This window comes from Hyperoodon ampullatus (assembly GCF_949752795.1).
Source record: "Hyperoodon ampullatus genome assembly, chromosome: 12".
Lineage (NCBI taxonomy): Eukaryota > Metazoa > Chordata > Mammalia > Artiodactyla > Ziphiidae > Hyperoodon > Hyperoodon ampullatus.
Window position 1 is genome coordinate 50,806,348 of NC_136925.1, and position 72,089 is coordinate 50,878,436.

The 72,089-nt window shown below is 36.6% G+C and overlaps 2 protein-coding genes across 4 annotated transcripts in view; one reads left to right on the plus strand and one right to left on the minus strand.

The window, feature by feature from the left end:
• Nucleotides 1-6,230: 6,230 nt before the first annotated feature.
• HSF2 (heat shock transcription factor 2) lies at nucleotides 6,231-42,576 on the plus strand (the record flags this gene model as incomplete). 3 transcript variants are annotated; one of them, XM_079716828.1, is made up of 13 exons in its annotated part: nucleotides 6,231-6,332; nucleotides 21,981-22,089; nucleotides 22,266-22,393; nucleotides 23,265-23,389; nucleotides 25,601-25,676; nucleotides 29,186-29,247; nucleotides 30,157-30,244; nucleotides 31,776-31,924; nucleotides 32,344-32,583; nucleotides 33,237-33,342; nucleotides 38,757-38,810; nucleotides 41,767-41,848; nucleotides 42,284-42,576. In XM_079716828.1, the coding sequence occupies 13 exons, from the start codon at nucleotides 6,240-6,242 to the stop codon at nucleotides 42,574-42,576; spliced, it is 1,605 nt and encodes a 534-aa protein (XP_079572954.1). The 3 variants fall into 3 exon arrangements, with proteins under 3 accessions (XP_079572954.1, XP_079572952.1, XP_079572953.1); XM_079716826.1 differs by lacking the exon at nucleotides 38,757-38,810 and having other exon boundaries at nucleotides 6,240-6,332; XM_079716827.1 differs by lacking the exon at nucleotides 38,757-38,810 and having other exon boundaries at nucleotides 6,240-6,332; nucleotides 32,350-32,583.
• Nucleotides 42,577-49,392: 6,816 nt separating this feature from the next.
• SERINC1 (serine incorporator 1) overlaps nucleotides 49,393-72,089 on the minus strand; it is a gene marked incomplete at both ends in the record, with an annotated part of 31,525 nt that continues 8,828 nt past the window's right edge. The window contains 9 exons of the mRNA XM_079716943.1: nucleotides 49,393-49,528; nucleotides 50,848-51,078; nucleotides 51,190-51,334; nucleotides 53,114-53,204; nucleotides 53,310-53,479; nucleotides 55,178-55,315; nucleotides 55,566-55,645; nucleotides 60,843-61,012; nucleotides 64,063-64,224. Of these exons, the coding sequence (XP_079573069.1) occupies nucleotides 49,393-49,528; nucleotides 50,848-51,078; nucleotides 51,190-51,334; nucleotides 53,114-53,204; nucleotides 53,310-53,479; nucleotides 55,178-55,315; nucleotides 55,566-55,645; nucleotides 60,843-61,012; nucleotides 64,063-64,224 (1,323 nt within the window). The remainder of the gene's footprint in view (nucleotides 49,529-50,847; nucleotides 51,079-51,189; nucleotides 51,335-53,113; nucleotides 53,205-53,309; nucleotides 53,480-55,177; nucleotides 55,316-55,565; nucleotides 55,646-60,842; nucleotides 61,013-64,062; nucleotides 64,225-72,089) is intronic.

Sequence of the window (72,089 nt, forward strand, 5' to 3'; positions counted from 1 at the left end):
TTAAATAGCAGTATTTTAAAGTAAATTATAGCAAATGTAACAATCACCATACATAAGGGCTTTATAATCATGAGATCTGCCATTACCTAGCAGTTCTTTAATATGTTCTTGCATTCAAACAATGCCCAGACTTTTCTCTGAAAGGTCAAAAGTCATTCAACTCTAGCCTAACAGACCTCAATTTGATATCTGCTGTTCAGAACCCACACTGTGAGCCCAGAGACTAGAAAGGACATCTCCCTTTCCAGCTGGTCCCTCGATGCTGCTCATAGTAATTGGCTAAACTGTAAACAGGTTAGAAGTGGTTGCCACCTCTCCCTACACACCTCTCAGGTCATGGCACACATCTCTGACAGTGGTACCTCCTCACTGAAGCCAATTTCTCCATTTCAATCTTGTGTTCAATTTATGGGTAAATTTCTGTACACAAGCCATATAACCCAACACATTTAATCATTGAGGGGGCTCAGATCTCCACCATCAAATGATTTGAATAAAATGATCATTTAAACCCCAGTATCTAGAAAGATGAAGTCCAAACACCTATCTTGGCTACCACCTCCACTTGGAGCAAAACCAGTCCCAAGGGAATGGAAACCGGACCCCTAGCACGATGCTATTCTAGTGGAAGGCTTACATCACAAGCCATGTCGCCAATCTACTACATTTTTCTAATGCTTCCAGTTCTTTTAAGTTTTCTGGCCTTGAGTTCTCTTCCTTATCAATATCTTTCAGCTTGGGTCTGGGCCTCCACTAGGATATTGGTTTGTGAGGTACATAGATTCCTTCTTTTTATCAGCTGTCTGTTGGGGTGCCTGTGAAAGAGTACCTCCACCTTGCTTCCAGAAAGGCTAAGAACTGCATTAAAGTTGTAGATCTCTCATTTGTGCTAGCTGCTATACAAGTCACCTGGCTTAGCTTGATAAGTCAATGCTTCCTGCCCAACATCAGTAGCTTGACGAGGCTGGAGTTACGGTGACGAACCCTCCTGGTTTGCCTGGGGCTGAGGTAGTACCCGGGACATAGGATTTGCAGTACTAAAATGGGAAAGTCCTGCACAAATCTGGACCAGTTTGTCACTGTCGTTGGGTGATTGGCTGGATTTTAGCACATGTGGCATACAATGGAAGTTTCATGTACAGCAGTGCCAGCCCAAGGCTGGTACAGTGATACTAACACATTTCCTACTTAAAAAGCTCCTCCGGCCAGTCCCGTTTACATCCAAGTTGTAGCCTTAGAAAGAAAGAAGATTCTTCTTTGACCTTCTTGAAAATTTTAAGAAATTAACTTTCACAGTCTCCTAGCCCTCTACTTATTCAAAAGCCATAGGGTCTTTAAGCATTTTGCTGCTATCGCCAAAGGTTTGTTTGTTTCAAAGACAAATGACCTCAAGCCTGGGACTCTTTGACATTCCATTAACGTCTGGCATTTCCAGGATTCTGATACTTATTCCACAAATAGCTCCTCAATCACATACCTTTCAGCTGAGCTATCCTTAAGCTCCCCTTCTCTTCATTTTCTTCTCCTATAAACTAAAAAGTTTGTATGGACTGAGCCCTAATAAGTTGTAAGGTGTTTCTTTATTATTAAGTAGAGTACATTTTATGCAAAAGGTATCAGAAACTAAAATTATTCATTAACAAATATCTATTGAGCTGTTGCTGTGTTATAACACTGTGCTAACTGCTAAGGATACAAGAGTGAACAACGCAAGCACAATCTGCTAGGCTAGTGAGGGTTGCTGAGAAGTAAATGAGCAACTGCAACGTGGCAAATACCATGAGGGTCAAGTTCCACATGCTATGGGGGTGCGGGGGAGGAACGAGTCATCCAAATTTGGGGGTCATGGAAGATTAAATGGATGGTTAGCACTCATCAGTTCACGTATTCATTGCTTAATTCAATAAATATTTATTGAGAGTCTTATGTGCACCAGCACTGTGAGAGGCCATTTTAGATGAAAATAAATGTAAATATGACTTAGTCTTTATGCTGAAAGTGTTATATAGCCTAGTATGAAAAAACACATGTAAATAAATAACAAGTAGTTATTTATTTAGTTATTAATAAGTGCTATTATAAAGGCCTCCAGGGAAAGTTTGACTGAAAGAGGTGACTTCAGTATGGAATTGTACTTGACCTTGAAGGTTAAGGAGGAAATTTCTTTGGGGATAATGGGGAAGAAGAAGGGCTCTCCACACAGAGGCAACAGCTCATGGACATATGTAGAGGTATGGAAGCACATGATCTGCAAGGTAAGTACAAGATTTGGGTGTGGCTAAGGGTTAGGTGTTTGTGGAGAGTGGTAGACAATGACTGAAATTGTAGGTGGCATCAGATCACAGAAGGTCATTTTATGCCACCTTTAAGGGGTTTGGATTTATTCTGAAAATAATGGGAAGCCGCTGAACAGTTTTAAGTCAGGAAGTGACCTTTTCAGTTTTGTGTCTTGGAAAGATCTCTGTAAAGATTGTGAGCGTGAACTGGAGGAAGAAGCAGTTTATCAAATTCTCAAAACCACTCTGTGAAGTGAGTATAACAGGTATTTTTACTCACATTTTACATAGAAGATTCTAAGATTTAGAGGTGTCAAGTGATTGGCTTAAGGCCCCATAGGCCACTCCAAAATTGACGAAAATCAACACTTGGTCCAGATAGGAATATAAATAGCTGGAAACCTCTATGCAGTTAGCCTTTGGCTTCAGTCTTGCTATCCTTGAAAACAATAATTACAAGCTAGTTCTGGTTGTAGTGCCGACTCCAAGTAGTTTTGCATAATAGATTAGATAGAATTTATACAATTTGAATCAGACACTTTGCACACCACAGTATGCTTTTCTATTTCCTAGGCAAAGGTCTGGGTCACTCATATTTTCTAATGTTATTCTATATCTTCTAAATCTTACATTCCAGGCTGCAAGTGAGCCATGGAAATATTCCAACTTTTCTAATTTGTAGCCAACAGGAGGCAATTCACTTTAAGAAAGTGACATTTTTATCCTCTAATATTGTAAACATTTCAAAATTGTTGACACTGGCTCAAATATGTTTCTTCTGATATTTGTGGAATATTGTAGGTGGCAAATAATTGTGAATTACTTTGATTTGGTTTTCTTCCCTTCTCCGTTTTATATTTAGGTGCAAACGAGCCAATAATGATTTTCTTTTCCACAAAATGTCTCTAATCAGTACTTAAAGTTTTCAAAGAGTTTATTAATTACAATAAATATTAAAGATTATGTTCATAGAAAAAGAAAACACAGTAGTTTAAATTATTCCTGGAAAGTCTGGATTTTGTTGAGGTGAAGGGTGAGTAGCAATAAGTCTGTAAATGTTAGCAAGGGAAAGTCAGTTTACTAATTTTTCCTATATAACAATGGTTCTCAAAGTGTGGTCCGAGGGCCAACAGTTTCTGTGTTACCTGGGAACTTGTTAGAAATACAAATTCTTAGCCTGAACCCCAGATCTACTGAGTGGAGCTGGGGAGGGGGGGAGAAGCAGCAGTCTGTTTTTCCAGAAGCCCTCCAGGTGATTCTGATGTAGGTTAAAGCTTGAGGCACCTTGGTATAAAGGAAGAAAGCATATGTTTCAGACTATGAAAGACATGGTTTCCATTCCAACCCCAGACATTTGATTTTAGACACATCATCTATTTCCTGGTGCCATCATCACATTATCTGGTTAATAACCCCATAGCTGGCCTCGTGAGTATTATAAGTGATACCTGATCATCTGTTATATTGACAGTCTTCTGCCTCCAAGAGATTTGTATACATGCTTAAGTTTGAGAACCACTGGTCTATAAGTGTAATATATTGGAAGCAGACCAGCTACGTAATTTGAGAGGCCCAAAGCAACTTGAAAATACAGAGTCTTTTGTTCAAAAACTAAGAATTTCAAGATGGTGACAGCAGAGCATTAAACCAAGTAAGAGGCCCTACTAAGCATAGGCTTACAACTACACAGGTTGAATGCCCAAAGAGGAGTTTTTGCTTGTATCTAAACACACCATTTTGTTTTGTTTTTAGATGGAAACAATACAATGCCATGAAAGTGTGCCACATTTTCTCCTCAGACACTACCTCCTGTGCTGTCAATCTCCAAAGGCAGACGGTGCTCATTGGCCTCCCCATCTTTGCTCAGTGTTGTCTTCTTTTTAGCTAGCCAAATGCGTTTGTACTTCAAGACCCAACTTAAGGTCCCCATCCTCTGAGAATTCTTCCCTTACGACCTTAACTCACTCAACTCTGTCTTTCTAAATGTTTCAGTACTAGTTATATGACAAATTTAGCTATTTAAAAAATATTAATGATTGCTCATCATTGTGTTTGTCTTGTGTCTTAAGTCAGAGTATAAACATCTTAAGTATTGAGATGGTGTCATCATTATACAATGGAAAGAACATAGGCTTTCAAACTCAATAAAGCCTGAGTGTAAATACCCTCTCTTGTTTACTAGCTGTGATATAGGTAAACTCGCTCTTGAGTCTCAGAATCTTCATTGGAAAAATGGGATAATAAGACCTACTGCACTGGGTTGTTGTGAGGATTAAATGATATAATATATGTAAAACCCTGGGCATATGTAAGTGCTCATCAAATATTAGTTCATTTATTGGATGTCTCCCACCACACATCTGATTTTGTTTCAGCAAACAGATCATTGCTAGACACAAAGTCAAACACAAATTTCAATAAATATATGCTTGTTGGAAATTGTATGTATTTTATTTTTTATTGTATTAAATTACATGTACCCAGGAGATAAACCAATCTTATGTTGAATTTCTTATAAAATGTTAATTATTATCTCTGACTTGTTTGTACATTCTTATGTTTACATTCTGACTCATAAAAAATTTTAAATTTTGTACAATTCTTTATATTTTCAAACCTCCTATGTTATTTTTTTTTTTTTTTTGTGGTACGCGGGCCTCTCACTGTTGTGGCCTCTCCCGTTGCGGAGCACAGGCTCCGGATGCACAGGCTCAGCAGCCATGGCTCACGGGCCCAGCCGCTCCGCGGTATATGGGATCCTCCCAGACCGGGGCACGAACCCGTATCCCCTGCATCGGCAGGCGGACTCTCAACCACTGCGCCACCAGGGAGGCCCTCCTATGTTATTAATATTATCTTAAGGGGTGAAAAGAGAGACAGTTTTATTCCCAATGAGGAGATGGGAAAGACCTGCACAGACAGATTAAGGGATAGCTCTAATTACACACACTACCAGTGTAATTAAATATCCACTAATGTGTCCTTGAAGCTGGGTCTAAACTCATATGCTGACTCCTTGTTCAATATTTTTTCCACTACACCAAATCTGTAAAGGACATACAGGGATAATTATCTTAAGAACATACCTGTAAAGTACCTACAGGAACAATTATTTTAATTCATTAAAACAGAATAAATGATACTATTTCTTTTTATGCTGTGCACACAGTGTGCATTCCATGTCTGTTAAACAGCGTGTAAGCTGCCTATTACAGTTCTTGGTTCACTGTAGTACGTGCTTAGTAAAGAGTGACATTTAAATTCCTCTATTTGATAAATGTGTTTTATACGAACGATTTTTTTCCTAATGAAAATTTAAGGACACGGTTCATTATTATTAACACAGTTTCAATTTGGGGCCTAGCAAATCATGCTTGAAAGCTGCTTTTTTTCCCCCCGTGTGAACTATTACACTCCTTCCTCCTGCCTGACTGGCGCAACCCACACTTTGCCTACCAAACTTATGACTCAAATGCCCCTGAGGACTTTCTGTAGCCTTCCAGCCATAGCCCAAACATCCAAAGCTGCTTCCACGTGAAACAACCAAACACAGTCCTCCAAGCAGAAGATCCGCTACAGCGAGAGCTCCTATAGACAGGGCGAATGAGAAAGCAGCGTCCCCCTTTGCTCCCACCCCTCCCCATCAGCAGCATCCAATTGCTTTCCTCTGTTGTGCGGTCGGCTCCTGCGATTGGTCGGCAACGGAACCGGCGCGGGACCAGTGAGCACAGGCAGAGCGGGGAGACTGGTCAGTCACGTGCGGCCGCCCGGTTACCCCGCCTCACTGCGCGCCTGGCGGGGCGGGGCGAGGTGGGCGGGGCCCGGGAGCTGCTGCGCCTGCGTTGTGGGCGTTCTCTGGGAGCAGCTGCTGCCGCCGCCGCCGCCTCCGCCTCCGCCGCCTCCGCCTCCGCCGCTACCGCCGCGTTTGGGTGTAGAATTAGGAATTCCTGCGCCTCGTTAACAATGAAGCAGAGTTCGAACGTGCCGGCTTTCCTCAGCAAGCTGTGGACGCTTGTGGAGGAAACGCACACGAACGAGTTCATCACCTGGAGTCAGGTAAGGGTGAGGGCACGGCGGCCTCCGAACCCCCTAACTAACGTCCTCTTCTCTCGCTCTCTCCCGCGGGGTTGTCTCTCGCGGCCTGCGGCTCGACGCCCTCTGTGAGGCCCGTGGCGCGGGGGTGGCGGGGTGGCACGGGCCTCGGCGTGCAGCCTCGCGGGGGACCCCGGTATTGTTCGCGCGGGGAGCCGCGGGGGTCCCGGCCGGTGCCGCTGGCTCAGGCCGCGGTGGGGGAGGGGCGGCCCGCGCGGGGCGCCGCGGCCCGGGAGACCCCGTAACGGTCCGACCCGGGCGGCGTTCGGAACCAGCCCGGCGGAACGAGGGCTGCCGACGAGCCGAGGGAGCGGGAGCCACGTTACTGCACACTCATCCTCCGTCCTCCCGCCGGGCTCGCGGGCTGCGGCTCGCTGGGGGCACGGGCAGCTCTGGCCGGGATCTTAAACGCGGGGTTTATGTGAGGCAGTCTTTACCTTCGCGACCTGATTCTCGCCCCTAAAACACACACAGTTCGCCTCGCATCTGAGATCTTTATGAGGACGGCAGTCAGGGAAGGAGGCACATGTTCAAACGCAGGTTACTGCTTATCAGGAAGCTTGAAAATATTATATAGAAAATGGTACGTTATTCTTTCGCGATTCTGAGCCATTTTTATAAACGGAATTTTATGATTATTTTAGTAAAAGTGCCAATAGACAGGTGTTCAGTAACATAGGGAAGAGCAAAAACGAATCACTGAATTTCACTAAACAGTTGCCGGCAGTGTGGTGTATAGATAGATGTCTTGATTATTGGTTTGATCCCAATTCTGCCACTAAACAGGCTCCTTATCTCGTCTGACCCAAGTGTCGTCGTCCATAAGATGAATGGGTTACTTAGGTGATCCAAGACCCCCCTCTAGTTCCAAATACTGATTCTAATTAGAATGATTATTACATAAACAGCATTTGCGTTACAATACACTTAGGCTATTGGAATCGTTTTGTGAAGGGGAGTGGAGTTCTCTTATTGTAGATGGTCATCTGTTTTGGATATTATCTTGTTTAGAGGCCTGGAAAAGAGTAAGTGAAAACTACCTGCACAGTGCCTGGCACCTGTTAAGTACTGAGTAAATGTTATCTCCCCTTTCTCACTTTCTTTTCTGTTCCTTTTCTGTTCTGTTTCCTATGCTAGGAACCCTCAGTTTTATTATTTTATCTTAACAGGGAGCACTATATTGAGTACGTGAAGTTTTGACTACTGTAACACCACAGTCTGCCTTATATTGCTGTCATTTGTTTATTTTTTTTATCTCCCTCTAGGGCTTAATTTTCCTGAAGGTCAGTAGCATCGAGTGGATGTTGTGCATTAGGCATTTGATGAATTCTGTACAGTTGTACAAAGAAGGGGTGAAAATAAGGAAGCCAGCCACCAGTATACACTTAAAAATAAACAGATGTCTCATGCTTTTCATCAGTCATAAGGATTAAAGGTTGACAAGGATGGATCAGCACAGACTGCAGTTACTCAGCCTTGTGCATGTGTAAGAGATTGGACCGAGAGTCTCCCCACTCCTAAGCTGACTTTATCACACCTATTTGTCTTGGGTGGGCCTTCTTGTTTTTATTGCCTAGAAATGCTACCTAAATATATTGGAAATTGGTTTTACTTAAGGGGTATTCTGTCAGCAGGTCTAGTAAATTCTCATTAACCAACATATTTTAATAATACTTTAATTTTATGGGCCGTATCAAATGTGTAGAGTTTCATACTAATCCGTAAATGCATCATTTTATGAATTCTAAGCCAAACCACTTAAAAATCATGCTTATTTTTTTCCATTATTAAGTCTAAGCTTATGTTTTGGCTACTCATTTTTTAATACATAGTGGGACAATTAAAATATAAATTCAGGGCTTCCCTGGTGGCGCAGTGGTTGAGAGTCCGCCTGCCGATGCAGGGGACACAGGTTCGTGCCCTGGTCCGGGAAGATCCCACATGACGTGGAGCGGCTGGGCCCGTGAGCCATGGCCGCTGACCCTGCGTGTCCAGAGCCTGTGCTCCGCAACGGGAGAGGCCACAACAGTGAGAGGCCCACGTACTGAAGAAAAAAAAAAATATATATATATATATATATATAAATTCAGTGAGAACAGGGACAGTATCTGTGCCAAGGGACACAGTAGGTACTTAATAAATGTTTGATGGAGCAGTGAAATCCTTGGACTATGTAATGGAAATGGTAGAACTGATAAAAGTGGAATGGTGCCTGAAAAGAATCTCAATGATCATCTGGTTTAGTCTCATTATGTAGATTTGAAGCTTAGGTTAGATTATTTATCTATAATTACAAAGCTAGCATTATTGGAGGTGGGGCTCTAACAGATTTCTGAGCTCCCAGATCATTCTTCCATCAGCGGCCGTACACTTAATACAGGTCGTCACAATATTTAGTTTTTATACCAAATGTTACTCCTCCACAAGTCAGTGGACAATTCTGGATTAATGTCTTGGACTGTGCTTAGTTGCCTAAGGAAGTTGTCTTACATTCCCACAGATTTTTCCGAAAACAGTGTTAACAATGAAAGGTAAAACTTTAATTGAACAATGATGTTAGATGGAAAAACCAAAATAATTTACTCTCATCTTTTAGAAGTTGCTATTTATGGTTGTTTCTGGTTTCCTTCAAACTTGTTTTGCTGGACTTCTGTTGAGGTAATTTAGCATTTGTACTCTCTGAGTGAAAATCATATTAAGACCTTTTAGAAGTAGCAGATGTTTTGGAAAGGAGGCAATCTTTTATGCAATTGTTTTCACTTGTGGAAAACAATTTACTCTAGCTAGAGTGTAAGGCAAGGGGAGAAAACACTTACCAACTGCAGTTTGAAAAGCTTGGCTTAATATTCCTGAAGACTTATATAACTTCAGTTTTCCTTGAAATTTGTAGTATGACAGAAATGAACTAATACCCCCATTGATGTCATTAATTGTAGAAATATAATATTCTGAACAATCAAAATTATACTGTTATAGACTCAAATAATAGAAATGTCTTTAGATTCTGAGTGTCTTTAAAACATACAGTACATCCCCCAGATTCCCCACTGATATTTCTTTTTCCTTTCTTTTTTTGTCTGTTTTTACATTTCCTATAGCTATTTTGGCTGTGGTAGGCAGTCTGTTACCAGAATCGAGGACAGGGATAGTACTGTTGAACAACCTAAAGCTGCTTTAAATGTAACAGAGTCCTAAACAGAGGGCACAGGTTTAGTTTGGTAGCAACTGGGGAAACTTGATCTTCAGGGACAAGAAGTTGTGGAAGTTGAATGGAAGTTCTTGCCATCGTAAGGAACAGCCTTTACTGTTACTGATAAATGATACTCAGTGTATGTTGAAGTGAAGCAATATTAAAAAAGAAAGAACTGGAAAGTCACTGTTTTACCAGTGTTCTTGCCTTTGTCTCAGTTCTTCAGGTTGCTTGAGAATACCAAGAAGTGATTTCCACCAAAGACTTCATACCCATGTGTTCCACGTTTTTGTGCCCTATGGCAGTCTCTACTTCCCTATCCATCTCAAGTCAGCAGAGATAAATCAGGAAATAGGAGGGAAAGGGAGAAAAACCAGAATTTGTCCAGTGTTTTCTAGCTGTTTTGGATGAATTTGAACAGATCTTTAGACTTCCCAGTGTTATGGTATTGTTTTGAATTTCCCAGCAGTACTCTCAAGTGAAAACAAGAAAAGCCACAAATGTGGCAGAATAGGGGTTAAATCCACTTTAGATGGACCTACAGAAAAGTTGACTGATTTGTATACGTAAGAGAAAGAGCTAGAGACTCACAAGGAATGGTTGGTACACATTAAGAAATTATAGACTGGTTGTTTAAAAAAGAGACTTCTATTCTGGAAACTTTTAAAGTAATGGGGCTGAAGTATTAGATTATTATTAAGAGTATTTGGGACGTTTATAATCAAGAGTACCAGTTTGAGCAGAAACAATTACTATTTGGAAGCTTGCTAACATTTATGGGTTAGGCCTAAAGAGAAGCTACCATCCTTCTCACCCTACTGAGTAATAGTGGCTTTTTGTCCCTTCTAAAATGCATAGGGAGGGTTCTGTGTTGCAGTGCTTAAGCGTCACAGGTTTAAACAGCAGTAAGGTAGAAATTTTGCACTCAAAGTTATTTATTAATTTTGAAGTAGAGACTGAAGGAATACCATAAGCAGAGACACAGAACAATATTAGTGAGTTAGGGTGGTGTGTGTTTGAGAGAGAGAGCAATATAAGCAAGGCGCATTAATCTCCTCATTTGATATATATAATCCAAGAGTTGAAATTCTAAAAATACAATTTGGTCCACTATGATCAAAGACTCATTTATTGTCACTCACAAATAGTTGTGACTCTGTTAACAACCAGACAGTGTGCTAGGTAGTAGGAATTCATTCAGTAGTTAACAAAATAGCTGCCTTTATAGATCTTATATTTTAGTGAAGGATACTGATAATTAAAAAGTAAGCAAACACAAATAATATAATTTCAGTTAGTGATAATTAACAAAGCAGGGTAAAGAGAGAGTGCAGTTAGGAGACAGAAATCACACAGTATTTTGAACAGAGAAAGTTTAATAGGATAACTATATTAGGAGAATTGGGGTAAAGAAAACTCTAAAGAAGATAGGAATAGCAGTTATAAGAAGCAGCCATCACTGGTAGGCCTAAGAGCGAGTGCCCAAGTAAGAGCCCTTCCCTGAAGTCTAAGACCTTGTTGGAGAGAGAATGACCATATCTCACTGAATGGCAAAGACTTCACTGATGCCACACTAGTGGGACTTACTAGAAATCCATCCTTCAGAACTTGCCGGGAAATATGCTTTCTAGGGCAGGGGTTGGCAGATTATGGCCTGTGGGCCAACCATGTGTTTTAAAAGTAAAGTTTATTTGGAATATAGCCATGCTCAGTCTACTTACATATTGTCTGTAGTTGCTTTCTTGCTACAGGGGCAGAGTTATGACCTTATGACCTGCAAGCCTAAAATATTTATTGTCTAGCCCTTTAAGAACATGTTTATTAGCCTATGCTCTAGGGTACCCTAGAAAGCTATTCATGGAGAGATGTCTGGCCAGAGATACTCTGATTTGAAGCCTCCCAAGGGAGAGGGAGTGTTGGGGGAAGCTCCTGGCCTTAGGGTGCTGCTGCCTTCTGTGCACTGCAAGAGCTAGGTGCTGGAGAACCTCCCTGCACAGCAGGAACCTGCCAAGGACACACTGGAACCAGGAAGGGTAATCCCTTCCTCTTGTTATATCTCTCTAGTATCTTCTATGACAAAGCTTAACACCATGCTCGAAAAGAAAGATATTTAAGACTCAGCTCCATATTTGCAGAGCAGACATTGAAGAATGAATTTGGCGCAGTAAATTCATAACTAGCATGTAAAATGACTGGAATTGGTTGTATTTTAGGTAGAGTGACGATGAAACCTCTTTGGGGAGGTGATATGTGAGCAGAGATCTGAATGATTAGAAAAGATGGGTCTGGCAAAGGGGAATGGAAAATGTAAAGGCCTTGAGCATAGCATGTTCATATGATTTCAGAAGGCCCATGTAGTTGGATTATCTTTAGATAACATGAGAGTGAGGTCAGAGAGGTAGGCAGAAGCAAATGGTATAGGGCCTTAGGGCATGGTAAGGAGATTGGAAATGAGGGAACTAGTTAGAAGACTATCACAGTTTTCCACTATGGTATTGAAAATAGCATGGTTGAGACTAGGGTAATAGCAGTGGAGGTGGTGAGCCGCAGATGTAATATCTACTTTGAAGGCAAGGTCACAGATCTTAATGATAAATTTTCTGGAGTTGGAGGAGACATAGAAAAGAATTAGAATGACTCATGTATTTGGCCTGAGCAACAGATGGATGATGGTACCATTTGCTGAGATGCGGGGAGATTCGGAGAAGTGCAGGTGGGGATTCTGTTTGGCCATGTTAACTTTGAGATTACAAATGGATCGTTAGTATTACTTCAGACGTGTTTTGTTTTGCTTGCATTTCACTGACCACACTTGGTCATACGACCACACCTTATTTCAAAGGAGCTGGGGAAGTGCAGTGCTGGAAAGGAGAAGAGCATGAATAACTTCTGTACTCCAAGACCTTCAAGTGGCAATGTTGAATAGGTTGTTTAGAATAGTGTAAGACTCTGGCATACAAGGTGGAGTTTGGACCTTGTGAGTGGTAAAGCCATGGGACTGGATGAGATCATCCAGAGAGACAGATGAAGATAGAAGGACCTGCAAGATAGGATATTCTAATATTTAGACAATATGAAGACAAGAAAAAGCCAGCAAGAGAGATTGAGAAGGAACAGTGAGAAAGGAGAAAACACAAGGGAGTGAGGTCATATAATTTAATGGAAGAAAATGGTTCAAGAAAGAGATGATCAACCATGTCAAATGCTGTTATGACTTTTCTTATACACCTCTTCTGGTGTATATAAGCACAAATTTCTGTAAGGTAGTTACACTTACATTGACGAGTAGAATTTCTGGAAAATAAGGTATGACATGCTCAACCTCAAGATCAAATTATTTTCCGAAAAAGTCAAATCAGCTTGTACTCCTTTTAGCCATGCATGAGATTTCCCATTAATTTGTCTCTTCAAAACTTGATATTCTCATTCTTCTGAGTTTTTACCAATCTAGTGGATATAAAATATTGTATCAATGAGGTCTTAATTTATATTTCCCTGATAATGTGTTCAAACACCTTTTCATATTTACTGGCCATTTGTGTTTCGTATTCTATGAAATGTTTGACGATTTTTCTATTGGGTGGTTTATCTTTTATTATTTGTAGGAATTCCTTGTAATTCTGCATCTTTTTGGATGTACGTGTTGCCTCTGTCTTCTCCTAGTTGTGGCTTATCTTTTTTACTTTCTTTTGATGAGTACAAGTTCTTAATTTTAGTATAATATATCAGCCTTTTTTGTGGTTCATGTTCTTTGTTTCTTCAGGATGTTTTTGCTTTCCTACCCCAAGGAGAGAAAAATACTTTTCCATCTCCTTTTTTTTTTTCCTGAAAACTTTAAAGGTTTGAATTTTATATCTAAATCTTTAATTCACTGGAATTGATTTTTGTGTGTGGTATAAGGGATCCTGTTTCATTGTTTTCCATATTTAGTTGTTTTAGCCCCTTTATTGAACAGTTTCTTCTTCCTCTAGTGATTGGTGTTGCTACCTCTGTCTTATAAGCAAAATTATATGTAGATTGTGTTTTTGTGTCTGGGTTCTCTATTTTGTTCCACTGGATAATTTATCCTTTTTCCTGTATCACATGTCTTAATTACTGTAGCTATAAAGCTTTTGGGAGGGCAACCTAGTCTTTAGGACTGCCTTGACTACTATTGGTCTTTGCTCTTCCATATATGTTTTAAAATCAAGTTCCATTAAAGAAAAAAACAAAGCAAACCTATTAGGATTTTTTTTATTGGAATTGTACTGAAACTGTAAATCAGATTAGGGAAAATAGGTATCTTTATGATATGATATATTCATGGGAACAAGGCATTTTTCTAAATTCATTTTGTTATTTAATAAAATTTTATATTTTTTGCAGTTAGATCTTGTACAGCTTTGTTAGATTTTATAGATATTTTAAGTGGGATCCTTTAATGAAAAATAATTGCTGTTGCTGGTAATTAGAAACACAAGTAACATTTGTATATTGATAATAAACCAGTGAGCTAATCATTTTACTGATTTGGATTCTCTCAGTGTACATCCATAGGTGTCTGGATATGACAGTTTTGTTCTTATTTTCAGAACCTTATACCTTCAGTTTCATTTTTTGCAGTGGCTAAGACACCTCAGGGTGTCAGATAGAAGCAGCGATCATGGGATCCCTTTCTCTTATTTTTAAAGGAAATCTTTTAAATATTTCCCCTTTAAGTTACTAGCTGTTAAAATTGAGAATTTTTAATTTGCCTTTTTGTTATTGATGACAAAATTAATTGGGTAGCTTAGAGGGGACAGGGCATGCCGGGATGGAGAATACAGGAAAAAGTTGACTTTGGAGGAGTAGGATGATGGGTTTGAAAGAGACAAGTGAGTAAGTCAAAGAACATTGTGTAAAAATGTTAATGTTTGAAAAATTCAAGTGGGAAATTTGAGATGGTCGGGGCAGAGGCATAGTTGCGATAATCATTATACATAATAAAGTCAGTAATTAGAGAAATTGGTGTGGATGAGATTGCCTAAGGAAAGAGTATAAAAGGTATCATAATCAAGGATGGAAACTTAAAAAACTCACTACCTCTTGATAGCTGGAAGACAATTGAAAAGAAATATGAGAGATAGGAGACCCATTGTATAGTTTCAAAGCCATAAGAGCAGAGCATTTAAGAAGGGGAGTGTTAGTAGTGCCAAATGAAATGCCACAGGGAGGTGTAGGAAGATGAGGACTGAAAAGAGGGCATTGAATTTGGCATTTGACATTTTAGAAAAAACAGTTTCAGTAGAGGCACAAAAACTGAAACCAAATTTTAGTGAGAGTAAGTAGATGGCCCTGAATTGGAGAAGGGGGCTTTAAAATATTTGTTTGTCAAATTTTGCAGTGAATGAAAAGACAGATGGGGTGGGTAGATTGAGAGGAAGTAAGGTAGAGGGAAAGTCCTTTTAAGATAGAAAAAGATGTATGCATTTTTAAATTTTAATAGCTACTACCGAATAACCAACAGTGGTTATTTTTAAACTTTAAAAATTTTGCCAGTCTAATAAGTGAAAATCATTATTTTGCTCTACATTTTATTATGAATGAGATCTGATCTTCCAAATTTCACATTGAGTGTTTCATCTTACTGATTTGTTAGAAAAATTTTAATTAATGCAGTTAATTGTTTGTTATAAATGTTGGATATATTTTTATGTTAGTAAGCTTTCAACTTTATTGTATTTTTTAAATGTCTGTTGTCAGTTAAGTTCAGACACAAGTAATAGAAATCCAGACAACAATGGCTTAAACAAAACAGAGATGTACTGTATTTTTCTCTTACATCTGAAGATACTGAGTGACCTTCTCAACCTTTCAGCCATACTTAGTTCCTCTACTTCAGTCATTATTGGAGCTCTAGCCGTTGGCTCCAGGTTCTGAGCAGGAATATGAGATGTAGGGCTTTGACACTTTTGAGTCTTCTCCCTTTTAGAAGCTTTTGTGGAAGCTCCGCTCAATCCATTTTGCTTATATCTTGTTTGCCAGATGTGTTATTTGGCCACCTCTGTTTCTAAGAGGGACTGAGAAATGTATTTGTAGCATCAGACAAAATTGTGTCGTTAATAAGAAATTAGAGGATCATCCATGTTGTTGCAAGTGGCAGGATCTCTTTTTTTTTTTCCCCGGTACGCTGGCCTCTCACTGTTGTGGCCTCTCCCATTGCGGAGCACAGGCTCCGGACGCGCAGGCTCAGCAGCCATGGCTCATGGGCCCAGCCGCTCCGTGGCATGTGGGATCTTCCCGGACCAGGGCACGAACCCATGTCCCCTGCATCGGCAGGCGGACTCTCAACCACTGCGCCACCAGGGAAGCCCCTCTTTCTTTTTTAAGGCTGAATAATGTTTCATTGTGTATATATGTATAAAATATATCAATATATGTATAAAGTATGTATATATCTCACAATTTCGTTATCCATTCTTTCTTTGTTGGACATTTAGGTTGTTTCTGTGTCTTGGTTATTGTGAATAATACTGTAGTGAACATGGGAGCATAGATATCTCTTAGAGATACTGGTTTCATTTCCTTTGGGTATATACCCAGAAGAGGGCTGCTGGATCATATGGTAGTTCTATTTTTAACTTTTTGAGGAACCTTCATACCATTTTCCATAATGACATTACCAATTTACATTCCCGCCGACAGTATACAAAGGTTCCCTTTTCTCTACATCCCTCACCAACACTTGTTGGTTTGTTTTTTTGTTTTTTTAGGAATAGCCATCCTAAAAAGTATGAGGTGATGTCTCATTGTGGTTTTGATTTGCATTTCCCTGATGATCAGTGATGTTGAGCACCTTTTCACATACTTGTTGCCCATTTGTATGTATTCTTTGGGAAAATGTCTAATCGAATCCTTTGCCCATTTTTTAATTGGGTTGCATCTTTTTGCTGTTGAGTTGTGAGAGTTCCTTATATATTTTAGATATTAATCCTTTATTAGATATGTATTTGCAAATATTTTTATTCCATTAAGTTGTCTTTTCATTCTATTGATTATTCTTGGCTGTGCAGAAGCTTTTTAGTTTGGTGGATTAGCTTGTAGTAGTCATTTCACTGTGCATGTGTGAATATATGTTAAATCATCATGTACACCTTAAATATATACAATTTTAGTTTTTTTGTTTGTTTGTTTGTTTGTTTGCAGTACGCGGGCCTCTCACTGTTGTGGCCTCTCCCGTTCTGGAGCACAGGCTCCGGACGCGCAGGCTCAGCGGCCATGGCTCACGGGCCCAGCCACTCCGTGGCATGTGGGATCTTCCCGGACCAGGGCACGAACCCATGTCCCCTGCATTGGCAGGCGGACTCTCAACCACTGCGCCACTAGGGAAGCCCCCAATTTTAGTTTTAAAAAATAAAAAAGAAAAAGAAATCAAGATAGGGTAGGCAGCTAGTAGTCTCCATAAATACATTTATTAATTTTTACCTATATGACTTCTGGGGTTTTTTATGTGATGCTTTCAAAAACTTGGTTATAAAGAGTGAGGTAACATTAAGTTAGCATTGAGCTTTTGTTTTTTCCTTCCAAATGGAAAATTTATTAACTAATCCTTTTCCCTCCTAATTTTTCCTCCTGATTTGAATGCTGCCTTTACTTATTACCTGTTAAATTCTCAAATAGATTTGCTTCTGCTTCTGTTCTCTCTAGTCTGTCCATTCAGCTATTTGAGTATCCCTTCTTTAGTACCAAACTCTTGTAGACACTATAATTCTGTTGTCTGCGTAAGGTAGGGTTAACACCTCTCTCTCCATTGTTTTCAGTATTTTCTTGGCTATTTGTTACATAATTTTTATGAAATGAACTTTAGTACCTAATATTTGGTTGTGTTAGCATCTGTTCACCTTGTCTCCAAAAACTTTTTTTTAATTGAGAGAGAAGTCAATGTACTGGTTAACTTAATTAGACTTGACATCTTTACAACACTGTCTCTCTGCAGTTTAATATTTCCTTAAAGGTCTTGTGTATTCTTAAAATTTATTTTTAGATACTTGATATTTTTCTATTGTTGGAGTTTTTTATTCCATTTTAGTTTTAGGTTTTTGTTGTAAAATACATATATTTTCAGATTAACCATTTTAACCATTTTTACGTGTGCAGTTCAGTGACCTTAATTTAAGTACATTCACTTGTTATGCAGCTGTCACTACCATCCATCTCCAGAATGTTTTTCATTTTCCCAAACTGAAACTTCATAGTCATTAGACAGTAATTTCTAATCCCCTCCTCCTTAGCCCCTGGTAACCATTCTACTTTCTGTCTTTATGAAGTTGAGTATTCTAGATACCTCATATAAGTGGAATCATACAGTATTTGTCCTCTTGTGACTAGTCTAACTTAGCATAATGTCTTTAAGTTTCATCCACATTGTAGCATGTGTTCTTCCTTTTTAAGGGTGAATAATAGTCCCTTGTATGTATGTACCACATTTTGTTAATCCATTTGTTAATCTGTCAGTGGACGTTTGGGTTGCTTCCATCTTCTGGCTATTGTGAATAATGCTACTCTGAACATAGGTGTACAAATATCTTTTTGAGCCTCTGCTTTTAATTCTTTTGGATATATATGTAGAATTTTAGGATCATTTAGTCATTATGTGTTTAATTTTTTGAGGAACCACTGTACTGTTTTCCATAGCAGCTGCACTATTTTATATTCCCACCAGCAGTGAAAAAGGGTTCCAGTTTCTCCACATTCTGACCAATACTTATTTTTTGGGTTTTTTTTTTTTTTTTTGCGGTACGCAGACCTCTCACTGTTGTGGCCTCTCGCGTTGCGGAGCACAGGCTCCGGATGCGCAGGCTCAGCGGCCATGGTTCTCAGGCCCAGCTGCTCCGCGGCATGTGGGATCCTCCCAGACCGGGGCACGAACCTGTGTACCCTGCATCGGCAGGCGGACTCTCAACCACTGCGCCACCAGGGAAGCCCTATTTTTGTTTTTTAATAGCCATCTTAATGAGTGAGGTGATACCTCATTGTGGTTTTGCTTTTTATTTCCCTAATGATTAGTGATGCTAGGCATCTTATGTGTTTATTGGCCATTTGTGTATCTTTTTGGGGAAGAAATATCTATTCAAGTCCTTTGCCCTTTGCTAATCAGGTGGCTTGTTTTTCGTTGTTGAGTTGAAGTTTTTTTTAATGTATGTTATGGGTATTAACCCCTTATCAGATGTATGATTTACAAATATTTTCTCCGATTTTGTGGGTTACTCTTTGACTCTAGATAGTGTTCTTTACGCAAAAGTTTTTAAGTTTGAGGTAGCCTCATTTGTCTGTTTTTGCTTTTGTTGCCTGTGCTTTTGGTGTTATCCAAGAAATTTTTGCCAAATCCATTGTCATGAAGCTTTTCCCCCTTGTGTTTTCTTCTAAGATTTTTATAGTTTTAGCTGTCATGTTTAAGCTTTTGATCTGTTTTGAGGTGATTTTTGTATATGATATAAGGTAAGGAGTCAACTTCATTCTTTGCATGTGAGTATACAGTTTTTACCAGCATTGTTTGTTGAAAAGGCTGTTCTTTTTCTGTTGAATTGTCTTTTTTTTTTGGCTGAGTTGGGTCTTTGTTGCTGCGCGTGGGCCTTCTCTAGTTGCAGCGAGCAGGGGCTACTCTTCGTTGCAGTGCGCGGACTTCTCATTGCAGAGCACAGGCTCTAGGTGTGCAGGCTTCGGTAGTTGTGGTACGCGGGCTCAGTAGTTGTGGCTCATGGGCTCTAGAGCTCAGGCTCAGTAGTTGTGGCGCGTGGGCTTAGTTGCTCCACGGCATGTGGGATCTTCTGGACCAGGGCTCGAACCCGTGTCCCCTGCATTGGCAGGTGGATTCTTAACCACTGCACCACCAGGGAAGTCCCTCCATTGAATTATCTTGGCATCCTTGTCAAAAATTCTTGGACTGTATATATGAGGGTTCATTCCTGGGTTTTCTATTCTGTTCCATTGATTGGTCTGTCTTTATGTCACTACCATATTATTTTGATTATTTTAGAAGGAAATTTCAAATTGTTTATTTTTTATATGGAAATACACTAGTGACTTTATTTTTTTAATTTTTATTTTATATTGGAGCATAGTTGATTAACCATGTGTTAGTTTCAGGTGTACAGCAAAGTGATTCAGTTATACGTGTGTCTATTCTTCTTCAATTTCTTTTCCCATTAGGTTGTTACATAATATTGAGTATAGTTCTCTGTGCTATGCAGTAGGTCCTTGCTGGTTATCTATTTTAAATATAGTAGTGTGTACACGTCAATCCCCAAATCCCAATCTATCCCTTGCTTCCCACCCTTCCCCATGGTAACCATAAATTTGTTCCCTGAGTCTGTGAGTTTGTTACTGTTTTGAAAATAAGTTAATTTGTATCTTTTTTTTTTGATTTTGCATATAAGCAATATTGTATGATATTTGTCTGACTTACTTTACTTAGTATAATAATCTCAGGGTCCATCCATGTTGCTGCAAATGGCGTTATTTCATTCTTTTTGATGGCTGAGTAATATTCCATGGGATATATGTACCACATCTTCTTTATCCATTCATCTGTCGATGGACATTTAGGTTGCTTCCATGTCTTGGCTATTGTAAACAGTGCTGCAGTGAACATTGGGGTCCATGTAATCCTTTCAAACCATGTTTTCTTCTGGATATATACCCAGGAGTGGGATTGCTGGATCATATTGTAGCTCTATTTTTAGTTTTTTAGGGAACCTTCATACTGTTTCCCATAGTGGGTGAACCAATTTACATTCCCACCAACAGTGTAGGAGGCTTCCTTTTGCTCCACACTCTCTCCAGCATTTATTGTTTGTAGGTTTTTTGATGATCATCATTCTGGCTGGTGTGAGGTGATATCTCATTGTAGTTTTGATTTGCCTTTCTCTAATAATTAGAGATGTAGAGCATCTTTTCATTTGCCACTTGGCCATCTGTATGTCTTCTTCTGAGAAATGTCTGTATTTAGGTCGTCTGCCCATTTTTTGATCGGGTTGTTTGTTTTTTTGATATTGAGCCCCATGAGCTGTTTGTAAATTTTGGAGACTAATCCCTTGTCAGTCACATCTTTGCAAATATTTTCTCCCATTCTTTGGTTTGTCTTTTTGTTTTGTTTGTGGTTTTCTTTGCTGTGCAGAGGAATTTAATTAGGTCCCATTTGTTTATTTTTGGTTTTATTTCCATTACTCTAGGAGATGGCTTGAAAAAGATATTGTTGTGATTTATGTCAAGTGTTCTGCCTGTGTTTTCTCTAAGAGTTTTATAGTATTTGGTCTTACATTTAGGTCTTTAATCCATTTTGAGTTTATTTTTGTGTACGGCTTTAAAGAGTATACTAATTTCATTTTTTTTACATGTAGTTGTCCAGTTTTCCCAGCACCATTTATTGAAGAGACTGTCTTTCCTGTATTGTATAATCTTGTTTCCTATGTTGTACATTAATTGACCATAGGTGCATGGGTTTATTTCTGGGCTTTTCTATCCTGTTCCATTGATCTATATTTCTGTTATTTTGCCAGTACCATACCATTTTGATGACTGTAGCTTTGTAGTATAGTCTGAAATCAGGGAGCCTGATTCCTCCAGCTTCATTTTTTCTTTCTCAAGATTGCTTTGGTTATTCAGGGTCTTTTGGGTCTCCATACAGATTTTAAGATTTTTTTGTTCTAGTTCTGTGAATAATGCCATTGGTAATTTGATAGGGATTGCATTGAATCTATAGATTGCCTTGGGTAGTATAGTTGTTTTGAAATATTGATTCTTCCAATTCAAGAATATGTTATACCTTTTCATCTGTGTCATCTTTGATTTCTTTCATCAGTGTCTTACAGTTTTCAGAGTACAGGTCTTTTGTCTCCTTAGGTAGGTTTATTCCTATGTATTTTATTCTTTTTGTTGCAGTGGTAAATGGGATTTTAAAAAATTTTTCTTTCTGACCTTTCGTTATTAGCGTGTTAATTAGTAGCTAGATATCTTACTGAATTCTCTTGTGGTTTTTCAGTTGATTGTACAAAGATATAATTATGTTTATTGATAAAATATGAGTTTCTTTCAAATTTTGTCTTATTTTTGTCTTAATTGCATTGGCTTTAAAACATTGTTAAGTAATTATACTAGCTACATACTGTATTTTGTTTGTTTTTGATTAGAAGAATGGAAATCTTTCTAATATTTAACTATAAAGTTTGATGCAGCTTTTGGTTTGATACATACTCCTAAACTTTTGAGATTGACATCAAAAAGTTTAACTGCAGTTTGGAGCTTAATTGAAATTTGTAATTTAATTGCAGTTTGTTTTTGCTGATATTAGCAGGAATAAAATGATGGTCTGAAGGTGTCATGGAAGGACTGCCAAGTTTTGGGGTTCATATGTATCACCTAATTTCAGAGGATCTTAACTAATTGACATTTTCAATTTTTTTCAGAATGGCCAAAGTTTTCTGGTTTTGGATGAACAAAGATTTGCAAAAGAAATTCTTCCCAAATATTTCAAGCACAATAACATGGCAAGTTTTGTGAGGCAACTGAATATGTGTGAGTATGGATAGCAGTTTAATTGGAGTACTGTCATCAGTCACTGATTAAACCATTTCCCCCATTAGGATGATAAAGGAAAATGTATATTCCATAGAAGCACCATTGATTTTTAAAGTTTTTACTTTTGTCTATTTAAAATTTTATTCAAAGTCTGAATTTTGAATCTTTTTCAGATGGTTTTCGTAAAGTAGTACATATTGACTCTGGAATTGTGAAGCAAGAACGAGATGGTCCTGTTGAATTTCAGCATCCTTACTTCAAACAAGGCCAGGATGACTTGTTGGAGAACATTAAAAGGAAGGTGAGCTATTGTTAACATGATTTAATTAGGGCATTAACATGTAGTATACTTGGCCAAGACATATTTCATTTGTTGAAATTAAGAAGGTACTGAAATACACAGGTTTTCTTGTTGGGACAACTTAGACTAATAAAGCTTTCATTATTTTGCCCTTTATTTTTTTTTTCCTCTGTGCTCAACTGTATGGAGGGCTCAGTCTTTAAACACTTTTTAGAGGAAAGGAAATGTTTACATTCTGACTTAGGATAAGGAGTCATCTATATTGTGATGGCTCACTCCTTATAATTTAGCTTAAAAAACATAAGTTCCTACTAGAAAGTCAGCTGTCTGGAGGGCCTTTTTCTTTAGTTCACTGCTGAATATCTAGTGCTCAGAATGAGTCCTTCTATATAGTAGGAATTTAATAATACATTTTTGAATGTATGATATGTTTTGCTGAAATAAGATATTTTGACTAAATTCACAAGGTGCGGTGAGGGGCGGTAAAAGGGTAGTGGGCCATGAAAGAACATGGTCTTAGCGTGCAACTATTCTGCATAAATTTAATTAAAAGTGGAATGCAATAATAAATAGGCTTGGGGAAATTACAGGGAATTTGACAGAAGGAAATGAAAACAAACAAAAAAAAGCCCTTAAGTTGCTCCTGCTCATGGAAACTTTTCCACATTAAAAATAAATAAATAAAAATAAATAAATAAACTGATTATTCCTTATCCTCTCTTTGAGCTATGAAGTCTATTCTTTTCCTGGGCTTTTGGAACTAAATCTCACTTCCTGGACAGGCTACAAAAACGTCTTATAATAGGGAAGTTTTGAATTATAATCAAGGTGTTTAGTATTTGTTTAATTTCCTACATTTACTTTTTGAAAGGTTTCATCTGCGAAACCAGAAGAAAATAAAATTCGTCAGGAAGATTTAACAAAAATTATAAGTAGTGCTCAGAAGGTTCAAATAAAACAAGAAACTATTGAGTCCAGGCTTTCTGAATTAAAAAGGTAAAGTATTATTTCCAAATATAATCCTAATATGGGGGTTGGTGTGTATGTGTGTGTGTTGAGGTTTGGAGGTTGGTGCTTTAAGTACCTAGATTACATTGTTGAAGCCAAGATCAAAAGCCTTTTTCTTCAGTATTGATTCCCTTTATTTTTTATTTGTAGTCATAAACTTTACCCCAATATTGTATTTTCATGATGGGGTCGAAAGAATATATAAACCTTGTCAGTCAAAACAATTTGATACACAAGTGTTACTGATGAAATAATAGATCATTAAGTTGGTGTAGGAAACTATGATTCTACTTAGGTTGACTTTCATATGTTTACACACATATGAGGACCACAAGCCATACTACAGGGACTTCTCTGGACCCAGTGGACCCAGTGGTTAAGACTTCACCTTCCAATGCCAGCGGTGTGGGTTTGATCCCTGGTTGGGGAGCTAAGATTCCACATGCCTCATGGCCAAAAAACATAAAAAAAACAGAAGCAATATTGTAACAGATTCATAAAGACTTTAAAATTAGTCCACATAAAAAAATCTTAAAAAAAATACCACATACGTTACCTATCCTTTCTTTTATAGAAGTTTCTTAGGACATTTTCTATGTGGCCTATCTTTTAGCAAAAAATAGGACACAAAAAATAGGGGAAAAAGGACACTAGAGACTTGTCCTACTTGATACTTACTTTACATAGACTTGGGAAAGTGATATTCAAACCTTTTATCTACAGAAAAGTGCTGTATTTTGTATTACTACAATTTTTGGCACCTTTATCCTAATGCCACAGTAACAACTTGTGTATAGAGTAGACCTGTATTACTCTTCTTAGTAAGTAGTTGGAATTCTCTTATAGTAAATAGGCGCCAGGGGCTTAAGAGTAGTTATTTTATGTATTGTCTGTCCCATTTCAATTGTGGGACGTTAGTTTAGCTATTCTTAACTCAAGTATCTTCATTGAGAGTAACCTTGGACTTTGATTCTCTTTTTAAATAATCCTTAATTTGAAGCTTGCTCGTTTTGCATGTTTTATTTAAGCACTTATGTTGGTTTACTCTATGTACCTTGTGTCTGTTGAAGTGCCCTTTGACCCAGTTCCTTGAATCTCAGATTTAGCTTTTAAGGAGTAGGATCCCAAATTCATCCTGTAAGTCTTAGTGGTAACCATTCTCCTACTTATCTTTAGTAGGCAGATGACAGTATCTTTATATTTCTGAGTCAGAAAAAGTACAGTAGTTATTCAGTAAGTATCAAAATCTTATTTTCTGTGCCCTCTATATTTAAATTCAGTCCCTTTTGTAATAGTTTGGATTGAGGAAGATGGCTTTTGTGTAAATTAACAAAAGAGCAAAAATTAGAGCATTTAATAGAGGAATTATCTTTCAGGCCTTCTCAAAATTATCATTGCTGCTAACATTTAATAACTGCAATTTCAATGGAAGATGGTGAATGAAGAAAAAAACTATTACTGCTGGGCATATAATTGGTTTGTCATGTATTTAGATATGCTTTTAAAAAAACACATTTTTTAATATGCTTTAAAAAAACCAAACATTTATATGCTTGTGTTTGAGACAGATCTTTAGACAGTTTTAGAGTGTTATAGACTTCAGCTCGACATCAATACTTATCAAATTGTGTGTGTGATCTTGGGTAAGTCTTTTCAGTTCTCTGAGTCTCAGTCTCCTCATCTATAAAATAGAGATAATTCCTTTCTTGACAGATTTTTAGAGAAGTTTAAGTAATACACATAAAATGTTTAGAAATAGTGCCTGGCCTAGCAAGTGTTGGGTAAATGTCATTTCCCCTTTACGAATTGTTTCCTAAGCACAAGTCCTGAATTCACATGGTAGCCGTAGTTGAAAAGTTAGCTTATTTTTTAAACAAGAAGTAATGAAGCAGATTGTCAGAGGAGTAAATGGCCTACTATGTATGGATGTAAGCATAAATCTTAAGTTTTCGTGCATACATTGCCATGAGTAGAAGATACTTCAGTTATGAAGAAAGAGGTACTATAGTTATGAAGGAAGGATTCTGGAGTTGTGTCAAGATTAGTTGCCATTCTGTGTAATTGAACCATAGTTTTCCTAGTCTCATAAAGATATATAGTAAAAACTAGTTCAGGTCTGGTGTTCTTAATTAAAGATATTGAGGTCTGGCTTATCTGACTGAATTTTTTTATTTTTAATTTTCATAAATGATAACATAGTGAGAATGAGTCCCTTTGGAAGGAGGTGTCAGAATTACGAGCAAAACATGCACAACAGCAACAAGTTATTCGAAAGGTAAGCTTTTTTCTCTGTGACTGTAATCTGCATTTGTTTAATGAGTACCATTTGTGATCCCCCCAGGAATCTCTATTGAGTAGTCAGTAATTGATCTTTGTTTCTTATGTATTGGGTACACAGAAGTAAAACTATGAAATCAAACAAATTAAGCCAAGTGTTACATATTCTTTGTAACAAAAAAAATTTCTTATTAGCTAAATGTAGTCATTCCATACTTCCAGGTAATGTTTCATTAGCTTTTAGTAAAATTTTTTTGCCTGATATAACAACTTTATTATACTTCATTCTTAGGAGTATAATCAATATACTACCAATTTCTTACCATTTTGTATAAAAGACATAGCTTTACTGTGGGATTTTTTTTGTTTTTTGTCTTACTATTTTTTATTCTAAAAGGCATAGATATGGTCTTGGAAGGTAAGTGACTAATATTTTCAAATCAGTCGGATCAAATTATGTGTTCAAAAAAATGAGTTATAAGTGTATGCCACTATTAGTATGTGCAGAAAAGCAGTTAATGTAGTGTTGTAAAATAAATCCTAGATTTTAGTATATGAGCTGAAAATTACTGGGGGAACAGAAAATCTCTCTGCTGCAATTGTGTCCTTGTGATTTAATCTTCTCATATCAGCTTTCATATGTTAATAAGAGGTGAAACATAAAAGTAATTAAGGCAGCTATTTTTTGCTCATGAGTAAACTGGACTAAGTTTAAGCAACAGGTTTTATCAGGGGAGGGAGGGTGGGAGAGCTTCAGTTTGTTCCTAGTCAGAGGCCGTTAGCTAAAAATAGTGTTATGACTGAAAGGATATGGGTGTAGTGAAGCTGGCTTGGAACACAGAGATGAATGGTAGCTGTAGCCTTTGGCCCATAGTCAAAATAGGTATACTGATTTTTAGAAATAAGTATGCAAGTGAAGGTTGAATGTAGGATTCAACTTTAAGTGTTTAGTCCAAGTACATGTATTTTTAAAACTTCCATAGTTGATTCCAACTTGAAGCCCTGTTTAAGAATACCTGATTTTAAATGATAGGTGTACGTTAACCTGTGCTTTATTTTTAAAATCTGTTAATCTTTTTCAGAAAACAATGTTTTGGTTAAATACCAACTCACAATACTCCATAATTTGTTGGGTTTTTTTTCTTGAAAGCAAGGATAGTTGGTAAAATACTTATTTAACATTTCAGTTTTTCATGAAAGCTAACGTTCTTTCTGCTCAAATTTGAGTTTGAATCTATGTGTTTTAGTGGGGTTAGGGAGTTTACGTAATGCATGATGACAAGTGATAATTTTTTCTCTATTCCTGGAATTTGTTTCTAATTCTGCCATTTACTGTTTGGCCTTGGATTAATTGGAATAATATATGGGAGGTGTCTGTTACAGAACTTGTCAGCTAAAGAAGTCCAATGATGAAAATGTTAAATGCCTCATCTTCTCCTTCAGGAAACGAACTCTACAACATAATGCCAAAGTGTCAAAAGAGAACTGAAATACACAGCAAATTTCAGGAGAAATTTAGCCAGAGATTCATGTTCTTGTAAATTCAGCCAACTAATGTTTTACGAATTTTCCCTTACACTTTTTTATAAATTAACAAAAGTAATTGGACTATTTCATAGATGTCTTTAAGGTTAAATGTTGTCTTTTCATCAGCTGTCAGCATTTTCTTTTGAATAAGCAATTTAGTGGCTAACCTCCTTTTCATAGACTCTAATGCTGTCTAACTCTTCAACTAAAATGTCTATATTTTTCTCCATGGCAAAGTTAATACTGATTGTAAGGCAAACCATTTAGTAGCCTCGTTTGGGGGGAGAATATACAATATTAAAACTGTACAGTGTGTATTTTCAATGGACAATTCTCTGTTTTAATTACGTAATTATATTTCATAAAGCTTGTACAAGGAACTCTTCTGTGGAGTCTAAATAGTCATCAGTCACTTGGCCTTTATTCATAACATCTCAGTGATATACTGCTGCTTTTTTTTAAAATAAATTTTTAAAAAATATTTATATATCTTTGGGTGTTCATTGCTGCACGCGGCTTTCTCTAGTTGTGGCGAGCGGGGGCCACTCTTTGTCGTGGTGCTCAGGCTTCTCATTGCGGTGGCTTCTCTTGTTGTGGAGCACGGGCTCTAGGCACACAGGCTTCAGTAATTGTGGCATGTGGGCTCAGTAGTTGTGGCTCGTGGGCTCTAGAACGCAGGCTCGGTAGTTGCAGCGCACGGGCTTTGTTGCTCTGTGGCACGTGGGATCTTCCTGGACCAGGGCTCGAACCCGTGTCCCCTGCATTGGCAGGTGTATTCTTTTTTTTTTTTTTTTTTTTTTTTTTTGCGGTACGCGGACCTCTCACTGTCGTGGCCTCTCCCGTAGCGGAGCACAGGCTCCGGACGCTCAGGCTCAGCGGCCATGGGTCACGGACCCAGCCGCTCTGCGGCATGTGGGATCTTCCCGGACCGGGGCATGAACCCTTGTCCCCTGCATCGGCAGGCGGACTCTCAACCACTGTGCCACCAGGGAAGCCCGGCAGCTGTATTCTTAATCACTGCGCCACCAGGGAAGCCCCTATACTGCTTTTAATAGTTTACTTTTTTAACTCCTTTAGGCAGTATAATTTCAAGGCATACCCTAAACCAGTGGTTCTCGCATTCACATCAGTATCACCTGGAGGTCTTGCTAAACAACACATGTTGCTGGACCTCATCCTCAAAATTTAAGATTCAGCAGTTCTGGAGTGAGGCAGAGAATTTGCATGTCTAAAAAGCTCCTAGGCCAGTGCTGCTGGTCCATGGACCACACTTTAAGAAACACTATCATAAAATATGAAGGATTGTTTGCATGTCTTGATCTGTTTAATAGTCTTTTTCTAAATTTAATCAGACTTTGAAGATTAAATCAGCTTCCCGTGATTGTCAGCAGGAAGCTTTGACAGTTGTTCAGTGTCTCAATAATAATTTTTCTAGAGTTAGCCAATAAACTTTTTCTTACTTGAAAATACTAAGATCTATTCTGAGAGAGTTGGCAGTTTCTTTTGCCTCTAATTGTATTACCTGGTATAAGAAAAATATCTGTCAAACATCAGTTTTCTTTTCTGCATCATAGTCTTCTTGAAAGAATTTTAAGTAAAAATAGGGATCTGTATCCAGGCATGCTTGGTACTTATCATCAAGACAAATAATTGAACTGAATATTTGATAGATAAATAGGTGGATGGGTGGGTAGGAAGCTAGATATATAGATAGATATATGAGTAAATGGATGTCCTAGGTACTTCTACATCTTAGGTAGCAGCAACTTTATCACAGGTTGTTCTTCTGCCTGGATGCTGGTATATTTCTTTAAATATCATTGTAAGATGCATCCAAATTTAAAATGTTAATATGTGAGAAATTATGTGACTTAGAATAGAGGACATACAGTACCTGCATTAATTTTATAAGACTTGTAATATAGACTAAAGAATTAAGAATCTATGATGGAATATTTCTTATTTATATTTTCCTTTTAGATTGTCCAGTTTATTGTTACATTGGTTCAGAATAACCAACTTGTGAGTTTAAAACGTAAAAGGTAAGATTTTATGATAATACATTTTGACCTATCTATAGACAACCAAACATGTTAGAATTTAATCATGAATGGTCTACATTTGCTGAGTATATGCGTGTTGTCCCAGATGAACAGTCCTCCCTTGTTAAATTATACTTCTAACATTTCAAGAGTGGTGGTGTTTCCTACTATTGTCATGTTGCTGTTTTTGAGAGATTAGGATAGCCTAAATGGTCGTTTTACATACATACGGTTTATAAAGAGTTCATCTTTCATTCACATTAGCCAATTATTGTAGCATTAGAAGGCCTCAGTGAGAGAAACTCTTAAAAAGAGGATACATGCTGAAAAAAGCATAAAAAATTTTTACTTGATATCTCATGTTTAATCCACTCACAAGGGTCTTTAAAAACCTGTACATTGACCATGGGTTGTGATACCCATAAATGTCAGTAACTACCTTTGTCACAATTAAAACATAAGGAAAACAGTGGACAAAGGAATAGTTAGAAGGAGAAAAAGATTATCTTGTAAGGCAAAAAATTTTAGCAGAGCTTGGTTATACTTACAGCTTATGCTGTAGAATTAACTCTACTTCCACTGAGTCTTTGTGATATTACCTACTTTTTACTATGTAAGTACCATGAAGAGTTATATAGTTCAGTCAGCAATGAAGTATATTTGGGGAGAGTAATTTATAGTGTTTATTATAACAAAGATAACACAGAAGAATGGAGAAATAAAAGCCGTAGATACACTCATCCTGCATACCCCTCCAAAAAGGTAATCGTTTTTAAGAGTTTCTTGTGTACTGAAATTTTTTATTCATTATTAAAGTGAGTGTGTTTATATGTGGCTAAATTATTAGAAGCAATTTAAACTCCATGTATGTTTGCTCACTGAACTTCATGTATATCTTCTGATTTTCAGACCTCTACTTCTAAACACTAATGGAGCTCAAAAGAAGAATTTGTTTCAGCACATAGTAAAAGAACCAGCTGATAATCACCATCATAAAGTAATTTTTAAAATTCTGTTTTATATTTATTATCTCAAACTAAATTTTATTACAGCATTATGTCATGCATTTGAAAAAGTTTAGTGAATAATCTAACTGTTCATCCTCCAGCTTTTAAAAATCATGACATTTTTTATCATTTGCTTTAGATTATTTTAAGAAATAAACTATTACAAATATAGTTGTCTCAGTTGCCTGTTCCCAAGTTCATTTTTCTCTCCCTCTCCAGTCTCCCCTGTCACCCAGAGATAAATCACTATCTTGAAGTAGTATATATCATCCCCATGGCTATTTGATGTGTGAATCCATGAATAGTATTTGGTATTATTTTGCATATGTCTAAGCTTTATATAAATGATATTATTTTGTACATATCATTTTGCAGTGTGGCCTCTTCCACTTGGTCTTGCTTTTGAGATTTATTAAACAGAGATTTAGTTGATCTTAACTACTATATGAGATTAATTGAATATTATGATAATGTAATTATGCACTTGTCCATTGGTTATTTTAAGTTGTTTCCAACTTTTATTATAAATGTGTACAGACCTAGACTCTTTTACTGTAGCAATTTCAAAAAATATTGTTGTTTACCTTCATTTTTTCACAAGCTCTCTGGGTAAATTGTCAGACTTATACCCAGAGGCAATTAGTTGAGTCCAGACTTCTTTTAATATCTGATTATCATTGTTACTTTCAAATCTTAGAATTCTAAATACTGCTTTAGATTTATTATTAAAGTATTGAGATTTTTGTTCTCAGGCAAGTCAGAGTTAACCTGACATCTGGTTCCTCTTCCCACTGTTTAAATAATCAAGCATACCTGTTTTTAGGATTGAAGACTCATGTAAATGGGTGAAGATTTCTTAATTTAACTTGATTTGCATCTTTTGCCTCTATATTATCTAGAGTTGAAATTGATAGAATTTTCTATTATAATAATGACTTTAGTTTGCTTTGGAGAATTGAATGTTTCTTTATTAGTGTATCCATGGTCTGAATATAGCTGTAGCTGAATTTAAAAAAATAATAATTGCTAAAATGCCAGACTGACATTTGGCTGTGGAATAGTTGAAGTGTTTTTTCCCCCTATTAAAGAAACCATTTAATGAGTAAGAATAAAACATGGCGTCAAACAGAGTAGCTTGAGATGAAATAATCCCCATCAGCCCAGTGGCCATCTGGTTATGTTTGAGATTTCTGCTGAAGTCCTAAGACTTTTTTACTCTTTGGGTATAAAAAATGCTTTAAAATTTGAAAATCTTTTCATAGAAATATTCTGAGGCATGTCATCTTTAAGGTCCCTTACAGTAAAAGAAATAGTTAAGTAGCATGCAGATAATACATCTCATACCTCTGTAAATTGGTACTTCTAATACCAATTTAGTGTATAAGTCCTATAAGGGCAGAAAACATATCTGTTTTGCTTACCATCGTATCTCAGTGCCCAGTTAACATTTTTTAAATGATATGTTGTTTGGTAGTCAAAATAATTTCAGTTTTTTGATATATTTTCTACCTGATTTTTTAGGTTCCACACAGTAGGACTGAAGGTTTAAAGCCAAGGGAGCGGATTTCAGATGATATCATTATTTATGACGTTACTGATGATAATGCAGAAGAAGAAAATATCCCAGTTATTCCAGAAACTAATGAGGATGTTATATCTGATCCCTCCAAGTAAGCAGATTGTGAAATAAAATTTTGAAAGTATTACTCTTTTTTTATCAGAGATCTAAATTTAAAACTACTTTATTCTTTGATAAACTAATATCTGACTCATATTTTAATTATTGAACTGAAAAATTAAGCCAAATTATTCAAGCACATAACCCCCCTCCCTCCAGCGAAAAGACTCCCAGCAAAAAGTAATGAGAATTCATTCTTATTTTTAAAGTTTGGAGTTAAAGACCTTTAATTGATTCTTTGTGGTCTTATATTGTATGAAGTATCAATATTTTTCATTAAACTACACACCCAAGAAAAGCCTTTTGACAGGCGGTTTGGGGAGAGAGTTTCCATGGAGAGTGACTGGATAGGGTGAATTTATTGAATTAGTCTGAGAATGTAATTGGTTATTTCTCATATTGCTGATCTAGCTGTAGCCAGTACCCTGATATTGTCATTGTTGAAGATGACAATGAAGATGAATATGCACCTGTCATTCAGAGTGGAGATCAGAGTGAACCAGCCAGAGAATCCCCAAGTTCAGGCAGTGATGGCACCAGCCCTCTCATGTCTAGTGCTGTCCAGCTAAATGGCTCATCTAGTCTGACCACAGAAGATCCTGTGACCATGATGGATTCCATTTTAAATGATAACATCAATCTTTTGGGAAAGTGAGTCTCATGTAAAGGTTGTCTAAATTTATATGCTTTCTTTGTTTACTTCACATGTTCTTTTTCTCTTTGAATGATTTTCCTTTCAGGTTATGAACCTATGTAGTCAACCTTTCTGTTCTGGTTAGTGCTGAGCTCTGCAAGTGGTATTTTGAGAAAGATTTAATTATCCCAAGAGCAGTCTTGGGATCTTCTTGTCAATTCCTCAGATTTCTGTAATGAAATACTTGTTTTTGAATGTCTTAAAAGTGTGTGTGATTGTGTGTATTTGTGTTTTTATCAGGACTGTGGAATAATACAATCTCCATGAAGGAACTTACTTTATAGCAAAAGAAAACTAGAAGTTAGTAGCAATAACCAATAGTAAGAGGTTAAAACATTTTATAATTTATAGTATAGAGGAAAAAGATAAATCAGACTGGGTTATTGCAGAACCTTTTTTCTTTAAATACTAAAATTTGTATAAAGGCTGTGGGTTCTCAATTAACCAAGTTATTTTGAATCCTAAATACTGAATAGGATCTCTTAAGGTTAAGAATTGTAAGGATTCAGCAATTGCTAGGAATGTTTTGCTTAGCTAGACTGCAGTGTGATTTTAAACATAAAAGCAAGGAAACCTAATATTTGATTTTTTTAAAATCTTTTTTCCTTAGGGTTGAGCTGTTGGATTATCTTGACAGTATTGATTGCAGTTTAGAGGACTTCCAAGCCATGCTGTCAGGAAGACAGTTTAGCATAGACCCAGATCTCCTGGTCGATGTAGGTACTTTGAATATTCTTTGTTGTACCGGCAGTTTGTGTATTTATGTATACTATTTATAAATCAATGCATCATATTCTTGAATTCTACACTGTTTTTGCAGTTTTATTTTTTTAAATGAATGGTTTTGTTTATTAGAATGAACAGATGGGTTCAGGAAAGTGAAGGAGGGTGATCACTATTCGTCTCTGAGTAGAAGTTCAGTTAATCCCTGTGTAACAACATATCAACTCTGTTGAACAGTACTATTAAATCCAGGTCTTGTCTGGACTTGTTGCTGTGTTATGTTTTGCTCTAGAGTAAATTGTCATTGAATAGAAATCAGTGGAAATAGTATAAAAACAGCATGCAGGCACTTCTTAATACTTTGGGAATTAATGTTTTTCAGTCAAATGTATTATATGTTATCATATTTAAAAATTTTTTGTATTGAGTCCTAAGATTCCCCTATTCCAGTTCTCACCACCACCTATATGAACTTGATTCCTATGTTGTCTGGACTTTGAATCCTTGTCTATCGTTTCTGGTACTAACCTTGGTCTCTTTTCTCTTGTTCCTACAGCTCCTCTCTCTCTTACCTAAAGCTTTCTATGTGGCCTGGTCTCATCCAGATGAATCTTGTTCTTTTCCCTATTTCCATTTCCTGTTGTGAACATTTTCTGTTGTGTTCTTTTACTTGAAAAGTTTTGTTGTTCTTTGTTTTGCATTTTTTCCTTAAAATACAACTTCTCTCACATCAGAAGATTCTACAGTTTGTCAGTGTCACATGACTATTATTTTTCCTAAATCATCAGTGCCTCACAGGATGGATTTCACCTTCTTTGAAGATTTCCTTTCCATGTTACTCTCTTAAATGAATTCAACATCCATGTTAATGACCTATTTGGACTTGTTTAACAGTAACTTGACAGCCCTTCTTGATTCTATCAGTCTTTGTCCCCAATCTGAATCCAGAGACCTTTTAGAATATCTCTCCCTTAGATCACTTACGAAGGAAATAAAATCCTGTAATTCTGACTCTACAAATCCTCACAGTCTTCAAGTAGGTCATTTTAATTTAACTTTGGAACAGTTATCACGTTCTTTTGTCCTCACGACCTTATCCAGCTAACACTTCCCTATTCACAGAGCATAATTCACCATGCCCTGGTACTCTCATCAGCTGTGGAATCTCATATCCTTTCTTCTTAGAGGAAGTACTTCCTTTTTAAAGCCAGTTTGTACACCTGCCCCCCCGCCTCTCTGTTTTTCTCTCTCTATCCTTGATCTTTTCCAACTGCCTTCAGTGGGTACAGATCATCTCCATTTTGATGTGTTGCTCTGCTCATTTACCATTCTGCTTCTCTAATCCTTTTACTACAAAACTGTAGAAATGAGTGGCTGTATTCATTACTTTTTTTTTCACTCTATATTTCTTTTGAAACCCTGAATTGTCTTGCTTATTATTTAGCCTGTGCTAAATTTAGCCTGTGTCTTGGTATATCCACTGTAAGTAGCCTGCAGCTTTTTTTTTTTTTTTTTCTTCCTCCAAATTAGGCCACTGGGCTAGTGGAAGGAGGTTTGTTTTGAATCAGACAGATTTGGGTTCCATTTTTGGCTCATGTTACTTACTAGCTAAGTTATTAATTTGGGAAAGTTAACCTCTCTTACTCAGTTTCCCCATCTGTTAAATATGGCTGATGCCTGACATGAAGGGCTTTTGTAAGGATTATAAGTAATTAACACTATTACTATTTAACACTATTGATTTTCTACTGTAGAACTTTTCCTGTTGATTTTAAAGGCACTGGACCTCTTTGTTCTCTTCCTATCTCCCTAACCATTCTGTTTCCTCTAAGAGCTTTTCTTTTTCTTGCTGTCTTCTACTTGTGGATATTCCCCAAGGTTCCCAGACTTTTATCCTGTTTTTTCCTACCTCTCTTTTTTCTATCCTGCCTCTCTGGTGGGATTTTGGCTTGTAGGATTGCTCTCAAATGTATTTCTCCAGCTCTTAATATTTTTTAAAGTAACCTTTGCTTGAATTCTAATTCCATGCCTTTAGGATCATCAGTTAGATCTTGCCTTAAATTATTTGTGTTTAACACCAAACCTTTGTTTATTTTCTAAACTAGCTACCTTTTTAAGCTTTATTTTCTGTAGTAGTATCAGTATTCTGTTTACCCACACAGGATAGTAATCACAGTAATCTTGGTTTCTTTATCTCCTTGTTCACCAAGCCTGTGTATTTTCCAAAATAACATTCACAAACCGTCCCTAGTTTCTATTGGGTTGGCCAGAAAGTGCCTTCGGTTTTTAAGTAAAAATAAGACAATTTTTCATTTTCACCAAGAACTTTATTGAACAACGTATTCACCGTTTTGTTCCACTACCTTCTGCCATTTTTCATACACCTTCATAATTCCATGTTCCCAAAACTTTTTATCTTTTTGAGCAAAGAACTATTCCAGGTGCCTTTTACAGTCTTCCAGGGAATTGAATATTTTTCCATTAAGAGAATTCTGTAAAGATCGAAGTAAATGGAAATCTGAAGGTACAGTATCTGGTGAATATGGCTGATGAATCCGAACTTCCCAGCAAAGCTGTAACAGTTTTTGCCTGGATATCAAAGAAACATGTGGTCTTGCATTATCCTGATGGAAAGATTATGAATTTTCTGTTGACTAATTCCGGATGCTTTTTGTCAAGTGCTGCTTTCAGTTGGTCTAATTGGGAGCAGTACTTGTTGGAATTAATCGTTTCGTTTTCCAGAAGGAGCTCATAACAGAGGACTCCCTTCCAATCCCACTACATACACAACATCACCTTTGGATGAAGACAGGCCTTTGGTGTGGTTGGTGGTGGTTCATTTCACTTGCCGCACGATCTCTTCTGTTCCACATTATTGTACAGTATCCACTTTTCGTTATTGTATGGTACCCACTTTTCATCACAATTTGTTTTAAAAAGGAATGTTTTCATTACATTTAAGTAGAGAATCGCATGTAGAAATATGTTCAAGAAGGTTTTTTCACTTAACATATGTGGAACCCAAACTTCTAAGCAATTAGCATATATATTAACATAACAAACTTCATAGTGACTTTCAGTGCTCAATTTGAATATTTTGAATATGTCAGCTATCTGCCACGTGGTATAATGTTACTTGTTCTAATTAATGTCTCAATTTGATCGCTATCAACTTCAACTGGTCTACCCAACCATGGAGCATCGTCCAGCGAGAAATCTCCAGCACGAAACTTTGCAAACTACCTTTGACACATTCAGTCAGTCACAGCACCTTCTCCATACACTGCACAGATCTTTTTGTGCGTTTCAGTTGCGTTTTTACCTTTCTTGAAATAGTGAAGCATAATATGCTGAAAATGTTGCTTTTTTTCTTCCATCTCCAATATTAAAATGACTATGTAAGAATTCACCAATTTTAATTTTTTTTTAAATGCACGTTGATATGACAGCTGTCACAATACAGTCTGGCAAGATTGTTTCAAATGAAGTTAAAGACAACTAAGTGCTACTAGAGCCATCTTACAGAAAAACCAAACGAACTTCTGGACCAACCCAATATTTTCACTGTTGTCTCTCATCTAAGACCTTCATTGTTTATTTCATCCTTGAATTATGGGGTATTGTCACAAATAAAAAACCTACCCATAGGTTGCCTTGTTCTCTGAGATGGCAAAGATGGTAAGAACATGTGTGAGTAATAAGTATGCTGAGAAGTTCATGGGTTCTTGCTGCAGAGTTCAGTACAAGTGACCCAGTGTGGAATCAGTAGGAGAGACTCGACCTTAGAATTCAGCCGTGTCAGCTCCTCATACATGATCTGTTTTCCTACTTCAGACCATGCGTCTGCTGGGAATACATGAAGGTATCCCTGAGTCAGTGGGTAGATGGATTGGGGCAAAGAAGGAGTGAGGAGTTTATACTGCTGGTCCTCCTCAGATGCCACTCTCAGTAGGGACAAAATCTGGTCAGACCTCTGAGGCAAGTACAAGCTGAACTGGTAGAGATTGGCAGTGATGTATAGTTACCTACTCTTAAGAAACTGAGTCTCTTCCTCTTCATGGATCAGTAGGAGGAAAAGTTATGAAAGGAAGAAAAGTTAATGAAAGGAAGGGCTGGGGATATTTTTAGGGCTACAATGAATGTGGAACTTTAAGGAGAGGAATCAGTGTTTAGAGAGGGTAGAGGAGCCTCTCTGCATTTCATTCTATCCTGCAAACCATTTGGTGTGCTCATTCTCTTAAAACACTTTAGTCAGTATATTTCATTACTCAGGCCACTCCCAAGTCTCTTATTGCTGACAGAATGTCCTGTCCATTCATTAGCCTTGCCTTACCTTTTGAACCTTATGTATACAACTTACTATTCAACCCAGAACTTTTGCATTATTTGGACTTGTCATCTTATTTGTAGAACTTACCTCACAACCATTTCTTCCTCTCTGTTGTTGCTAATGCTATAACAATGTACTCCTTCATCCTCTCCTTTCTAAGTCTTAACCATTCTCCAGGAACTACATGTCACATAGTTTTATCAAGACTTTTTGTTTCATCTGAGGGACGGGGTGTGTGTGTGTTTGTCTGTTTTCCTTTCTCTTAGCTCCTTAGTACTTTTGAGCCCCACCATCCATTATTATTGTAATACTGGATTGTATCTGATCATATGTTGCTATTTGATGTTATTCTTATTTTGCCTTTTAGATTGTAAGCTCCTGGAGAGCAGGAATAGTGTCTTCATCTTGTATTCTTCATGATGTCAGTTATTTCTTAGATGCTCAATAAATCCCTGTGGACTGGATGACTTTGAAGCTTATGACATAAACAAAAGTTACGTTTGTAAAGTGGCTGGTCTGAGGAGTGCAGTAAGCAGTAGGCAGTGGTCTTTGCATTTATGGCTTCCCTTACTAGGTGAGGTGAAAAGAACCAACATGGAGTTAAGCCATTTGGTCAGAGGGCTCTACTTGAGGTGTAATTTAGGAACCACTGTCACAGAGCAGATTCTATAAATTTATCACATAATTAGCAGGTAGTCAGTGAAGGCTCTTGTCAGGGCAAGGGACTCAGCCCTGGGTGCCACTTAAGGCCAGAGGCTTTTAGGGAGGAAAAAATAAAGGAAATGAAGGAGAGGGGAGGTGGGGAAAACCACTGTTTGTCTCAAGTGATTTGCCCTACTACTTTATAGAATAGAAATTCTTAAAACAGCTAATGCATGGGCTAGCTTGCTCTGCTTTTGTTCGTTTTTCTTTCCGCTTTCCTGCTTTTCTCTTCCAACCTTGTTTTACTATATGGAAACTTCCTAGTGCAGGAGCTACATCTCTTCACCCAACATGGCTGTATAGAAATTTTGAACACACAGTTAATTTTTTAAAAATATTTTTTAAACTTATCATCTTTCTTGTTTGGTCTTTCAGCTTTTCACTAGTTCTGTGCAGATGAATCCCACAGATTACATCAATAATACAAAAGTAAGTTTTAATTCGTGTTGCTCAGGACCCGTAGCTGTAAGAATTTGAAAAAAGTCCTAGTAAGGAGAGAGCAGTATCACTCCCAGTTACAAAAAGCATTTTATATTCTTACCTAATACATGTGATCAAGATAATAAAATTCTAGATGAAAAATCAGCTTTTGGTTATGGGGTGAATCATTGCCCAGTTCTTCTGTGCCTTGTGCTATTAAGTACCAGTGTGAAATCAGCCCTCAATGTGCTGGGAGATAAACTGAATAAATTTGGCATATTCAGGTATATCGCTGAAAAAAAATATGATTATTAAAATATGATTTCTTCATGTTCTGTGTCTTCATTTTACATTCTTATTCCATCTATAAATAACTTCTCAGCATTTTTTATTGAAAATTTAAGGGTACCCATATTTTAAAATAAGTTCCTTCATTTTATTAGCATACAGTAGAAGCACAGGGATTTATACTGTTTGTAGGTAAGGTGAGTTGAAACAGTGAAGTATGGATTTTGGACTTTTTTTTTTAAGTAATTGTTTTATTTTCTTAAATGTATAGTACCTGCAGTTGGGATTAGCAGATGTTAACAAATTCTTTAGAACTGGTTTTTAATGAGTAATAAGAACAATGTGAAGGTGTTAGAGCAGACATTTAGAAATCATTCTGTTTCATTGTATAGCTTATTGTCTTGAGTAGGTATATACTTCATTTGTCTTGTATTTATACCAAATTGTTCTGTAATCCCTGTTTTTCGTTGAATAAAAAGGTAAATCAGCTCCCCTGAAATGTGTACAAATTCTAGATTAATGGAATCAAAATTTAATTTTTATTTGTGTTCTTTATAGTAAAAAATGAACACATATTGAATAAATATGAGGTATTAGAGTGAGGAGGTGGAATTTTTCTGACCATTGTCATGTGTGAGGATGGCCTGACCACATTTTCTACATTTTCAAAGTTATAGCCTGGGTAACTTAAAGTTGAAGGAATTTGTGAATTTTTGAACTAGAAAGTTGATTATACATTCAGTATTTGGTTGATTTATATCAGGGGTTGTCATACTTTTTCTGTGAAGACTAAATATTTTTGATTTTGCATGAAGCCAGGTGTTCTCTGTCACAACTAGTCAACTGCAATTGTTGTGCAAAAGCAGCCGTAGACAATACATAAAAGAATGAGTATGGCTGTGCTTCTGTAAAACTTTACAACAGTCAGGATGCTGAATTTGGCATTTGGACTATAGTTTGGCTAGGTTTATATTATAAAAATCTGTGGACCACGTCAGTACTGTGTTTCAATAAATATATTATTGAATGTTAGACCTTAAGTTGAATGAACCCATATCATATATTCATTTAGTGAATGTGCTGTACTGTTTGTTTATTGTTAGACATTGAGTCGTTCTCTATTGAATCATCTCCTGTTGCCAAAAGCTTTTAGAAATAGTAGTTTAACAGCAAGTTTACATATTGCTCTATAGTAGTATAGAAAAATTAAAATTGAGAGTGATTTCTTTATCATAGTTTTAGAATCTAGATTGTTGTTTTTTTTTTTTTTTGCATTACGTGGGCTTCTCACTGCTGTGGCCTCTCCCGTTGCGGAGCACAGGCTCCGGACGCGCAGGCCCAGCAGCCATGGCTCACGGGCCCAGCCGCTCCGCGGCATGTGGGATCCTCCCAGACCGGGGCACGAACCCGTGTCCCCTGCATCGGCAGGCGGACTCCCAACCACTGCGCCACCAGGGAAGCCCTAGATTGTTTTTAAATAATTGACACATCAGCTGTCATTCCCTTGCTCCTGACAGGTATTATGTGACATGTATTACAGCACTCTTTACTAATGAGTCAGGATGCCTTATACTCCTCACTATAGCAGTCTAAGTGGTCACTACTAATAAGCAACAATTTGTATGGGAGATGAAATCCATTTGTCATCCCGGTTCTCATATGCTTTTAGAATAACAACAGTGGCATCCTTGGAAAATACCTATTTTAGGAAGTAGAAAAATACAGAAGGTATTATTTCATTAATGTTTATTTATTGTGAATGCTAAATGAGAAATATTTTAATGTAAATTTTGGGGGAAGTTTAAGTAGTTTTTATTATGCCTTGGAGTCATTATTATCTATGAAGCCTGGAAACTTGTACTGCTTAATTTTGTGATGAATATCAGGGAAATTATAGGAATTAGTATGTTTGTTACATCATATATAATTTACAAGTGTGCAGATATCTGGGACTTACAGCTATTCAGGAAAAATTGTGAACCTCAGCACCTCAGTTTGAACATCGTTGAAAAGAGCACTGAAGAACTTAACATTTAAAGATTAATCCCCTTACAATCAGATGTAAGGAGAGAAGACAGTGGTTGAAAGAAGCAATTTAAATGACAGAAAAGAATTGAAAAGAATTGAAAGAGCCAAAAAAGGAAATGAAGAAACACCACCTCAACTTTGAGGCTTCCAAATATAGGGATAAATAGTTTGAAGGATGTTATCCTGAGCTACTGTAAACGTGTTCACTTATGCTAAATATTCTGTTTGTGAGTGAAAAGAAATGTGTAATACGTTTTAAGTCAAAGCTGTTTAAAATGAATTTAATTGTTTAAAGAATTATCTCTTCATTAGCAATTAGAAACTAGCCATCTTTGATTCATTACCATCTTCTACTCTTGTCAAATTCTGTCTGTTCTACTGTTGAAATGCTCCCTCCTTTTCGTACTTAGTGTCATCCTAGTTCGGGTTCTTTGTTTCATCCACCTGATGACAGCAGTAGTTTTCTTAGTCAGTTTCACTACCTCTACTCAAATCTCTGTCTCTCCCTGGTTCATCTTTCCTGATGCTCTCCTTTCCCATATCTTGCAGAGAGTGTACCAATATTCTTCTACTGTACCAATTTTTTGCTATTTTTCAGGAACATATAAAATATGAGACAAGTATTTCTATATTATTTTTTCTCTTTTAGTCCGAGAATAAAGGATTAGAAACCAAGAGCAATGTAGTTCAGCCAGTTTCAGAAGAGGGAAGAAAATCTAAACCCAAAACAGGTAGGTGTAAATGTAGTATTAGTTTTTTTAAATAAAGATTTCTATGTAGAAACTGTGGGCCAAGGAAGGTTTTGCCATGCTTAACAATTGAACACAGATTTGTATTCGTCTCAGTTCTATGCATAACGTATCGAGGTTCCAGCATATAAAGGAAATTGAATTGGTGAGGTAATAGTTCTTAAAGATTGTCATTTTCCCCCCCTATTCAACTTCAAGAGAACTGAAAGAACCCTCAGTTCTTAATTGTTGAATAAAAGTATACATTTTCTGACTTGTACATTTTTAAATTTACTGACACAAAGTGTGATATTTCTTGTTTGGCTATATAAGGGTAATGATTGCACATATGCACATCTGCTTCTGTTTTTTCCACCATATAGCTTGAACTCTATATAAGCTGGTGTTAAAAGATCAGTCTTCTTATCTTTGTTATAGATAAGCAGCTTATACAGTACACTGCCTTTCCACTTCTTGCATTCCTCGATGGGAACCCTGCTTCCACTGTTGAACAGGGGAGTACAGCATCATCAGAAGTTATGTCCTCTGTAGATAAACCCATAGAAGTTGATGAGCTTCTGGACAGCAGCTTGGACCCAGAACCAACCCAAAGTAAGCTTGTTCGCCTGGAGCCATTGACTGAAGCTGAAGCTAGTGAAGCCACACTGTTCTATTTATGTGAACTTGCTCCTGCACCTCTGGATAGTGATATGCCACTTTTAGATAGCTAAATCCCCAAGAAGTGGACTCTACGTGTATATATTCATCAAAATGATGAACTATTTATTTTAAAGTATCATTTGGTACTTTTTTTTTGTAAATTGCTTTGTTTCGTTTAATCAGATACTGTGGAATCAAAAGCACCTTTTGCTTTTCTCACTAACCACACACTCTTGCAAAGCTTTCAAATGTTACTCAGCTACGTAGGTACATAAGATTTGATGCGTTAAATCACAGTATTGGCATATCTTTAAGTTGGATTCAAATGGCCATTTTTCTCCAATTACAGCAAATTGGATTTGTTTTTTACATGTATGTTCATTAACCCCAGTTAAACTTTTTGTTTGTTTACTTGTTGATGCTGTCTTGTTTGCATTGAGTGTAAGTCACTATAACTAATGGTAGAACTCCTAAAGCTTTCTCTGTTCCAGTTGCTTTTATTAAGTATTTTTCACTTGACTTCTTTATAAAACTGGGAACATAAAGTGCCTGTATCTTGTAAAACTTCATTTGTCTCTCTTGGTTCAGAGAATCTCATTCATGTCCAACAGAAAAGGCAATGTGTACTTGAGTGCTTGCTGTCTGATGCAGTCGCAGCTCCATGTACATAGAAGGGGGGTGGGTGCCGTCAGCCCATCCACCTCGCTGGACTAGTTTTAAGTAAAAGTTTTCTGGTTTGTTTGTGTTTTTTTGAAGCATAATATTTAGTAAAATAAATATAATGAATGTTGCGTACTAGTGTCTGTTATGTGTCTTATTTGTAGGTGACGTCCATGTGACAGTTTCTCCTTTTCATAGGAAGTAGACAGACTTAAACTGTAAACTTTGTCTGTTGGCCATTATTCTTAATATGAGTCATACCAAGATCTTTGTGCCTCATCTCAGAAGATAGACTGTGTATTGCAACAAGGAAGAAATTTAATGCCTCCAAATTTAAAAATTATGCTGGCTTGCTTTCTATGTTGCTAATAAAGAACTGAGAAAAGTATGCTTCCAGTTGTCCCAAATTAGGTAAGAACATTATCACTGGATGCCAAGGGCCTATAATTTTTGCCCTGAGAGAAGATAAGAGAAACAGTTAAATCACTTCTTTCCTTTGGAACACTTGCTCAGAAGAATTAGAGAGACTTAATGCAAGGCCAGGGCACTATCACTTGAAGAATTGTACCTTCAAGCAGAGGACTGAAAGCAGTGAGCTAGTATCTGAATATTTTCTAGGGCAGTTGAATGAGGAATTGCCAAGATGGCCTTCCTGTTGGTTATAGTCTCAGTATCTTGGAACTTCTCTTACTGTGATGTAAAATTTCAAATAAAGCGTAGCACAGAGGGATAAGAAACCCTTCCTTAGCAGATCCTAAAATACTTGGCTCTGACAGTGGGATCTTGGTGAACTAATCTAAGAACCCAGAACAGTTTTCTGCATAAGCTTTAGAGGTCACTTTCTTAGAGATTGTTAAGGTGTGAAGAGCTTAGAGACTGAGGAGAAGATAGCTTCAGAGGCTTTTTCTTTTCGCTTCCCTTCCTCACTGTGGGATATGATTAAGTTTCTTCTCCTTTGGGGATAACTCTAGAAGTATTTAAAAAATAATTTTGAAAACCTTATACCTCCTAGTACTTTTTAAGGTGATACTTAATTTTTTTCGTCTTAAGTATTCGGGAAGAATTTAGGATAGTGTTAAATACTGCCATTTTAAAAAATAGTTGTTACGTGCTTTTAAATGTATCTGAAAGAATCTAAATACCATAGTGATTTGATGTTCTTCATCATTCATTCCACTTCCTCCAAAGAATGTTATTCTACTTTTATTATGCGTGACAGTCATACATTGAAGATAATTGTTGCACTTCTCTGCAACTAAATTTGAAACTGCGTCCTGTAACCTTAAGATTCTAGGCATTAAAGTTTGTCTCCAATTATAAATACACAGTTGATCAAAACAGTACAAACGTATGTGGCCGAGACTGTTAACTGATTGCTGAACCATTTCCTATCATGCAGTTAGATTATTTCCACCTTTGTAAACAGGGTAGCTATGTAATTGAATTCTAATAAATCAGGAAAAGTGATGTTCAGAACTTGCAGGTCTGGTCTGTGAACATCTCCCCCATGCAACCCTCCTCACCTTTTACCCATCTACTAGCTTGATGCAGAGGAAGGAGTATGTGGCTTCTGAGTATACACACAAGAAGGAAGAAACCTGGCTTCCTGAATCGCTGCTTAGAGGAGAGGCACCCATCAATCCTGGATATTCATTTAGACTTCAGGTGGGGCCGGGGCGGACAAACCTTCATTATATTCTGTCTCTGAATTTTGGAGGACTGATCTGAGGTTTTAGTGTTTGCTAATAGAATATAGTCCAAATTTTGATGAACTGTTAAACATACAAAGTAAAATTTTACCAGAAATACATCTTTTTGTGGGGTGAACAGATCTCAGGGATTTTTTTTTCCCCAGATGTTTTATTATCTGGGGGTAAGTTTATATCAATATAATAAGAGCATCAATTTTTTTTTGTTTTTATAGAGTCCTAAGAAACTTTTATAATATAAAAAATAGAAGGGATTTTGTTACAGCAGTGTCAATTATTTGAAGTCCTTCAGAATTCACTAAGTATTTTAAAATTTATTAGCTGGTAGTTTCATTAGATCATCCTGATTCAATTTCATTGAAAGAAAAGAAATGATCACCTAAGGAATTTTTAAACCAGTGTTGCTCTCTTACCAGTATTTAAAATTGTCTCTACTTTTGTGTTTAGCGGTTTTATCCAAAGTGCCTTGGTATTAAGATTCAGAATGAATTAAGAGGTATTATATATCCTTTGTTTTGTCAGATGTGAAAAAATTGTTAAGAGAGATGATGCCTTGTCCTGAGGCATCTTTTCAGGCACATCAACTTTAGGAAAATGTACGCATGGAAACTGAAGATCTGGAAACTGAAGATCTGGAAACTGATTCCTTTAAAAGTAACCTAACTTGTGTTTACTGCAGGAAGTCTGTGTGCTGTTTGGAAAACAAATAGCATAGTATGAATACTTTAGAGGGTACCCCTCATCTTCATCCCACCTCGAAGCTTCTTTTGCCTCAGTGGGATACAAGTAGGCCCACAGGAGAGCCTGTGACTTAGAGCTAAGTGTTCTTTTAGGGTGTGTCACTGTGTGTTTCATAGGGATGGTGTATACTCAGGAACTTAGAGGCTGAAGTGTGAGAACAAAAGGTCCATAGACTGGGAAAATGACACATGATGAACATACATAAAATGCTACATTTGAGAATTAGAGCCTAATTGAATTATCAAGCATACATGAAATATTTTGAGAATCAGTTGCATATTAGGCCATAAAACAAGTCAATTTTCAGGGAATTGGTTTCAAACAGACTAACTACAATACAAATAAGCTAGACCTTGACAATTTTGAGGCGTACTGGCATGATATTTTGTAGTGCCCCTCAATTTGGGGTTAGCTGATGTTTCTTCCCATTAGACTGGGATTATGGGTTTTGGGAAAGATCATAGAAGTGAAGTGCCACTTTCAACACATGAAAGGTAAATGCTATCAACCTGATTTTTCACTGCTGATATTAACCTTGACTTACTAGATTGAGCCCAAAGCTTCTGTAATACCTCTTGTGCAGTCTCAAAACCAACCCAAGCAGCCCGATTTTGGATTTGTCAGCCTGTGTAATTTGTACACACACACACACACACACACACACACACACAAACACATACCCTATTGGTCTCTCTGGAACAGTACTAAAAAGGGTGTAACAATGGCCAAATAGTGACAAGTTGTCTATTTAGGTCTTCTGCCCATTTTTTGATTTTTTTTTTTTTTCCTAATATTAAGCTGTATGAGCTGTTTGTATATTTTGGAAATTAATCCCATGTCAGTAGCATCATTTGCAAATAGTTTCTCCCATTCTTCAGTTTGGCTTTTGTTTATAGTTTCCTTTGCTGTGCAAAAGCTTTTAAGTTAAATTAGGTCACATTCGTTTACTTTTATTTCCATTACTCTAGGAGACGGGTCCAAAAAAGTGCTGCAATTTATGTCAGTGTTTTGCCTATGTTTTCCTCTAGTGGTTTTATAGTATCTGGTCTTACATTAGGTCTTTAATCCATTTTATTTTTATATATGGTATTAAACAGTGTTCTAATTTCATTCTTTTACATGTAGCTGTCCAGTTTTCCCAGCACCACTTACTGAAGAGACTGTCTTTTCTCCATTGTATATTCTTGCCTTTGTCATAGATTGTCCACAAGTGTGTGGGTTTATTTCCAGGCTTTCTGTCCTGTTCCATTGATCTATGTGTCTTTTTGTCCCACTGCCATACTGCTTTGATTACTGTAGCTTTGTAGTATATAGTCTGAAATCAGGGAACGTGATTCCTCCAGCTCCAGTTTTCTTTTTCAAGATTGTTTTGGCTATTCGGGGCTTTTTGTGTTTCCATACAAATTAAAAATTTTTTTGTTCCAGTTCTGTGAAGAATGCCATTGGCAATCTGATAGGGATTGCATTGCATCTGTAGGTTGCTGTGGGTAGTATGGTCGTTTTAATACTGATTTTTCCAAGCCAAGAACATGATATATCTTTCCATCTGTTTGTGTTGTCTTCAGTTTCCCTCATCTGCATCTTAAGTTTTCAGAGTACAGATCTTTTGCCTCCTTAGGTAGGTTTATTTCTAGGTATTTTATTCTTTTTGATGCAAAGGTAAATGGGATTGTTTCTTTAATTTCTCTTCCTGATATTTCATTGTTATGGAATAGAGCATTTTATTATTATTATTTTTAATACTATCTATCTTAATTGTCAGAGAAAGAAGCATCAGTTGGCCACTCAGGGAAAAAATGCCTGGAGGACACAGCAAGTGTAGAATATCTATCAATCAAATGAATTAAAAATATTCTCCAAACTTAACTGGTCTCCCTCCTGAAGGTTCTTTAGGAGAACACCACTTGAATTACCTTTGAGATCCACTCAGGAGTTTCTTACAGAGGACCAAAAGGGTAAATATCACCTTAAAAACAATTCAGTTTTTCAGTACAGAAAATGGTCAGTTAACCCTTAGTGTCACGTTCTTTAATACACAGGAAGAAAGTAGATCTGAATATTATACCACCTAAATTCAAACTGCTAAAGAATTAATACACCACACACTTTCTCTGAATTCATTTATTTAAAGATTATAGAACACAGCCATTTGAAATCATGAACACAGTATCAACACAGGTGGGAAATTAAATTGTTATACTTCATTCACATTAATAAATATCTTAAAAGAAGCAAATGCAGATTTTAAGATTCATTAAGACAACAATCACACAAGTAACTAAGAGTTTCTACCTAAGTTAACACTGATACTGCTTGATTTTCAGGTTGAAAGATTATAATAACCTATGTATTTCAATTGGATGGCAGCAAATACAAAAGCATCTTTTGAACTGTATAGTATACTGTAAGCAGGAGTTTACAGCAGTCCATCATTCTCCTGGCCTGTCTGTGTGTAGAAGGCATGCTGGACACCAGCAACTCACATCACATAAATTATCCACCACTCACAAGGTGTAAAATCTATTATGCATATATTTGAATAGTAATTATTTTTGAATGCCAGTTGTTTTGACAGACTTGGGATTTCCCAGCTTTGCCACTGATTAGCTGTGTTTAAGCCTATGCTTCAGTTTCTTCATTTTTTTTTTTTTTTTGCGGTACACTGGCCTCTCACTGCTGTGGCCTCTCCTGCTGCGGAGTACAGGCTCCGGACGCGCAGGCTCAGCGGCCATGGCTCACGGGCCCAGCTGCTCCGTGGCACGTGGGATCTTCCCGGACAGGGGCATGAACCCATGTCCCCTGCATCGGCAGGCAGACTCTCAACCACTGCACCACCAGGGAAGCCCAGTTTCTTCATTTTTTAAATGAGAAAAACTAAATGAGACTTTGTCTACTGAAGCCTATTTTGCAGTTTCTTCCTGTTCTGTCAAAAGTTTATCAACTCTGATTTTCAAAACGAAATTTCCAAGTGATTTTCAACCTCCTTCTAACCCATGATTATCCTTTTCAAGACCTTTGTCTAAATCCTTCAGAGTTCCTAACCACTCCACTGAACCCACTGAACACATTTTAACACATCTGCATGTGTTTATAATGACCAAAACAAAGTTCACTATGTAAGTATGGAAGGCCATCCCTACCCAGGAATCATTACAAACCAACTTGGGTATTCAATTTAGTACCCACCACCAGCAATCTTTCTTTGAAAGCTCTGTGTCTCAGTCTCCACCATAAGCTACACTGTTGTCAATCAAACACTCCATACCTGTGTAAGTTCCTTCTCTTCATATCAGGGGAAGAATCGGAAAAGATTTTTTAGAAAACTGGCATTTAACTGACTTGTTTATACAATTTTAGGATAGCCATGTTCTTTGTAGTATCCTGTAGGGCAAGACATCAAATATTTCAGAAGGCAGCCATAAATTTCTTTCCGTATTTTCCTAAAACAGCTTAAGTTCTAACACAATTTAAAAATCAAACTGTCAAGCAGTTTTTATTCTTTTCACAGGTACTGAGCAAAGGATAAAGCTATCAATGTCCACTTCTCCTAACTTACCACCACCAACATACTCAAAACTCTGCTTCAATCTAAAACACCTATCAATGTGCTTGGCAAGACTATAATGAATAAAATGGCAAGCAGTAAAATCTAATTCATGCCAGAACACTGGAGAAGTTACATGGGAAGCACACATACGCAACTTTACAAAAGTTGGGAATACTGTTAATTTCAAATAAGTGATGATCGAAGTGAGACTTTCACGTCAGAAATCCCGTTCAGTCAAAATCACGATTTGTAAGAACAAGTGGTGCCACCAGTGTCCAAACATACAGCACAATGCCAATCCAACTAGAAGAGATTTTCACCCAGACAGCTGTCCACTGACTTTTCATCTCACGAGAAGGCTCATACCTAAAATTTAAGGAAAACAAAAAGGGGAGAGAGGTTGGATTATCGGTCATCAAGCCATCAGGCTTCATTACTTCAGAAATATTCTTTGTATATAATTTGTGATAACAGATATATAGTTGCTGGACTAATTATCTGTTGCCTTGCTTTTCCACACCACTTTGATAGCTAATGTGAAGGTAAAAAAAAATATCCTTTAAAGGAGTAGAGTACACAGGCCTCTGAAATAGCTCTTTTAGATAATACTCAGAGAATCTTTGTTTTTCTGGCTCACTAATTACGAGGTAGAGAAATGGAGTGTGACCTCTAGATAAATAAGACATTATACAGTTTAGAATTGGTAAGTCTTTATGTCATAAAGAATATAATCTGTTCAGAGTGTATATGGGAACCCCCTCCACCTTCTCAGATTTAAGAAACTGGGAAGGAAATACATCCCAAAGTTAGCTTTTATGTTGATGAAACATACCAAAAATATTTTTCATCTAATCTTAACATTTACTATTAACCTGACAGCCAAAGCTGTGAATTACTGAGAACTATTTGGGTTCGTATACCTTAAGAAGCTGCAGTGTAGGAATTTTTAAATATATGTATTTTTCAATAATAAATGCTGGTAGAGGCTGCTCTCAAAGAAATAAAGCAAAGAATAATCTTTTCTCTACATCTTTTGATGGCATTCAAAGCCCTCTTACAAACTGTTAAGGATATTATGCATTAAAAATTATTAAAAATAGAACTGCCCTAACCATACAGTTCAACTTGAATCTTAAATCTTTCAGTAATCCTTTGGACAAAATTAGAATTTTTAAAAACAAAATATAAACCGCTATCTTCCAACTAACAGAAAAAGATTAGTTTTGAAGTGATAAAAAAACAAAAATTAGTTTTGAAGAATTCTAAGAATCCATCTATGTTAATGTAGTCGCACCTCAATTCTGAAATCTTCAAAGGTTTTAATGACAAAGTTTGAACAAAACAGAAGAAAGGTATCTTTTTATTGCACTACGTTGGGAACTGGTCAGTATTAAAAAGAAAAGCAAGCATTGTGTTTGATCAACTGTCAACATGTATTTCCCTAAGCAATGTGTTAGTTTCATGAAACTTTATTTCAGTCTCTTCAAGATTTGGAAATATTTCAATGATTGTTATTGCTGAAGCAAGGAAATAAAGCCTGCATTTCTGAAACTGATCTCACTATTCATTTAGTTGTAAAATTTGAAATATATTGGAGGATTAAAAAGTACTCCATACCACATTTAACAATGGAATCACAAAAAAGCCATGTTTCCACATGCAAAGTTTTCATAAAATATAAGTACCTGTACCAGTTGGTGAGGGTCATCATGATATAAAGCGAAGCCAGGAAAAGCATAAAGTGAAAGAAGGAGTAACTGTAAGTGACACCATCCCTTTCATTATCTACAGCTCGGTGAACATCATCTCTATCCTCCAGTGATCCGTCACTTCTGGCTCCACCATCTTCTATTAATGTTGATTCATCACTTGTTAGAGTCAGTTTATTAACCTGACTATTGTTTGAAGTACGGATGCTGCATGGAAGACAGTTTAGAAAGAGAGAAGGAAAAAAGGGGGAATTTAAAGATTCATATATGAATAATAGCTGGACTTTTTAAAAAATGAAAATCCATAATTTTTCTTACCTTGAATAAAACACACACAGTAAAAAGAGGATTAGTCCAATAATTCCTTGAGCATGCCACCACTGTACAGACTGCCCCTCCTTTGGGACAGTGCTTGTTGTATTATATCCAATTATGCTCAGTAGACTTGGGTTGCACTCTGTTTCTGTAATGTAAAGTAAGGTCAAATTAAAATGTTAGTATAAAAAATTTTTCAGAGCACAATGTAGTTCTTTTTAACTCTTATACGCTTGCAAATTCAAAACATTTTGTTAGAAAAAGGCACAAACATAAAAAATACTTTAAGACAACTTGTATTTATTTATAGAGACCTTTTTATAAAAATTTTATAGTGTTAATTTTATAGACGTGCTTGGAAAACAATTTCATTTTCACCCTCATGCAGGAGCTGAGACATTAAGCTTTTTGTTGATCAGGAAACTGGTGAAATTCAGATGACCTCTCTAAAGCATAGTAAAGCTCAAGTAGAGTTAAGAATAAAATTCAGATATTCTAAACTAAAATGCACAGGCTTTTCTACTACAAACTGTGAGATAAACTTCATAAAATGACTATTGTTATTATCAATTTGCCAAACTACATTGTTATATAGTTTATACATAAATCAGTTACCAGAATTTTAACAAACAGTTTGTGGAAATGAGCAAACAAGGCGTAATGACCTAATGCTTATTCAGCTTCTTGACTCCCGTAAATAATGAATTTAAATGGGGTTGGTATCCACTTAAGTGTCCCACATATGTTTTCCTCCCACAAAGCCAGATACGTCAATTGCCACCTTATCAATGAAAAATGTTTTTTTATCTTTAAGCCATTCATATAAGGATAATCCCTAAAGCAAATTACTATTAGTTTTTTTCTAGACACTTACCTGGACAAATATAAGGAATCTTTCTCTAGTATACTAACAAAAAAAAACAAAAACATTTTCTCCAACTAGTGATAAAGCACCTATGAAATTTATAAACTCAATGAAATATAAGATTCAGAAAACATATTTTATAATTTTTCTTTATTCTGAGGAAGAGAGACCATTTTTTTCCTTTTCAAAAAATAGTACAGTTGACTCTTGAACAACAAGTGGATTAGGGGCACCAAGCCCCTCACACAGTCGAAAATCTGCATATAATTTTTTTTTTTTTTGGCGGTACACGGGCCTCTCACTGTTGTGGCCTCTCCCCTTGCGGAGCACAGGCTCCGGATGCGCAGGCTCAGCGGCCATGGCTCACAGGCCCAGCCGCTCCGCGGCACGTGGGATCACCCTGGACCGGGGCACGAACCCACATCCCCTGCATTGGCAGGTGGACTCTCAACCACTGCGCCACCAGGGAAGCCCGAAAATCTGCATATAATTTTATGGCTGGCCTCCATACCCAGCCATTCATATCTGCAGATCGTGTAGTAATGCAGTACATATATTTGAAAAAAACCCATGGATAAGTGGACCTGTGCAGCTCAAAACTCTGTTGTTCAAGGGTCGACTAATTATTAATTTCTAATTTGTTTCACCGCAAATGACATATAAGGGCTTCTACTCCCACAGAATGCAATAAAACTGGCCTATAAAAAGATTACAAAGACCAATTAATTATATTCACTTTTAAGGTAATCACAGACAAAAAATAGTAAGTGGAAAAAAACTATACTATTTACAGTAGAATCAACAAACATTTTAGCAGCTCTTATTTCTTTCTACATATACTATCATATGCACTGTACAAATTAGGTATATTTCTTATAATTTTCATATTATTTCTTATAGTTTTGCTAGTGAAAAAATATAGCAATACATCAAAGATGAAAATAGTATTATTCCCATTCTCTGCATTTCTCTGTGAGCTTAATTTTATAAAATGACCATCTTTGAAAAAAGAAAAGCTGTAGGATTCATTAAAAAGAAACAAATCCAAGCAAACGAACATACCTGGTTCATTAGTCATAGCAGACCATGTCAAATACATTGTGTAGACTGTAATTACTGAAGACTGTAACAAACCAGATCTTGGTTGTGATTCCTACAAAAAAATAAGCAAAACAGAAAAATATTGTTACCATTCAAGATTTAGGAAAACTTAAAAAATAGAAGCTTCATAAACATTAATGAACTAATCCAAGCTTACTTGGATTTTTGGCAGTATAGACATTACAGAAGCACCAAGGCAGAGGAGCATGTTGACACTGATGAACGCTTTATTTTCTGCACAACTGGCTGGATGAGTATAGTAAACAAAAAATAGGACGATAGCAACTAAAGACAGCAGATAATTCAGAGCTGTAGCTGATAACAGAGCTGTGAAAGAAATACATTGGACAATTAGATTTTATCACTAATATTAGGAATTAGGCATATGGCTCATTTTACAAGCAATCCTATTTTATTCAAAAATATTACTTTAAGCAACTAACATTGTGTCAGCATTACACAGGCTATATAAGCAGGTAAAGATATTCTGAGCTTTATCACATTAAGAATTTTATAGTCTTTACATATAGCTCATATGATGATGTGTTTTTAAGGACAATAACATACTAATATGATCTTCATTTATAGTAATACTTACATAGTTTCCAAAATGCATTCAGATGTATTAGCCATTATTTTCAAAATACAGAAAAATAACTAGGAGGGGAATATTAAGGTTTTTAAAGAATGATAATCATTCAGTTGTAAACAAGGGCATTAAGAAAATCATTTTGTTAATGCTAAGCCTGCAAAACAATGTTTTCCTTATCAACTAAAATCTTAAAAAAAAATTATTCAAGAGTAAGTCATTATTATTTAATAAGACAACCTAAGTTTCTTCTATCACACACACACGTTTTAGTTTCTGTGCTAATGTATGCTTAATATACATGTATTTATGTCGATGTGCTTCACTGACAGGGGATCCATCAAACAAATATTTACTGAATACCTACAAAGGCCCAAGGGATATAGTAGGGAACAAAGCAGAAACTCTTACACTAGATTTAACATTAAAAAATGAGATACTCTATATAAGTAAATTTTCCAAATGACCAAAGCTCATTTCTTTGAATACCAAACTCTTTATTTTAACCACTGAGATCGAATACCACAAACTAGTTGTATGAGAGAATATATGAAGCTAGCAGATATGCTGGATTTAGCTTTCCCTGTGATTTTTTTTAAAAAGTTGTTTTTTTTTTAGCTGAAACTCAGATCATTTCACATAAAAATCCAGATTTATGGCTTCTTTTGGAAAAATCAGAAAAGTTAAGCAACACTGGGTTCACATTTCCACAAGGCAACTATTAGATGGAACCGAGCAGTAGCTCTATGCATTTTAGATAAAGGCCTTTACACTCTCCAATTCATCACAGTCCCTTCTATTTGCAAAAAGATTGAAAATGCACTTAAACCTGGTTCTCCTCCCTCATTTTTGTTACCTGTTGTAAGCGTCTGAATTTTGATCCCTGTTTTAGAGTATAACCACAGGACTCAAGCTCATCATTATAAATAAACATTAAAACACTACTGTAAAAATTCCCTTAGGTGTTAGTTACACATAAGGGCATTCTTTGCACTTACGCAAAACGTTTCAGAGTTGCTTTTTTATTTTTCCTGCTTGCTGATGTTTAAGAATCGTACCACTGTTTGTTCATCTATTTCTAGCAGTCCTCGTCCCTTTAATATTTTACTTTTAACCTTCTGTAGGCTTCCCAGGAAATTAGGCTGTAAAATATACATGCATTCAGCAATAGGCTTTGGAACTTCTATTTTAGCCATTCATGGTCTTCTGGATTATTTCCTCGTTCTTGGGTATGTTCCTAGTTGACATGCCAAAAACTGTCTCTACAAGTAAAGTTGCTGATATAATGTGGTAAGATGCCACTCACAAACTTCAGCTAAAAATCTCCTCACAGAAAACTGTACCATAAAAATTGTGATTTTCCCATAGTCTACATATCTGTTCTCACTTTCAAACTTCAACTATCTTGAAGATGTTCTGTAAAACAAAAAGCTTACCTGCGTACCAACATCTTGAGTTCCCTTCTTCCATTTTTTCAACCCATGATTCATTCCACGAATGGGCAAAATCAATGAGTAAGACTAGCTGTATGAGAATGAAGCAAAAGGCACCTGCCATGCCTACGTAAAACCACACTGAAAGGAAAAAAGAAAGCAAAAAACCACAAATGAGTGACTGGTTCACTTTTCATTATTTCATTTTCACAATCAATACAGAAAAGGAAAAATAAAATTTTACATAAATGCCTTGATTTTGCCAACCGGGGTGGGGGGTGGGGGGTGGGGGGAGGAAAAAACAAAACAAATACAGTTCCAGGCAACAATTATTTCAATTTCCTTATAAAATATCAACATCACACAATTAAAGAAAAAAAATATTTCTTACCAGTTGTAAAAGTTCCTTCTGGAATGAAGAAGGCCCCAATAATAATTGCAACTGCTGCAGCAAATTTAAAGAACCAGAATCTAAAACAAAAAGAATTTTTTATTAATAAATATTCATTCAACAAGTAGTTTCACATATGGAATCTTTGAAGAGCTATTCTTAAAGAACAGCTACACTTTATGTGACTATTCTATTCTTTCTGAGGATATCCTGAAAATGAGACGTGAAGAATATCATGTAAACTATTTTAGGACAGTTTTAATTCATTATGATAAAATGAGAATATTAGTTTCATTTCACATGTTTATTTTACATATACACCAACAGCTATTATAATTGGTGTATATGAAAGTGTAAATAAGGTACACTGTACAAATGAATAGTTTTGAAAACACACAATGCCTGGAAAACAGATTTCCACTAGCTAGCCAGATGAGGTGAAAGAACCAGAGAAGACATAAAAGCTTAAGAATTCTGCCACAGAAAGGCGCAAGAAGTGAGAAGCAGGTGTTCAGAGTCAGAGAGAACCCTAGATATAAAAGGATCAATAACCTTATCTGAAGACAACTAGTAGAGATTTGAGGCATCTGCTACTTCAAATGTGAAAGCAGCAATGCAAACACTACAAGGAACATGAAGAATCAAGAAAACATTTTACCACCAAAAGATAACAATAATCCTGCAATAATTGAGCACAAAGGCACAAAATCTTGCAGTCTAGCAGATAAAGAATTCAAAACAGCTGTTTTGAGAAAACTCAATGAGCTATAAGAAAACACAAAGATAATTCAACAAAAGCCAGGAAAAAAATATATGAATGAGAAAGTTAACAAAGAGACAGAAATCACAAAAAAGAACCAAACATACTCTGCAGCTGAAGAATTCAACAAAAGACATGAAAAATACAATAGAGATCTGCAGAAGGGCAGATCAAATGGAAGACAGAAAAAGCGGACAGGAATTTTGATATAACCCAATCAGGGATGAACAGAAAAAAAAAATGAAAAAGAGGGAAGAAAGCCTCAGTAATCTATGGAATTCAAATATTAGAACGATTGGGTTCCAGAAGGAGAAGAGAGGAAGAAGGGGGCAGAAAGTTTATTTAAAGAAATAATAGCTGAGGGGCTTCCCTGGTGGCACAGTGGTTGAGAGTCCACCTGCCGATGCAGGGGACACGGGTTCGTGCCCCGGTCCGGGAAAATCCCACATGCCGCGGAGCGGCTGGGCACGTGAGCCACGGCCGCTGAGCCTGCGCTTCCGGAGCCTGTGCTCCGCAACGGGAGAGGCCACAACAGTGAGAGGCCCGCGTACCGCAAAAAAAAAAAAAAAAAAAAGAAAGAATAGCTGAGAACTTCCTAAATCTGGACATCCAAGTTCACAAAGCTAATAGATCACACTATCAGCTCAATGCAAACAAACCTTTTAAGCCATATTAATGAAAACTGTCAAAAATCAAAGAACAAGAGAATCCTAAAAGCAGCTAGATGAAAAAAGACTGTAATCTACAAAGTCATTTCCATCAGGCTCTCAGTGGATTTCTCAGTAGAAAACTCTATAGGCCAAGAGAGAGTAGAATGACTTTAAGTGACATACTCAAAGTGTTGAAAGGAAAAAAATGCCAGCCAAGATTACTCTGTCCAGCAAAGTTATCCTTCAGATACAAAGGAGAAATAAAGATTTTCCCAGTCAAAATCCAAGGAATTCACCACCACTAAACCTGTCTTGTAAAAAATGGTGAAAGGAATTCTTCAAGCTGAAACGAAAAGACACTAAATTAGTGACACGAAAACATACAAAAGTATACAAGACACTGGTAAATGGAAATACACAGATTTAGAAAAGTCTAATTCTTTAATAGGATGGTGTGTTAACTACATAACTGTAGTATAAAGATTAAAAAGAGTATTAAAAAACAACAGCTAGGGCTTCCCTGGTGGCATAGTGGTTGAGAGTCCGCCTGCCGATGCAGGGGACACGGGTTCGTGCCCCAGTCCGGGAAGATCCCACATGCCGTGGAGCGGCTGGGCCCGTGAGCCATGGCCGCTGAGCCTGCACATCCGGAGCCTGTGCTCCGCAATGGGAGAGGCCACAACAGTGAGAGGCCCGCGTACCACAAAAAAAAAAAAAAAAAAAAAAAGCTATTATAATTGGTTAATGGATATACAATATAAAAAGAGATAAATTGTGATATTGAAAAAATAAAAGAGTAAATGGGTAGGGCTTTTGTATACAATTAAAGTTGCTATCAGCTTAAAATGGGCTGTTTTATCTATAAGATGTTTTATGTAAGCTTCATGGTAACCACAAAGCAAAAATCTAAAGTAGATTTACAGAAAATAGGGAAGCAGACCATACCACCAATTCACAAAGAAAATCACCAATTTACATAGGTGTTAACAAAGATAAAAGAAATTATGGAAATATGAAACAGCCAGACAGCAATGAATAAGATGACATTAGTAAGTCCTTCATATCAATAATTACGCTAAATGTAAATGTAATGAATTCACCAACCAAAAGGCACAGTGGCGGATGAATTAAAAAAAAACAACTGAAAAAGACACAAACAAATGGAAAGATAACTCGTGTTTGTGGATCTGAAGAATAGTTAAAATGTCCATACTACCCGAAGCCACCTATAGATTCAAAGTACTCCCTATAAAAATTTCAATGCCACTTACAAATAGAAAAAACAATCCTGAAATTTGTATGTAACTACAAAAGACCCCAAATAGACAAATTAGTCATGAGAAGGACAAAGCTGCAAATATCACACTTACTGATTTCAAACTATACTACAAAGCTACAGTAATTAAAACAGTAGTACCATAAAAGTAGACACATAGACCAATGGAATAGAATAGAGAGAGCTTAGTAATAAACCCTTCCATTTTGGATCAACGAATATTTGACAAGGGAGTCAAGAACACTCAATGGGGAAAGGACAGTCTCCTCAACAGTCTTGGGAAAACTGGGTAACCACAGAAAAATGAAAATGGACTCCTTTATTACACAACTCACAAAATTAACTCAAAATGAATTAAAGACTTAAATATTTAAGACCTGATACCATAAAAGATATCAATACTAGAAAGATGCTGATACTGGGAAGAAGAAAGTAAGGAAGAAACTCCACAACATTGGTCTTGGCAATGAGTTTTTGGATGAAACAGCAAAAGTACAAGCAACAGAAGTAAAATCAAACAAGTGGGACTACATCAAACTAACAAGCTTCTGCAAAGCAAAAGGAACAATCAACAAAATGAAAAGACAACCTACAGAATAGGAGAAAATATTTGCAAACCATGTATCAAAAATGGTTAATATCAAATAAAGAACTCATAAAACTCATTAAAAAAACAAATAATCCAATTAAAAAATGGACAGAGGAACTGCATATCTTTCCAAAGAAGGCATACAAATGGCCAACAGGCATATGAAAAGGTGCTCAACATCACTAATCATCAGAGAAATGTAAAAACCATTATGAGATATCACCACCTCAGACCTATTAGAATGGCTATCGTGATGACAAGAAATAACAAGTGTTGGTGAGAATGTGGTGAAATGGGAACCCTTATGCACTGTTAGTGGGAATGTATGCTAGTTCAGCCACTATGGAAAACAGTATGAAGGTTCCTCAAAAAATATAAAAATGGAACTACCATATAATTCAGCAATCCCACTTCTACGTATATATCCAAAGAAAGTGAAAATAGGGTACTGAAACAGTATCTGCACATCCTTGTTTATTGGAGAATTATTCATAATTGGCAAGATATAAAAACAACCTTAAGTATTTGTCAATAGATAAATAAAGAAACTGTAGTATATATATACAATGGAATATTATTCAGCCACCAGAAAGAAGGAAATCCTGTCATTTGCAACAACATGGATGGACCTTGAGGGCATTATGCTAAGTGACATAAGCCAAAGAAAAACAAACATTTATGATATTACCAATATGTGGAATCTGAAAAAGAAAAATGTACTTTAAAGCTTCTAAGAGACTAGATCTTAACTGTTCTCGTCACAACTAAGAAATAATAATTATGTGATGTGATAGAGGTGTTAGCTAATACTATGATGGTAATCATATTGTAATATATTAAAGTATGAAATTAACACTTTGTACACTTTAAACCTGACACAATGTTATATGTCAATTATATCTCAATTTCAAAAAAACATTAACAGTGACATGAGTGCTTAGTGCATGTTTTGAGAAGAATGTTATCTCATGAAATGACTGTGATAGCCACGCTGTAATGCATTTTGAGAAGTGTTTTAAAATACATTTAGTAAAGATGTTTTAAGAGTGCAAAAAAAATTAAATTAAAACAACCAATGACTAAGGGAACAAAATAAACAAAATAAAATCAACCTGGCACAGCACATCTTTTTTCATTAATATTTATATTTCACTTGTTCATTTTTCCTGTCTTTGGTAGCATGTTAATAGATAAGGAATAGCAGATATTCCAAAAATTTTTTTGAATTTATGGGGGGGGGGAACTGATAAAATTCAAAACATTCAAAATTGAGTATGAGAAGTAGTGCTCTATATTAAGGGAGACTGATAAAAGGGACCCTGAAGTTTCTAGGTTGTTCAGTATAACCATTTAGAAAATCAATCAATCACCTTGTTTCAAAGGAATGAAGTTTTTCATTTTGGCTGCACTGTACGTCTTAGGAACTGAGTTCAGTTTTATGTAGTGAGATTGGCCTACAAAAAGCCAAGAGAAGAAGGAGGAATAAGCTCCTCATTATTAGTCACAGATATGATAAATCTTCCTTTTTAGGATGAAAATACAGTGGACCCTTGAACAGTGCTGGAGTTAGGGGTGCCAACTCTCTGCATGGTTGAAAATCCATGTATAACTACAGTCGGCCCTCTGTATCTGAGGTTCCTCATCTGTGAATTCAATCAACTAGAGATCAACATGGATTGTGTAGTACACTGTAGTATTTACTGTTGAAAAAAATCTGCATAAAAGTGGACCTGCACAGTTCAAACCTGCATTGTTCACAAGGGTCAACTTTATAAACATTATGCAGAGACTATAGCAAAAAATGACCCAAGGCTACTATTTAATATTTATATTTCCAAATTCCACCACGTTCTCTAGTAGAGACAAGAGGATTTTCTTACCTTGTCATTCATGAATAAAATAATTCTGCAGATTGTTCAAGTTTAAACTTTCTTTAGACAGACTCAAAATTACTGAGAAGAGACTATCCAGACTTTATATTGAAGTTTATTAAAAACCTTACCCATTGTGTACTGCAGCTCTAGGATCACTGCTGCTCTTCACCTTGATCATTAATAGAGATAGGAGAAGGTAGAACATAGCCAAGCCAAAGCACAAACGGTATACAGCTTTATAGCCAACCAGAATATTACAAGGGACCACTCCTTTCTCATTCTCACAAAATCCAGGAATCTGAAAACAAAACAAGAATTTGTGATCTAGAATTTTTTTCAAGAAAAAATGAAAATTCTGTGTAATCAAATAGTTTAAGGTTTAGAAAACTGAAGTTCACTTTACAGTTTATGCTGAAATGTAATCAAGCTAAGTCTACACATTTTCATAAGACAGAAGTGTAACTCTTTTTTTACTTTATGAGAGCACCGGATAAGCTACAAATGTCAATCCTAAAGTGGATGCTTATTTTAACTTGCAGACTTATTCTAAGTTTTTTTAAAAACTTGCATTCCACCGGGATCACATGTATAAGAGAAAAATACAATCAACGAAAGTGTAAAGAATCACAGAGTAACTAAATCAGTTTCTAAATACTAAAGAGAACAATGAAGGCATTTTGAGTTTTGGTCCCACAAGGGTTATTTCTGATAATGGATGGATTTGGATTAACAGCAAAATGGCTGGTTGTATTTTTATTTTTTAACTTAAAACCTTAAAAAAGACTGATGACCATTTCAGAAAATCACACTGGAATCAGAGTATAAGAAAGTATTTTTAAAATATTTTTAAGTGAAATAAATGGGAGTAGATACACTATTCACATATATCAGAGTGAATTACTGCCTCTAGAAATGTTAAAGCAAACCAATATGCCAAAATACAACTGTTAACGTGTGCCTTTAAAATCAAGAACCTAAAATTATATTTAAGTTGATGCAGATGCTACTTCCTTTTTGCTAGCTCCTATACAGTCTATGAGCTCTTTCTTGGTCTCACTTGAACCCTACTTTCCCAACTTAGTTTAACAATTATGGCAATATGTACTTACCCATACTCACTTGCAACATGTACTCACTAGCACCCTTAATTATCCCATGCCCTTAAATGAGAGCAGCACACCACCTGGCTAATTCCCATCATTAAATTTTAATTCAATCACCTATATTAGGTTAAGTTGCTACAGTAACAACCTCCAAATATAGGTGGCTTAAACAGCAAAGATGTATTTCTTGCTCACGTACATGTATATGGTTGGTTCTACATAGTCAACTAAAAGAATCTAGGCTGCCAGAGAAACCACCATCTCAAATGATATACAGGTTGTGACAGGAAAGAAAGGAGAATCTGCATTAGCAAGTAGAGGGTGATGTTTATCACTTCTACTCATAACTCACTGACTAGTAATAGAGACATGACCCTACATATCACAAGCACTCTAGGAAATGCAATTCTCTGATGACCTTCAGAAAGCAGAGAAGCAGAAACATTGGGGGTTACAAACTAACATCTATCAACTAAACCGTTCATAACAACAGTCAACTGGATCCATGACAAAAAACATATGAACGTCTTCTGCTTATACGAAGGACTTGAATAACATTAACTGAGCATCTACATATGCCATGTACAATGTTACTTTCAAACTGTAATAAGCTCATTTCCCAAACTTACACTATTTTTCCTTACCCCAAAGTCAACCCTAAGCAGACTACTATGCTTTAAAATGGAGATTATCTGACATAAACACTCTCTCAACCTCAAATTTTCTATTGTCATTCATTTTTCCTTGGAGGAAAAGTAACTTCTATATGCCTTCTCTTGATCACACTCTCTCTCATGGGTTAGATCCCTTATGACTATTCTCAAAATACAAATAATTAAATCTCCCCAGCCTAAAAACTTCTTTAATTCAGCCTCCAAGACTTACTATCTGCATTACAAAACTCCTTTAAATCAGCTGTCTATTCTCATTGGATACATTTCCTCATAGCCATCTAACTCTCCCTCCCAATCCTTCTAGGCCAGCACTCTATAAATGCTTTTTCAAGACACTAGACATATACTGGCTGTCAAATCCCAAGGCTACTTCCTTTTTTTTTTTTGCGGTATGCGGGCCTCTCCCATTGCGGAGCACAGGCTCCAGACGCGCAGGCTCAGCGGCCATGGCCCACGGGCCCAGCCGCTCCGCCGCACGTGGGATCCTCCCAGACCGGGGCATGAACCCGCATTCCCTGCATCGGCAGGCAGACTCTCAACCACTGCGCCACCAGGGAAGCCCCCAAGGCTACTTCTTAATCCTCACACTCCTTTACCTTTTTTACACAGACATTATGCTGTCATTCTTAAGACTGTTCCTAAGGCCTACTAAACAGGTTCTTGGTTCTCTTTTTTCACTGTTCCTTCAGAGGTTCCCTTTTCTCCACCAACTCCCTTAAGAGCTTTTGTCAAAGCTCTAGCTCTCCTCACTCCAAATGGTCTTCTTCAGCATATGCTGCCATAGTTTGAATTTCATCTCTATCTCTGATTTCTTTTATGAGTTACACACCCAAATTTTTTACTTCCTGCTGGACACACACACACACAATGTAGTGCAGTACCCACAAGCTAACATTATATACTAGATATTTTCCCCAACTCTTTGAACAACCTGACTCCCTGGGGGGAAAAAAAGTTTAATAAAACACCTTTTCTTTCTTTTTTTCCCTGAGTTAACAGCAACAGTTTCCTCTCAGTTATCTAGGATCAGAACCTGGTTATTATTTATTATTCTATCACTGCCAATATTTAAATCCAGATTCAGTCAATTCTACATTCAGAGAATTATTTCAGGCCCTCTATGCCCTTCTTGATTACACCATTCCAACAGCCACCATACTTAACTGCTGCCTTCTATCCTAATTATCAGATAAATCTTCCTAAGGCATACATACTTAGCTCAAAAAGCTTTTATCCTCATTCTCTTCCTATTTTTCAATTTCTGCACACAAAAATTTACTGATTCTTAGAATGTCTCTTTTTCCATGAGACCCACAGTGATTCTGACATTTCCCTGGTTAGAATTACTGATTTCCTCATATTAACACAACACATTTTCTGCCCTACCATCAGAGAATTTTAATAAACTGCCTTTCACTGTTTGTCTTTCCTAAATGATCATGAACTACTAAAACTGGGATTAAGTATTCTTCCTTTTTACAGTATTCTGTTTCCAATACACAAGAAGCAGTTTTATGCATATACATACTAAAGGTTCAGTTAATCATTAAAAAAAAAAAAAGAAAACTAACCTTATTTAGTTGTTCTTCCATTCCAGGTATCAACATTACACAAGCTACACACACTCCAACAAGCAAAAAAAGTGCATAGATCAACCGAGTTACAGTGGAGTTGTTTCCACTAGGACAGCATCGGCACAGCAAACATGGGGCACTACCACACAAACATGGAATCTGGAAAAAGAACTTTAAAAATCAGTATAGTTTCAAATGATACAGTGAAAATTTACATTCTACCTACTCAAAAAAGAAAGGATTGAAGTTAAAGTAATTACCAAGAGATTTGGTTCACATATATTATCTATAAACTATAAAATTTAGTAACTTCCAGGTAAAACTGAAGCAAAGTAAAACCAAAAAGTGCTTGCCCTTTATATCAAGCAAAAATGAGTAAACTCAGTTAAAACAACAAAAGGGGGAAAAAAACAGCAGCAGCAACCAAAGTTTAGCTGAGAAAAGGAATGGAATATTCATACTTACAAGCTGATCTCCAACTCCTGCCTTTTAACCCCAAAAATCATGCTGGTGAATTCACAAAAGTCTGATATTTCTCAGATCCACCAGAAGAAGAAAAGAAGTGAATTGATATCCTTATCTTTTCCCTCTTCTGACTTGGTGGTAGTGTTAACAGTAAAATTTTCTATTAGAATCAGGCAAAACAGGATAGGTGAACAAGTGGGGCTAGCTAGCGTTGTCTAACAGAACTCCACACTAAACTAGTAGTATATCCTAGGGGAACAGAATATCTCCCTCAGCAGGAGAGGTGAATACTAGTAACGGAATTTAACAATATCTCAGAAAGGCAAAATCAAAGTATCCTTAAAAGAACTGAACATAATCTAGGCTGAGCTCCACCGTACGATCAGATACCATAGGAAGGGAGAATTGTAGAAGCCAGACACACTATAGTAACCAATATAAGGTAGGATAAGAACCACTTATACTAAACTTCAGTAAGATAAAAATAAATGTCGTGGAAACAATGCAAACACACTTTAGCAAAACATAAAAATAAGCAAACATGCCCCCTCAGACAAAAAAAGAGGCATCTGAAAAATCCAATCTGAAATAAAACATAACTCAGTAAGAAGGGGAAATTCCCTAAAATTGGTACACCTGAAGCAAAAAGGAGAGCTCAAAATGAAAATAGAACAAGTTGAAAAGGAGGATTGCAAGGCTGAGAAGAAATGAGAAGGGGAAAAACATGCTTAAAAAAACAGTAATTAACTATCATGGAACAAAACAAAAACAGCTGAAAATAAAATCTGATCGATAAATAAAGTTTGGGATGAGTACCATAAACTCAAGCCAAGATAGAGTAACAGTGACCAGACTTACCCTACTGCCTTAATCCAAGGGAAAAAATTAATGAAACAATGGTTTTTCAGACAATTAACAATAGGCAATGTAGGACACTAGTTTCTGAGAGAGATGAAACAGTGTGAGATCTATGATTGGCCCAATCTTTCTGCCTGGGAAAGAGTTTCCAGTGCAGGGAGGAGAATCCAGACAGAGGACAGCAGTCTACTGAATTGAGGAGACAGAGTTGGCACAGAGTTGAGAGTTCAGGGAAGTGAAGGCAGCTAAAGTTCATAGGGCAGAAACAAGAAGAGAAGAAAGCTACACCAAGAGTGAGCTCCAGAGATCTGCAGAAGCTTCAACTTGTGTCTTCAGCAGAGCACTGATCAGTACATGCATTTGATTAAATTACTCTGTGGGGTGGGGGTGGGGGAGTGGGGAGGGTGGTATTACCAGCCAGAGTGGAAGAACTTTATAATCCATAAGGCCTTGAGCAGAGTTATAGGCTATTATTATTACACAGTATTGGGGAGGGTGGGGGGGGGAAGAAGCCATAAGGCTAAAGCTACTCCAGTCTCACTTAACAAAGCCTAAAAGCAAACACTGAAAAGATCAAATTCTCTTCAAATAACTCACCTATGTCTAAGAATAGGACCCAAGAATGTTTTTTAAAAATACAACACATCCAGCACCCATCAAGGTAAAATTTACAATATCTAACAGCTAATAAAAAAAATTGGTAGGCATGCCAGTATGGAAAGAACAACTTACAATGAGGAGAAAAGTCAATAAATCAAAACCAACCTGAAATTACACAGATGACTTAATTTAGTTATAAATAATGGCACTCTAATGTTATTGCAATTATACTTCATTTGCTCAAGTAGAGAACACAGCATGTCAAAGAAAGATATGGAAGATAATTTAAAAGATCCATATCAAACTTATGGAGGTGAAAAATAAGACCTCTGAACCAAAAAGTACTTGATAAGACACTGCAGAAAAGACTAATGAACTTGAAGACACAGCAAAAGAAATGATCCAAAATTAAAGAGATAAAAAAACTAAAAAAAAAAAACAAAACAGAGGGTTAGTGTTGTGACACAATTCCAAACAGCCTAATATATGTGAAATTGGGGCTCCTGAAGGAGAGAGGAGACAGGAAAGTCCTTTTGAGATAATTGCCAAAATGTTCCTAATTTAATGAAAACTATAAACTCACAGATCCAAGAAACTCAAGAAAGCCCCAGTGGTACAAATATAATGAAAACTATACACCAAGTCACATCATAAACTGATGAAAAACAATGATAAACAGAAAAATCTTAAAAGCAAGCAAAATAATAAAGGCACATTATATAAAGAAGAAAGGTATTGACTTCTAGTAAGAAATACTGCAAGCCAAACGTCATTACTGAATGAAAAAAAAAAACTGTAAGCACAGAAGTTTATACTCAGCAAAAATATCTTTCAAAAATTAAGGCAAAGTGAAGACATTTTTAGGCACAGAAAAAAGAATCCAAAACTAACAAATCTAAACTATCTTTCAAGAAGGAAAGTTACACCAGCAGAAATGTGGATCTACACAAAAGGAATGAACAAAGGAAGTAGTGTGTATTTTTTCTTACATCAAAAAGGTTACTTTAAAAGATTATTATTTTTTTATGGGCTTCCCTGGTGGCGCAGTGGTTGAGAGTCCGCCTGCCAATGCAGGGGTCATGGGTTCGTGCCCTGGTCCAGGAAGACCCCACATGCCGCGGAGCGGCTGGGCCCATGAGCCATGGCCGCTGAGCCTGTGCGTCCGGAGCCTGTGCTCCGCAACGGGAGAGGCCACAACAGTGAGAGGCCCGCGTACCGCCAAAAAAAAAGAAAAGATTATTTTTTAGAGCAAAAATAATAGCGATGTATTCTGGTGGTTATAACAAAGATGGAAATAAAATGTGTGACAATTACAAATAGGCTCGAAGGGCTTCCCTGGCGGCGCAGTGGTTAAGAATCTGCCTGCCAATGCAGGGGACACAGGTTCAAGCCCTGGTCCGGGAAGATCCCACATGCAGCGGAGCAACTAAGCCCATGGGCCACAACTACTGAGCCTACGCTCTAGAGCCCGTGCTCTGCAACAAGAGAAGCCATGGCAGTGAGAAGCCCATGCACCGCAACAAAGAGTAACCCCCGCTCGCTGCAACTAGAGAAAGCCTGTCCAGCAATGAAGGCCCAATGCAGCCAAAAAAAAATAATAAAAAAATTAATTAATTAAAAAAACAGGCTGGGAAGAGGAGACATTCAACTATACTACTGTACACTTAAATTAAAAATAAAGTGGATATCACACAAAGGTAGATTATAGTTAAGTTAAAGATAAATACTAAAAACCCTAAAGTGACTTCTAAAAAAGCAAAACAAAGAAATACAGCTAGTAAGCTAAAAGATATAATACAGAATACTAAGAAATGGCTAATTAATCCAAAATAAGGCAAAAACTAAGGAAACGGGACAATGAACAGGCAGGATAAACAGAATACAAATAGAAAGGTGGTTGATTTAAGCCTAAACATAATCTATAATCACATAAATGGACTAAACACTCCCAATTCAAAGGCAGATTGTCAGATAAAAGAGCAAGATCCAACTTTTCTACAAGAAACCCACTTAAACACAAAGACACAATTGGTTAAAAAGTATAAAGAAAAAAGTATATATATACATATATATATATACATATATACACAAAAATAATACATACACACATACCACGCTACAGCAGTATCAGACAAAGTAGACTTCAGAGTAAAGAATTTTACCAGGGATAAAGAGGGCCATTTCATAATAAAAGGGGACATATCGATACATGGAAATATGGGATATTCATGGAGGAAACATACAACATACAATCCTAAATATTTCTGCATCTAAAAGAGAACTTCAAAATGCATCAAGGAAAGAATTAATAAAACTAAAAGGAGTAACACACAAATCCACATTTATGTTCTTTCATTAACTGAAATAGAAGCCAAAAAACCCCAATAAATATATAGAAAACTTGAACGACATTATTAATCAACTGTGTCTGACATTTAGGAAATACTCCATCTAATGAAAGCACAGTAAAAACTATTTTCAAAAGCACAGAGAACACTTAACCAGAACAGACTATATTCTGGGCCATAAAACAAATCTCAATAAATATAAAATTATTCAAATCATACATGGATTCTTGGTCCACAATGGAATTAAATACTGATCAATAACAGAAAGATATCTCTAGAAACTAAATGGCATAGTCTAATTAACCCACAGGCAGAAGACATCAAAGAATAAATTAAAGAGAATGAAAATAATAACATATCACATTTTTGGAATGCACCTAAAGCAGTGTTTAAAAAGAAACCTATAGCATTAAATGGCTATATTAAATAAGAATATATCAAATCACTGATCAGAGCTTCCACCTTAAGTTATTAAATGAGCAAACTGTAGCCCAAATAGGCAGAATAAAGATAAATCAATGAGGTAAAAAACAGGAAACAAGGAAGTCCGTGAAGCTAGTTTTAGAAGAACATTACAATTTAGAAACCTGTATAGTCAGACTGATCAGGATAAAAAACAGCAAGAGAGTGAACACACAAATCATCAGTGTGGGAAATGAGAAGACATTATTACAGATCTTACAAGCATCAAATGATTATGAGAGAAAACTATGAGCAATTTTATTCAATAATTCAACAGCTTAGATAAAATGGACATGCTCCATAAAAAATCCAAACTACCAGAAATCATTCAATGAGAAATATATAGGATGAATAACCCTGTATCTATTCAAGACACTGAATTTGTAGTTACAAACCTTCGCAAGCATAGATGGCTTCACTAGTGAATTCCATTAAACATGTAAAGAATAAATCAAGCCACTCTACCCAAATTCTTCCAGAAAACTGAAGAGGCAAAAAAGTGATACTAAATCCAAAGATATCATAAGGAAACAACACACCAATATCTTTTATGAACATTAAAAAAAGTCCCTATTATCTTGTCAAGTCAACAATATAAAAAGTATACAAAGATTTCCAGTTTCCATTTCCACAGGTAAGGAGCTTAGAAACCCCACTCCATCCTAACAACAAGTAAAAAGCCAAGCAGACTAAAAAAATCAACAATTCTTCTAGGATCCATAAGCTAGGTGAGGACACAGGGTAAGTCACTGCCCCCAAGACCGAAGAGACAGACAGGTGAATATAGGGAGTCGTGGCTTACTACAGTCCACAAGTGGAAACTGACTTGGGAACCACTGTGCAGGGAGGATATCCTGGAGAATAACTGAAGAATTGCTGGAGCCTCGTTGTGGACAAGTATGAGAGCTAAAAATTCCAGGAAAACCCAGTTATACAAAGGCCCCACAAATTTGTGAACTTTTCCTCTAGGACTTCAACCAGGTTCTCATAGTAAACATGAGAGAAAAATTCCCCCCTGCTTCTTGCAGCAAAGGGGAAAAGGAACCATTCTGAAATATACTAGAACACTGCTCTTAACACCTGACCTCAAGAGAAACTAGTTAAATAGAGTCTAACTTGCTGGAGTATGATCAGAGGATAAATAATCTAGGGGATGAGAAATACTCAACTCCAGGCTATTCTAGCCATCCTCCCCCATTTAAGGGGGGAGGAAAAACTGAGAAACACTTGTAAAGTTCACAGTCCAGAGGCATAGGCTTATTAAAAGACTAAGACCTAATCAGAGAATGATGGAATGTTTCTCCTTCCCCCACACCTCACCATGACACGATCCAAAGTCTATTTATAGCAGTTCCTTTTAGTTGGTACAGTGTCTGGCTATTAGGAATAAAATTCCTGGCACAACAAAAGGCAAAAAACACAATTTGAAGAGACAGAGCAAGCGTCAAAACCAGCATGGCAGGTAAGTTAGACTTACCAACCAAAAATTTAAAACAACTATAACACGTTAAGGATTCTAATGGATGAAGGAGACAGCCTACAAGAAGCAGAGATGAAAATCCTAAAAAAGAACCAAAAAGAAATGCTAGAAATAAAAAACACTAACAGAAATGAAGAATGCAGACATGACTGAGGAAATAATTTCTGAGCTGTAGACTATCTCAATAGAAATTTCCCAAACTGAAAAGCCAAGAGAGTAAAGACTGATATTCTGTTCAACGGAACATCCAAGAATTGTGAAACAACTACAAATGGTATAATATAATGGGAATACCAGAAGGAGAAGGAAAAAAAAAATTTTTTTAATGACAGAATTTTCCCAAATTAACATCAGACATATATACCCCACCCTCCACAAAACAAACAAACCCTACACCTAGATAAATCGCTTGAAACTACAGAAAATAAAAAGTCCTGAAAGAAGCCAGAGGAAAAAACACCTTACCTATAGATAAACAAGTAAGGAATTATATCTGAGTTCTCCTCAGACACCATGAACAAGAGTGAAGTGAAATATTTTAGCATTGAGAGAAAAAAAACTCACCCACCTATAGTTCTCTACTCTGCAAATTATCCTTTGAAAGAAGTAGAAATACTTTCTCAAATTAAAGCTAATAGAATCTGTTGCCAAGTTGTAGACCTACTTGCAAGAAATGTTCAAAGTTCTTTAGAGATGAGGAAAATAATATAGGTCAGAAACTGTAATCTACATAAAAAAGGAAAGAGCATAAAGAAAGAGTAAATGAAAGTGAAATAAAAACTTACTTGTCTTAGTTGAGCTAACGTTTGCTCAAAATAACAAGAGAAACAATGTATTAAATTGTGTATGCACATATGTTATGCCTATACACATACTTCTGTAATACATACATATATGTGGGTATATACACACACACACGTTTATATATATATATATATATATATACACATACACACACACAGACGCACACACACAAGGTGAATGACAGTAATGTAGAAGGGAAAGGAGGGAAGAATTAGGACTGTTCTGCTATTACAAGGTATTCACACTAGCCATCAACTGGTACAGCATTATACTGAAGTGTGTATAGTGGTATACTGTTACTTGAAAATGGATTAGTTGTAAATGTACACTGCAAATTCTATGGTGCTACAGATTGAAATTCATATGTTGAAAATCTAATGCATACGATGATGTTAGGAGATAGGGCCTTTGGGAAGAATTAGATCAAAAGGGCAGAGACCTCATGAATGGGATTAGTGCTCTTATAAAGGAGACCCGAGAGAGATCCTCACCCCTTCGGCCATGTGAAGACATATGAAGAAGTTTGCAGTCTGCAACCCAAAGAGGGCCTTCACCAGACACAGAAGATAACCACGCAGGCACCCTAATCTTGGACTACCAGCCTCTAGAACTGTGAGAAACAAATTTCTGTTCTTTACATGCCACCCAGTCTGTGGTCTTTCGTTACAGCAGCCCAAATGCACTAATAAACATGGCAACAACCCAAAAATAAGTAAATAAATAAAATTGTACAGAAGTTAAAAGAAGTTTAACTGATATGCTGAATAAGAGAGAAAATGGAATCATATACAATGCTTAAACACCCCCCTCAACACACAACAGGAAAAACAAGGGCAACAAACAGAAAACATTAATGAATATGGTAAATATGAATCCAAATCTATCAATAATCACCTTGGAGATCAGAGATCTAAATTTATCAATTAAAAAACACAGACTGTTAGTGTGGATCAAAAAATAAGACCCAATTATGTCATTTACAAGAAACCCACTTTAAATATAAACAC